Raw genomic sequence first — 55,725 nt, 5'->3', positions numbered from 1 at the left:
GTCTAAAGCGATAGAGATAGGACTTTAGGTATCCGTATCCTAATAGGATAGTATAGAAGGCACTAGTTAAAGCGCGTCTTCCTCCTATTCTATGTTTTCCTAGCGAGCTCTATAGAAATCGACTAAGGTAGCTATTTGTATTCCTAGGTACCTTATTAATCTCCCGTTGTCTTGCTATTTCGTATCGGGTTTTCTAGACACTAAAGAGATCGTCTTTTGCGTAGTTAGCCCTTTCGTGTTCTACGAAATGCTTGTATTGTCGGAGTCGATAATAGAGTAGTTGTATCTATGTTCTTTGTCGTTTTTACGGAAGTATCTCTCTCGAGTCCTCGTATCGGACTTCTCGCGTATCCGAAGGCGCGCTTTAGATAGCGAGTCTTATAGGGTAGTTTTCGGGTAGCTTTGCTACGCGTAGAGAGTATAAAATTAACTGTCTCTCTAGGCGTAGATCCGGGGGGAAGAGATTTAACTCTACTTCGGACGGGACGTTTAGGGCGGTACGGAAAACGCCTAGGATCTTTCTATAAGCTTTACTTTGTAAAGATACTAGAGGTTTTATGCTCTTTTTCGACTGCTACTAAACCAGGGCCCCGTAGTCTGCTATTGTAGTAACGCAGGCTAGGTAGATCTTTCTTAACGATATAGAAGATAGACCGCGTTCGGTATTTGCTAGTCTTTCTAATCGATAGAATGCCGCTTGTGCTTATGCCGATCTTATTGCAATATACTCCTTAAAGGTAAGACTAGCGTCTAGCTAAATCCTAAGCTACCTTATCGCTTTCTTTGCCGGGCGAATAATATCGCTATTTAGAAGAATTACCGGGCAATCGGACCCTTTCCCTTTCGAGAAGTGTACTAGGTCTGTCTTTGCTAGGTCGAAAGTAATTAAGTTCTTCTTTCCTAGGTCTATTAGCCTTCTTGCCTTACGTTCTAGTACCTTAGAGTTCTTCTTAAGGGACGTAGACGAGGTAGATAGTCTAATATCGTCGACGTAGGAACTAGGAGTAACTCCTTATAGCGAGAAGAATATATCGCGCGTATAGATAAGAAAGAGGATAGGAGACATCGGGCTGCCTTGCGGAACGCCGATCTCTACATCCTAGAATTCCTGTATCTGTCCGTCGAATGCTATTCGTAGGTGTCTATTGCTTATAAACGACTAAACCTAACGTATAAGGCTATGCGGAAGCCTTAACTAGATTATTATTCTTAACAGTCGGTTCTTTGTAATATAGTTATATGCTCCTCTTACGTCGAGGAAGATAACCGAAGTCTTCTTTTTCTTTCTTCGATTCTCTTCGATTTCGTTCGTTAAGAGAAGCACTATATCGATAGCCGATTTCTTCTTTCGCCCTCCTAACTACGAGTCGTATAGAAGGGGCTTCGTCTCTACGATAATCTCTAGGCGTTTTGCGAGTATTCTTTCGCTAATCTTACTAAGACAGTTTAGGAGAGAGATAACTTGGTAGGCCTTAGGGACCGAATAGTCTAGTTTTCCCGGCTTTGCTAGAACTACGCCTATCGCAACTTTCCAGCATCGGGGGTAGTGTCCTTCGTCGAGTAGCCTACTATATATACGTAGAAAGGTAATAGGAATAGCGCCGTACGCTTTACTAATAATAGCTTACGTAATACCGTCTAGGCCCGGCGTTTTTCCTTTTACTATCTTCGTACTATAGGCGGCAGCGAGTTCCTCTTCGGTTAGCGTAGTCTAGCCCTAATCCCCGGCTGTATACGCTTCCTAACGGCTAGGTAGAGGTTCCTCGGCAGGAGGGCGCGGAAATAAGGCTTCGGAGAAGGCCTTACATTTCCCCTCGAAAGAATCTTCGTTGTTTATCGTAGGTATCTATCTTCGGCTGCTATTCCTAGTATAGGACATAGCTTTAAAGATAGATTTCGAGTCTTCTTTTTTGAGGAAAGCGTTCTAGTAGTTCTTCTTAGCTGTTTTAATAGCTTAGAAGTACTCGTTTCTCGCTTTCGTATACGCCTCTTTCTCGTCTAGCGTCGGCGTACGTCTGTAGGTAAAGGTCTGTCTATATATTCTAGACATTGTACGGCGTAGCGTGCGTAGCTCTCTATTCCACTAAGGTTTTGCGCAGGCGTATACAACTTTCTTTAGGATTGCTCCCCGCATCGATTCGGTAATACACGAGGTAAAGGAGTCTACGATGTTGTCGAGGGAGTTCGTATAGTTAATAAACGTCGCCTTGCTTATTAGGAGATCTGTAAACAGTTCCTAATCCGCGGAAGCTATATCTAGAACTACTTTCTTCTGTTAGGCTCGATCTTGCGCGCTAATAAGGTCTATAGATATAGCCTTATAGTCTAAGCCTGTCGGAATCGTTCTCTAGTCGATTTCTTTCGTAGATAAGGATCCTCTTATAAACGTAAGGTCTAGGACCGACTCTGCGTCTAGGTACGGCCTATAGAAGGTCCCGACACCTATCGTATTACGTAGAGTAAAGCCCTAGTCTTCTATCTACTCTATAAATTCGCAGGCACTAGTAGTATCCTTTCCCCTCGGATCCTAGGACGGGTGTCTAAGGTTAAAGTCTCCTACTAGTAGAGTGTTTGGAAGGAACGTATTACGTAGAGAGTAGAGGCTTCTCTCTATTATTCGTCGGTTTTGCGGGTTCTCGGTATCCCGAAGGTCCTTCTCGTTGTAGAGATTAACTATCTAGATCTTGTTGCCCTTCTTGTCTAAAATAACAAAGGAAAGTATGTCGCTGTCGTCTAATAAAATAGGAGAGATATTAACGTTAAGTCTTATGCTAATATATAGCATTGTTCTTAGCCGGATCGTCGAATCCGTAGTCGTTAGGAATAGCTGGTTATAATCCCGGTATGCGATAGATCTTGTCTCTTTGTAGCCTATTATCGGGTCTTCTATAGTCTACGGTTCCTAGACTAGTAGAAGGTCGGCTTTCTACTTAACCGCGACGTCTAAGGTAGACTCTATAGCCTCGATAGATTAGTTAAGATTAACGTAGAAAATCCGTAGAGAGTATTCTAACATATAAAACGTTCTAGGGGCCTCCCTTTCTGTTGTATACGATCCTTCGCCTTCTTAACTCTTAGGCTGTCCGCGCCTATGTATAGACGGTTTTAAATAGCCCTTTTTGCCTCCTCCTCGGTAGTAAAACCTACTAGAACTGTCGCCCTAGTAAGAGTCCTTCTTCTCTCTTCGTTTGTTAGCTAAATCGGGGTGCCTACGAGTTTAAGACCTCTATTAAAGGTCTTAATTTCTCGTTAAATGTCCTGTAGGCCTGTTAGCGTATTAAAGTTCGCGGTCGAGACGCCGTAGACTACGACCTTGTATTAGAGAGAGTCCTCTATTACCTGTGCCTCGCCTACGATATCGGTAACCTTAATAAGGCTATCGATCGTTCGTTAGCGGGCTTTCTCTGTTACAAAGTTTAGGACAATGTTACCCCGAACTAATTTCTTTATCGCAAGGACAGCTAGCTCTTAGTCTTCGCCTTTAAGAGCGTCGTTAATTTTGTCTCGGGTTGCGATCTAGTCGAGTTCCTTCTCTTTATCCTTTAGTATAAGGATAAGAGGCATCGGTTCTACTTGTTCTTTCGGCTTGCTAGCCCTCCGGGAGACGGTCGTCTACTATTGTTGTTGTTGTTGTTGTTGTTATGTTATCTTTGTTATCGAGGAGGTAGAGGTAGAGGTAGCAGATCCGCTATCTCCCTTAATAACGTCTACGAAAGTAGGCTTCTTCGCCTATGCTACTAGTTTCTTTATTATCGTTTCTAGGTTCGAGACTTGCTTTACGAGGATTTAGGACGTTATCCTAAAGTCTATACGCTCGGTAAAGTGCCGAAAGACTTCGAGAAGGTCGAGAACCTAGGTTTGTTCTTCTAGAATCCCGCCTAGATCCCCCGCCGCTTCGACTAGTAGCTGTCGGGCTTATAGGATCTTCTCGTTCGCAGGCGTGCGAGAGAGTGTTTATTTCTTTCTAAGAGAAGGGCTACGAGTTGGGGAGCTACTAAATTCGAAGGGGTTTTGCCTTTTCCTAGGTAGGAAAGGAATGCCGGTTCTTTTTAGTAGTTCCTTCGGCAACGGTAGGGTTTTAAGAGACTTAAACGTAACTTCCTCGTCCCCTCTAGCTATAGCTTTTAGAGTCTAAGGGGCTAAGCTTGCGTCTGTTATTTCCGTCTTAGTAGACATTGTCTTGTTATTGTTGTTTGTTATTTAAAAAGAGGCTTAGCAGTCTTACGCCGAGAGGGCTGCTTGTTCGTCTCTATTTCTAATCGCGTTCGGGTCCTAGCCTACTTACGACACTAGGGCACTCTTCTCCCTACTATACAAAGTAGGAGTATAGGAGAAGGTATACTTTAAAGAGGAGAGAAGAGATATATAAATATACCTCTGCTTCTAGGAAGTACTCTAGCCTATAGTAACGTGCGTCTTTATAGCAGGCTTTAGAGGCGTTCTATAGGTAGCCGTAGTAGGTTCGGGATAACCTTTGTCTCTAGGGAAAGGTAGGCCTATACTCTATATAGAGTATCTAGCTATATAGCTAGTACTACTACTCTAATCCCTAAAGGTGCAAATTCGTCCTTACTAAACTACACTACTCCTTTAGCTTCCTCTCTCGGCGGCGTAGGACAATAGGTAACTCTAGTATAGAGAGAACTAAGTATATATATATGTTTGTGTATCCTAGGAATACTGCTCTTGTTTAGCCTTTAGCTCTTTTAAAATTCGACCAAATCAGGCGTTTAATAGCTAGAATAAAAGCTCTCGTCGAGGGCTTTTAAACAGGCTACACGGCGTCCGAATCGGCGGCGTATTAGTTATGTTATAGTGTGTTAAAGTGTTGTAGTACAGGTTGTAAACCTTCCTTATACAATGCCCTAAATAGGGAATATTTCGAGTATAGGGGAGGTAAGGTCGGAATAAGGTTTCGGAGGTAGGGGCCAAATCCCGGAGTTTAGGATCCAAATTTGCACCCTAAAGGGGGCAACAAGGTAAATCTTTGAACTCTAGTAGCGGCGTAGGTTTAAGGGCAGCGGGGTAAATGCGGGTTCGTTAGAACGGCCTTGATAAGGGCTTTCGAATAGTGCGTGTTTGGTAATGATCGGGTCAATATTGGGTGTGCAATGGAAGTGCGGATGTCGATGAGATTTGTACCCTTCTATTGTATTGCATCAACACTACTATATAGCTTAACAACGAGACGTGCTATGAACATTCTGAGTAGGCCAAATAAAAGAGCATCATCTGTTTACTAACACGCGATAAAGAAAGCGCTCGTGTAAAATAGTAGTAGTGTTGTAACTATCGCACGAAGTTTTTCAGCTAGCTTTACCGAGAGGGGCTTTACGCTGCACACCTCTAACACCTCTAACACTACTATTAAATAAGACAGTAAGTTCACTAGCTAATAAGAAGCGTCGCTCAGATAAGAACAATTAATAGGTATTAATAAGAAACTACTTCTAAGGGCGGCAATCGACTTAATAGCTCAGAAGTAGCTAACACCGCTGTCTGCCTTAGGCCCCTCTTTAAGAGCCTAATCCAACTCGTTGTCGGTGTGTTAATAGCTTCCCTCACTACATAGTAGTAAGGAAGGCTGTAGTAAGGCTTTACGGAGCCTTAGATCGAGCTGTTAAGGGTAGAAGGGCTCCTCGTCGTCGTCGTCGGTGCTATTGCCCTTATCCTTAGCCTTAGCCTTATTATCGGCATCACCAGCAGCTAGCTATTTAATAGCCGCCAGTGTTGCTGCTGCTCCAAGGCTTGTAAAGTAAGCAATAACTATGTCGTCGAGGAGGTCTGCTTTAGCATAGATTGCTTCTATTGCAGCTACCTTGTCGGCTATATTAGTAGTCTCCTTCTTTACCGTTTCCTTCTATGCGTTATAAGCAATACGAGCAGCTTCCTTAGCCTCCTTCTACGCAACAAGGTCCTTATTAATGCGGTTAAGGGTGCGCTAAACAGCTAGCACTAGAATGTTGTGCCCTTTATGTCTTATAACCAAGTCCTTACGGAATAATATTAAGAGCTCGTTACACACAGCGTCCTTCTGCTAGCTCTTGCTCTTACTTACAGCTACTAGCTTGTTAGAGCGTATTCGTTCCTTACGAGCGACAGTCTAACGTGCCCTTGCAAGCCCTTGCCTTATTGCCTTAACCGCTCTAAGGGCAATAATGCGTTGTCTGCAATAGTAGACTATAGCATTAAGATGCTCCTTGTTAGCTAGCTCAGCGAGCAGCTTATTACGGAAGGTAGCATTAAACCGCTGCCCCTTAGTAACTAGCTTCTTAGTAGCCTTCCGTTGTATTAATCGTGCAGTGCTCCTACGGAGTTTAGTGTTTTCTGCGAGCAGCAGGTTATATAAGTCTACTACGATTGCAATGCCCTTAATAGCTTGCTTATACAACCGGCTAATCCTCTTACCCTCGTCCTTACTAATAGACTTAATTAGCTCGTTATGTAACGCTATCTTAGAGGCTGTTCTTTTTAAGCGATTGCGTGTAGCTGGCGTGCATCGAGGGGAGCTTATGTCCTGCAGAGGCTGTCGTAAGGGCGTTGCTAGTAGTCGTGCTGCTCGTAATAAGGGCGTTAGTAAATCGTTCTTATCTGCGTAAAACGAGCCTAATAGTGCGAATTAAGTAGGTGCGATTTAAGTGCGCTTCTTCGGTAGTAAGACGTCGGTAACGAGTGTTAGTAGCAGCTTGCTAATGACTGCTTGTGCATTAAGAGGTGTGATTCCAGTCGTTCTAAATGCAGCCTTAATGTTTAGCTTATTAAACACTATTGCCCTTATTTCCGTATACACATCTAGGAAGTCCTCCTTGTTAACCTAAGTTAGCCCTTCTTTAGCTATAAGTCTAAGTAGTGTTAAGCTGTATGCCGCCTTAAGGGGACCGAATATGCTAACATTAAGAGGCTGCAAGAGGTATGTAGAGTAGCTTGGTAAACAGATGAGCTATATGCGGTTTGCAAGGGCGTAGTTAATAAACTCGAGATCCTTATGTGTTAAGTAGCTATCTATAATAAGCAGTCGCTAGCGGTTAGGTGCAGAAGGTAGACTAGTAGCATTAAAGTGTTGTAGCTATGCGATGCTATTGTCTCTATTACTCTAGCTATTGTTAGTAATAGTAAGGAATGCCTTGTCGACAAAGCGAGCTTAGAATATTGTTAGTAGGCTCCTTATTATCTGCCTCGCTCTAAAGATAACATAGGGTAGCACCTGTGCACTAGCAGCACTAATAGCCTTAATTACTGTAGCCTATTTACGAGCTCTAGGTTGTAAGAACTATGCAGTAGCCGCTAACCTTCTGCACACAGCTTAATGCACACGGTCAGCTATGCCGAGTATGTAGCCAGTCTTATCTATGTTGTATATATCCGGTAGCACGATATCTAGCTCTTGCATCGTCTTCTTAAGCAGCTTAAACTACTCCTTTAAAACCTAAGGATTTCCTTCTATAGCACGTCGATTAGAGTCCCTCGCTGTTACCTATTTTAGTTGCAATGTAGGGTGTTTACTAATAAAGTCTGCAGGCCAGTAGACGCTAATAGGCTCCTTATCGGGGTTGTAATCAAGCTAGTAAGTTCGCAGTTGCTCTGCCTACAGTCTAACTGTTTCATACACTGGAGGGAAGCCTATGTTAATTAGCCGGTTAATATAGACTGTAAGGGCAGCTCGGCTAGCTCTGCTAAGGCGGTTCTCGTGCTCGTGTGCAATAGTAGCCGGCTAAGTAACGTTATTTACACGGTTAAGGAATATTCCGTATAGCACATCGTAAAGGATAGCGCAATCGACGTAGGAGCTAAATCTACCGGTAGCGTAGTCCCTAATAGCTCTCGTAATAGTAGCCTCCTTCTCTAGCCTTGTTTTGGCCTTCTATGCTGCACTAGCTGTCGGTAGAGGTAGCATTATAGTCGTTGTTTTAAGGGTGTTGTTTTGAAGAGCCCTCAAAACTACGCGTTTAGAGATAAGATAGAAGTGTTCTCATCCGATCTTTAAGATATCCACCCTGCAGTCGACCCGACCTCCTTTCTGCCGACATCCACCAAAGATGAAGTGGACACCCCTCCTCGCGGCCTTGTCGATTGTGATGCGCGTCTCTGCCATCTGTTGCCTTCCTCACAACGAGCAACACCCGGAACCAAGCTGTGGAGACGATGCCTACGAATATTGCGTAAGTACCGCACTTTCTATTGAACATCAACATTCCTCTCTGACATGTAGCTTTCTCCGGCCGTAGTGCTTTTCTCCGGATCCAAAACACAATTCCTTCAAGTGCAAGAACGATTACAACCAAGGCTTTGATTACCAGAAACGGATCGGTGACGACAGATCCTGTCACACAGACAGCACGAACGGCCAACCCAATGGACGAATGTACTGTGTTTCAGACTTGGGACCACCCTAATGGGCCCATCGGTGAACTCGGGAGGATGTGCAGGGCAGTGCAGGTCAAGGCGAATCACGATCTGAGGGCGGAGGCGGAGTTGCGGAGAAATCAAGCGTTCAATTTTGCTCGGTATTATTCGATTGGTGTTGTATGGTGATTTCTTCCCTCTTCCGCTCTCGTGTCTTTTCTTCGTTGCATGTAAAAGAGTAGCGCAACTCGTTCGCGCGAGGTGATGCGGTACGTTCACGCCTCTTCGGTTGTTGAGGTATGGCTATATTCAATTGCGAGTCGTCAGAGTCAGATCCACAACACCAGCACGCCAGTGTGGCGATACATATACAATGCGACGTTTCCGAATTTGTCTCCTGTGGAAGATCTGGGAGCGTTCCATTCGTCTGAGCTGCCGATAGTGTTCAGCACGTACACAAGGGACCTGGGTGGGGCGCTGCAAGAGCTTTCAACGGGACAGATTTGGGCATCTTGGGACTGGGCGGATCGAATGGCGTTCCGGTCGTGAAGCCGGAGTCGATCGGCATTGACGCGAGGTGTGAGCTCTATGGGCCATTGTACGGCCTTTTGTCGTAGATGGTCTGGAGGGTGCATCGGTGCGACGATTCCGGTGCTTGAGGTATTGTATCGAAGGTCAACCTTTTCAGTTGGCAACATCGCTGCGACTTGCCGATGGGGGAGACCGTGTGAAAAGGGATGTACGTAGGTATACTAATAGAGGTCTAGAGAAGGGAACGTGGATGAATGGCTTACACCCGTCTCGAAATCGTCCGCCCGATCACCGTCAGTTCGATGCGTGGTACTTGATCACCACGCTGTCCTCCCCGACTGCCTGACCAGCCGCACGCACAACACCACCAACATTGATGGCTTGCGGTCTCGACCCTGCCGCGCCGCTCTGGACTCCGCCATCGTGCGTGTACTTTGCTCCAGTGAACGTCAAGTCGGAGAAGTCTATCAAAGGGGGGATGGTCCTGATGCCATTCGCATCGGTAGTGAGAAGATTCTCCACGACCCATTCCGCGGATGTCTGGCAAAGCGCTGGTTGGTCCGTGTAGGTTTGAGTCCAAGTTTCGTCCGTGGATGGCACGTAGATTTGCGCCGTGCCGCCAGTGGCGCCGTTGGTTTTGACGTGAAAGTGGAGCTCAACGCCGGCCTCGAGGTTCTTCAATGATTGGAACGAATATTGATATCCTGGAGTCCATTGGGACCAGGCATCGACTTCAATCGATCCATCGGGACTAGCAAAAAAGTCGATACCTGATAAGATCTCTGTCAGCGTGGCTTTGGCTTTTGCAGGAAGCATGCACGTGGCTTACCAGTCTCCAGTATGGCGCCTGGGCAGTTCTCGTCGCCATCGATGCCAAGCCACGCGGAACCGACGTACGTTGTATCCGCGTCCGCATTGGGTGGCCGCGAGAGCTGGGGGATGATGAAAGTGCCACTGACTTCGGTTATATCTTTGCCGCTGTGAATGGCGCCCTGATCGCTCGTGTTAGTGGATGCGCCGAGAGCTGCGAAGGAATTTCACAAACCGCCCAGCCACTGTCGTCTGGACCGGGGGCAACGCCCGAACCTCGAGGCCGCAGTTCTGATCTTCTGCCTGCCTGCCTTCGCTCGGACGACCGCAGCCCAGAATTTGGAGGGGTTGCCGCTGCGGCGAGGCATGCGAAGAGGAGTCCGCTGGTCACTACGCAGAGCTTCATGGTGATGTTGGTGATGGTGTTTCTCGTCTGAAGTTAAAGTGAAGGAAGGATGAGTGAGGTACGAAGATTTCTTGCAGTTGTCAAAGACGATGCGGCGAGTCTCTGACAGCCGAGAGAGGGCTTATTAGTATCGAACGGTCTGCCCCTTGTACACGTGGGATCCAGCAGAACGGCAGTTTCAGCTGGACTGTGCAATTGCCCTACCAGTGTGATTGGGCAGATTATGGTGTGATCTTTGTTGCAATGGCCATCTCATGAGGTCGCAGGTTCAGGGGAGGCTCTGTCCAAGGCCGGGTTGGCCGACTTCCCCGTCATCAGGCCTGCAAGGTTTGAACGATGAACATTCCAATGCGCTCGGATGCTGTGTCTCATCTTTATTCCGCAGGGTAAGGGTGTCTTGAAGACTAAAACGACCTGCGCTTCTCGTGACCAGGCCATCGATAGGTGGAGAAATTGTATCCAGGAAGTAGCGTCGGGACCATCCAGCTGGTGCGAGCATCACGATTGTGTCGAGAGCGGCCTGCGACTGGATTTGTTTGAGTTTGCTGGGGTTCATCGTGTTCCTGTACCGCATGGCGCATGCTTTCTATCCCCTGTGAGATTGATTGCTCTGGTTCGTATCCGGGTCCGCAGGTGGTGTCATGAAAGCATGGACTAGTTTCAATTTCCGCTTCCTTGCAAGCATGCTAGGCCTCACCATCACGGACCAAGGAAGAGTCGACGAGATTGTCGTCTTCTGGCCGATGAAAGGTGTGCTCTTGGACAATGATAAGACGCATTGACCGCTGGAAGCTTTTGCGAGACAGTCTGGCGTCGTAGATAGAGTGCGGTGCGGCGATGTCGAGGGAGTCCGCGATTGTCGGTCCGCTTGTCTCCGCCATCGACTATGCCAGGTACGCAGCTCCAAGGTGGCCTGGCATGGCCGCATGTGTCCTGCTTCTTGTCTCAGACCCATCTCCCTGCGAGATTGTTGCGGTAGTGGCGATGCATGTCTGAATATTGACGGGGTATGAGTACGCCAGGGACACGTGCCAGCCAATGCGTCACATCTTGTGAACTCTTCACAACTCCCTCACTCGCATTCATCCTGAGACTAAACCTCGACGATGAGATATACCACAACTTGCTCGTTCGCCGTGGTAGGTGTCAGTGCAGCAGACCGCATACAAGGGCGAGCAAAACTTCAACCTCCAATTGCTCCTCGAAACCCCTGTCGAACACGAGCTTGCAGGAGAGGATGACAAGCACTCTCAAATGGACATGGGCCACCATCTCGCTTACGTGAACTCTATTTGGTGTTCCCTGCGGACGCTCAATAGCTTTGAGATTCCGAGGGACGGTCTCAGGTCTGGCGAATAGTGATCCGTTGACAAGAGTTGCGAATGTAACTGCTGAGCCAAAGGCTTTTCGAAGTGAAGTTCGTGCCACGAAATACTGCTGAGGTGTGCTGAGGAATGTTCTGCTATCGGAGCTGGCTGTCGGAGCTGGCTGTCGAAAGCAGACTGAAATCTGAGAACTGGTCGGCAAGACAATACGCTGACTCGACCTTGGCACTGTTCGTATGACCTTCGCGGACCTCTGCAACCCATTCCTAAACGGGAGCAGGCAATTTGGCTGTGGAGACATTCTCTCGCGACACAATAGCGATCGTGCCGTTTTGCGGATTTTTGGACACCTTCCTTAGGGTTAGGGTTGCGTGACTATGGGTCGCCGCTCTCTGCCGCGTGGAGATGTGGTGTGGCATGGTGCTCCTTGAAATGTGCTGTTCCTTTGGCGTGAAAGTCTGATGGAGAGGTGAGACGCGGTGGGAAATGTCTGGATGGTTGAGAGATAGCACGGTATAGTAGTCGCACTTGCGCCAAACGACCCGCATTGGAAGGCTGCTCTTGTAGAAAAGGTGAATTCCTCGAGCCTTCCTTTTTGTTCGTGGTATGAAACGGCTTGCGTTTGACGGACGATTGGCTTGATATACAGCATGCCGAGTGTTTCGGCCAAGACGCAGCGAGGTCGAGGAGTACGTAGAACAACGCAGAGACAGGCATGCCGGCTTCTATCGTTATGCCATACCGCTAATGGCCATGACATCCCGTGCATGCAGACGAGGGCCACTCGCATTTGATGGGCGAGACTTCTGTGATACACTTTTGATGGGAGTGTTTCTGAGGTGCCAGTCAATCTCACGACGACCAAAGAATCCTGCAGCAATGCTAATCATCACAATTGATCGTCGCCGGGAACTCGAACAACACAACCGGGCTGGTGGTATATCACATCACGTTCAGTTCTGTAGAATATATTTGCTTATCCGTTCTGCAATCGTCTTGAGCCGGCGCTTATCGGATAGTGTGACTATCCTCGGCCAATCTACGCCCGCCGCGAATGTCTCTCACCCCTCTGTGTTGTCATAGCTCCCGGGATGTCAATGGAAGTCAAGCTCTCTCGAGCTCGGTGCTGTTTCTCAATCGCTCGGCTGTGTGACTCTTCCTCGACAATACGCCCAATTCCGTCATCACAACAACGACATTGGACTGAACCATTGTGTCTGTCTGTCCTGCCGACAACACTGCGTGCGCCTACTCGTCTCTCTCCTCATTCCGACCGAGCGGAGGAGACACAAAGCCACGACCCCTCACCGCAAGAGCTTCGAAGATAGCTCGACCGCCAAAACCAAATCTCCTCTCCTCCCGCTCGAGTAAAACTTCTCCTGCTCCCCGAGCACCACACCGACCTCCGCCTCCGCCGCCAGCTGGCCCATAATACCCCCGCGGCCTGCCCAGCATGTCGACCACCCAGAAGGAGAAGGAAAACACCGACTACGGCACACCTCATGCCGACGGCGATACCCATCAAGATGCCAACACGGTGCACACTCGGCTGCGCGCCAACAGCTCTATCATGCAGCTGAACAAGATCCTCGTGGCCAACCGAGGGGAGATTCCAATCCGTATCTTTCGTACTGCACACGAATTGTCCCTGCAGACAGTCGCAGTCTACTCGCATGAAGATCGTCTCTCAATGCACAGGCAAAAGGCCGACGAGGCATATGTCATTGGAAAGCGAGGACAGTATACTCCTGTTGGCGCATACCTGGCCGGCGACGAGATCATCAAGATTGCGAAAGCGCATGGTGAGTGCATTGGACATGCCCGTTTTGTTGGGGAGAAAAACAATACATCGAAACACTATTAACAGCTCGCTTCCAGGCGTCCACTTCATCCACCCCGGATACGGTTTCCTCAGTGAGAACTACGAATTCGCCAAAGCCGTAGAGGCCGCCGGTATCATCTGGGTCGGACCAAACCCTGAGACCATCAACGACCTGGGTGACAAGGTGTCTGCACGAAAGTTGGCCGCAAAGGCGGATGTGCCAACAGTCCCCGGTACTCCAGGCCCAGTGGCCAAGTTTGAAGCATGCAAGGAATTTACCGACGAATACGGCTTCCCAATCATCATCAAGGCCGCATTTGGTGGTGGTGGACGTGGCATGCGTGTGGTTTGGAAGCAGGAGGACCTCAAGGATTCGTTTGAGCGTGCCACATCCGAGGCCAAGTCGGCTTTCGGTAACGGAACCGTCTTCATTGAGCGCTTCCTCTACCGTCCCAAGCATATCGAGGTCCAGCTTTTGGGAGACAACCATGGCAACGTCGTCCACTTGTACGAGCGTGACTGTTCCGTGCAGCGTCGTCACCAAAAGGTCGTCGAATTGGCTCCGGCCAAGGATCTACCCCAAGAGACGAGAGACGCCATTCTCAACGATGCCGTACGACTCGCAAAGTCCGCCAACTACCGCAACGCTGGAACTGCCGAGTTCTTGGTCGATCAGGAGGGTCGCCATTACTTTATTGAGATCAACCCGCGTATTCAAGTCGAGCACACCATTACTGAGGAGATTACGGGTATCGATATTGTGGCTGCGCAGATCCAAATCGCAGCTGGTGCTTCTTTGGAACAGCTTGGTCTGACCCAGGACCGCATTTCGACCAGAGGATTTGCCATTCAGTGCCGTATCACGACTGAGGATCCTGCAGAGCAGTTTAAGCCAGACACCGGCAAGATTGAGGTCTACCGATCGGCTGGCGGTAATGGTGTACGTTTAGACGGAGGTGAGTGATACGAACGCTTCGGGTACACGGGCACGTCTAGAATGCTGACCTGATTATCCCTAACTCTCAGGCAACGGATTCTCCGGAGCTGTCATTACGCCATACTACGACAGCATGTTGGTAAAATGCACCTGCTTGGGTTCCACCTACGAGATCGCTCGCCGAAAGGTGCTCCGCGCCTTGGTCGAATTCCGAATCCGCGGCCTCAAGACCAACATTCCTTTCCTCGCTTCCCTCCTCACCCACGAAACTTTCATCGAATCCAAGTGCTGGACCACATTCATCGACGACACACCCGAGCTGTTTAAGCTGATCGGCAGCCAGAATCGCGCGCAAAAGCTGCTCAGCTATCTCGGCGAGGTCGTCGTCAACGGCCCACAAGTTGTTGGACAAATCGGCGAGTCCAAGTTCAAGGGCGAGGCTATCATACCCACCCTCTACGACGATGCTGGGAAAGAGATCGATACCTCTGTTCCCTGCACCAAGGGATGGCGCAACATCATTGTCGAGCAAGGTCCAGAGGCATTCGCCAAAGCCATGCGCAAGAACAAGGGTTGTCTCATCATGGACACAACCTGGCGTGATGCCCACCAATCTCTCCTCGCAACTCGCATGCGTACGATTGATCTTCTCAACATCGCCAAGGAGACCTCATACGCTCTTAGCAATGCTTGGGCGCTGGAATGCTGGGGTGGAGCGACATTCGACGTTGCCATGCGATTCTTGTATGAAGACCCATGGGAGCGACTCCGCAAGATGAGGAAAGCTGTGCCGAATATTCCCTTCCAGATGCTGTTGCGTGGTGCGAACGGTGTTGCGTACTCCAGTCTGCCGGACAATGCCATCTACCACTTCTGTGAGCAGGCCAAGAAGAACGGTATGGATATCTTCAGGGTGTTCGATGCCTTGAACGATACCGACCAGTTGGAGGTCGGTGTGTCCGCTGTGCTGAAAGCGGGTGGTGTCGCCGAGGGTACTGTTTGCTACTCTGGTAAGTTTTGAGCTTTGGTTCCATGCTGCACGATGGTCCGCTGACTTCATACGCAGGTGACATGTTGAACCCGGAGAAGAAATACAACCTGGAATACTACATGAAGGTTGTGGACAAGATCGTCAAGATGGGCGCACACATCATCGGTGTCAAGGACATGGCTGGTGTGCTCAAGCCCAAGGCCGCAAGACTCTTGATCGGCTCCATCCGCGAGAAGTACCCGGACATTCCAATCCACGTCCACACTCACGACTCCGCCGGAACTGGTGTCGCTTCCATGGTTGCTTGCGCCCAGGCTGGTGCCGATGCCGTCGATGCTGCCACTGACAGTCTCTCCGGAACGACCTCCCAACCCAGCATCGGTGCTCTTGTCGCCTCTCTCGAGGGCAGCGATTTCGAGGCTGGCCTCAACTCTCACCACCTTCGCGCGTTGGACTCTTACTGGGCTCAAGTCCGCATGACGTACTCTCCCTTCGAGGCTTGGCTCACCGGTCCCGATCCCGAGGTCTACGAGCACGAGATCCCCGGTGGTCAACTCACCAACCTCATCTTCCAGGCCTCTCAGCAAGGTCTCGGCGCGCAGTGGGCCCAGACCAAGAAGGCCTACGAGCAAGCCAACGATCTCCTCGGCGACATCGTCAAGGTCACACCCACCTCCAAGGTCGTCGGCGACCTCGCCCAATTCATGGTCTCCAACAACCTCACACCCGAAGAAGTCCGAGAAAAAGCCAAGGAACTCGACTTCCCCTCTTCCGTCCTCGAATTCTTTGAAGGTCTCATGGGTCAACCCTACGGCGGCTTCCCTGAACCTCTTCGCTCCGACGCCCTCCGCGACCGCCGCAAGATGGACAAGCGTCCCGGCCACTACCTCTCCCCCATCAACTTTGACGAAATCCGCGAGAAGCTCAAGGAAGAATACGGTGGCTGCTCCGAGACGGACGTCGCGTCGTACACCATGTACGCCAAAGTGTTCCAGGACTACAAGAAATTCACGGCCAAGTACGGCGACTTGTCGGTGTTGCCGACGCGGTACTTTCTCAACAAACCGGAGGTCGGGGAGGAGTTTTCCGTGGAGCTGGAGAAGGGGAAAATCATCATCCTCAAGTTACTCGCTGTCGGACCGCTTTCGGAACAGACGGGGCAGAGGGAGGTTTTCTTCGAGACGAATGGTGAGATGCGACAGGTCACCGTGCAGGATAGTCATGCTTCGGTGGAGAATGTTTCGCGACCAAAGGCCGATTCGGGGGATTCGTCACAGGTCGGAGCGCCGATGAGTGGAATGGTGGTGGAGATCAGGTTGAAGGATGGGGCGGATGTGAATAAGGGGGATCCGATTGCGATTTTGAGTGCGATGAAGATGGTGAGTCTGATCTTGAGTAATGAGGGTGGTGTTTGGGGATGGGTTTTGGGATCGCTTGCTGACTTTTTTCGTGTGTGTTATAGGAAATGGTCATTTCGGCTCCGCACTCGGGTAAAGTCGAGTCGATGAGTGTCAAGGAGGGGGATTCGGTGGATTCGGGGGATTTGGTGTGTAAGATTGCGAAGTAGATGAGCGCGACGTGTTGATCCGGCGACGGATGAGAGGCGGAAGGGTTGCGCAGGTAAGGGCATCATGAAGGCGGGAGTTGAGATGAGGACATCGTCAACGTCGTTGGCGTTGTCGGCGGGTTGGTTGGACGGCCTTGGGGATGAAGTCATGTCAGGGTAGGAAATTATCTTGGATATGAAAATTGATGAGCTTTTTCGTTGAGATATATCGATCGAGGATGATTCAGTCCCTCCCCAGGTCATGGATTGAGAAGACGGCGCTTTGGTCGGGTGTCATGATTGTGCTGGCGATACAAACTTCGATCTCGAGACGAGGGCCTTTGTTTGTCGTGACATGCACACCATCAAAGTTGGACTGCAATCAGCCGCGTCACATATGGACTGTTATATGTGCAGTGTCAAGTCGGATCGAGGACAAGAAAGAACTGCAAGTAGACCGCCACTCGACGGATGGTTGGAAGTAGTAGATGAGTGAAGCAGAGAGAAGATCTTTTCCTTTGTATCATGTCTTTGCTCTATGATCGGCAGTGACAGCCTGCTTCTATCATCATTATCTTCTTCGGCATATGTCCTGCAGGTCGTCTGTTCTGCTGTCCTGTCCGTCTATGCCGCTGTCTGTCGTATATGTAAAAGCCTCGACTGGCCTCTAGACCCGCGCTGTATCGCGGCGCCAATGCGAGGTCCCGACAAAACTCCAAACCTCCCGCTCATACTCCATCGTCGCAGAAAGAAAAAGCAAAACAAGGGTATCATCATACAGTCTCCACCTCCACGCTCACCCAACCCCTCCACCTCTTCCTCATGGGTCATTCCTCCTGGATCATTCCTCCCTCACGCACCCCCCATCTCAATCTTCTTCCCCTTGACGCTCTTCCACTCAAACGCCACCGCTCCCAGAACACTAATCGTCGCCATCGCCGTCGCCACCAAAAACGCAGACATGATCGAATCATTGTACGCCAACCTCACCCCCATCAATGACTCTCCGGGTACACTCTTCACCAACGTCGTGGCGCCCGCTTCCAACACAATCCTCGGATCCAAATCGGGGACGATCGATCGCAAGTTTTTGAGTAGTTGCGTGGAGAAGACATTCTGCGCGACAGCGATGAACAGCGCCCCTCCCAAGGTTTGGCTGAACATGATCATCGCCGTGCCGATCGGGACGTCTTTAGCGGGTAAAACGGCCTGCACGGCGATGAGAGGTTGTTGCATTCCCAGTCCCACGCCGATGCCGAAGAGGACTTGGAAGCCGATCCATTTCGGGGAGCCGGTGGCGGGTGTGAATGTCGACAGCATACCCGCTCCAATGGCCATGAAGATTGACGAGGCGATGACAAAGGGCGTGTAGTATCCGATTACGGTAATCAGCCCGCCGGAGAGGATGGACATGAGGACCAAGCCGAGGACGAGGGGGATGTTCATGATTCCGGATTTGGTGGGAGCGGCGCCTTTGATGGCCTGGAACCAGAGGGGGAGGTAGTAGATGAAGATGAAAAAGGCGCCGCCGAGGCAGAGGACGAACCAGCAGGCTCCTGCGACGGTGCGGTTGCGGAGGAGGCGGGGTGGGACGGTGGCGTGGTCGGCTTTGAGGACTTGGATGGTGGCGAAGATGAGGAGGAGGACGCCGAAGACGACGAAGAGGGCGATGACTTTTCCGTCCGACCAGGGGTATTTGCTGCCGCCCCATTGGAGGGCGAGGAGGAGGCAGACGATCATGGGGAGGAAGACGAGGGTGCCGAAGATGTCGAATTGTTGGAGTTTGGAGCGCCAGGTTGTGGCGATGGTTTGGGCGGCGGATTTGGTGGGGTGGTAGAAGAAGACTATGAAGGCGATGGTGATGGCGCCTAGAGGGAGGTTGATGTAGAAGCACCTGCATGTCATGTTAGTAAGGGCGAGGCTGCAAGAGAATACTGGAACAATACTCACCATCTCCATGAGACGTGGTCGGTGAATGCTAAACTCGTGTCAGTAGGATTGCTACTGCAAGAGTAGGCTGGGACTGTACTCACCACCACCCATCAAAGGACCAACGACACTAGCAATACCATACATGCCACCAATAAACCCGGTGTAAATGGGACGTTTCTCGAGCGGAACGGTATTGGCGACGATGAGAATGGCGCCCGAGAAAATACCCGCGGACCCGACACCGGCAATCGCACGGCCGATGATGAGCGCGATCGAGTTGGGCGCTGCACCGCATACCGCCGAGCCGATCTCGAAGATGACGAGGGCGGTGAGGTAGATGGTCTTGATGGAGTAGAAGGTGTAGAGTTTGCCTGACGTGAAAGAGTGTGTGAGCGATGGTTGACCTTTGCCGTAGGCCTCATGCAGCTTGAGAGGACTGACCGAAGAAGAGCTGTAGTGCGCAGGTTGTGAGGAGGTAGGAGGAGCCGTACCAGCCTACGTCGTCGATGCTGGAGGAGGTGGATGTTAGTAAGTCATAGCAAGCAGGCTGCTTCAATGCGAACATACGAATTAAACTGATCCGTGATCCTCGGAATAGCCGTGCTGATGATGGTATTGTCCAACGCCATACACAACACGGACAAACATAATGCCAGAGTGATGAGGGTGAGTTTCAGACCAGTCGGGTAGTCCTTGGAGAATTGTCTCGACAAGGCTTCATTTTCGATGGCTTCGACTTTGGCTTCGGCGGGATTGTTGACTTCGGAAGAGTTTCGCACGGGCGTGGTGATGTCTTCGACGGGTTCGGGCTTTTCGTTGTAGTGCTCGGCGTCGCTGTCCAAGTGGTGGGATGATGAGGGTGCGGTGGAGTCGACGACCGCGGCCGGCGACTTCTTGCTGAAGAAGCGCATGGTTGTGGTGGCGGTGTGGGGTGGTGATGAGAGGTGAAGTCGTGCTCGTATGAGCGATCTGCCGGTATCGTCGATGACGAAGTCGGTGGATGGGTAGAACTACCAGGTATGGTTGTTGGAGGGTTGACGGGGGTGGGCCTGACCTGACCTGGTCGAAGTGGTGAATGCTACAAACCTGAGAAGTGAGGTGATACCTTACTTGTATGCAAAGGCGGGCTGTTTGTCGAGCAGACGGGACTCGGGGATTCCGGGGTCGAATATCTCCGTTCCACCAGATCCAACGGCGGAACAAGTCGAATCACAGAAGCGAAGCGAGACCCAAGGCAGCAGCAATTCGACCTTTCAGCTCCAATGGCAATGAGTATGACGGGAAGGAACCGAACCCGAATGATTGTTGTGCGGATCTGATGACTGTGATGATGGAGGAGAGGAATGGGAAAGAAACGGAGTATAAGGTGTTCACCTACCTTACCCTCTCCTCGCATTCCTACCCCGTCCGGAATCTGTCCTGTCCACCGAAAAGTCGTCAAGTCCGAATCCTTGCGGCTGTGGCTGTCTTTTTCTCGTCTCGTAATAAGCGAGATCGAACGGGAACGGATCAGGGATCATGTTCTCGATTCGTCCCGCTCCGCTCCCTGTCACCACACGTGTTGATGACAAGGTCTATGTGATGCAGTCATGCATTCCGGCAATAATGAGAATACAGACGACGAGGCTTCCATGAGGTCGTCCATCTTTTACGGGCACATTACTTCTCTCTTTCCCCTCATCCCAAAGTGGAATGTGTAAAGAATCACGCTACGCAAAGAGACAAAGGCGACAAGAACATCTCGTCGGCACCGAACTCCACACGGCCCGATATTTGCGCCGACGGAGACAAACTACATCGGATGCCACCTTTGGTTGGAGACTTGTAATAAGGGTCATCTCCCTCCAACAACATTGTCTACGGCCACTATTCGCCTGTTCGGATGAAATGCGACCTCCCATGTACATACCTCATCAGTGTACAGTATGACAGACTCATGTCGGTCGCCTATGTCCGGATGAGAACCAACGCCATGATCCTTCATGAGTCAACCTTGCGCATGATTGTCACTCCGTCCGCCGAATTCGTCCGCATCCCTCGCCGGTCCACCACAAACCGACCATGCCTTCCCGACTTCTCACGATTGAAGTCATCCTTCTGCCGTCTCGGCCATCTCAGCTATGGTCCCGAACGAGGCACGAGGCCAGAGTCGAAGGGTGAAGTCGGGGTTTGAATTTGCGTGAGGTCTTAAGGTATGCTGGGTTGCCTGACCATGCTGCTCTCGTCGTGAATCGACATACGGAAGACGTATAGCCTTTGCCAATACTCTCATCTCCTTGTGACTCGAGCGTCGTCGTACGTGCCCACGTTTTTGACCATGTCCGACATGCCACCGGGGAGATGGACAAAGTACCGTTGACCAATTCGCCAGAATATCAATGTCGGCCGCATGCTGCCATGTGGACATTGCCTTCTGCGCTGATCACACCGTCCCTCAATCCGTCTGTCAGTTCTGCGATAACCTGAAAGGGGAATGGAAGCCTTAGGTTCTCGTGGGATGATTCCAACGGCGAGAAGCATTAAATTCCAGCCCCCGAAGCTCGACCGTCCAATCGCCGTCGTGCAATCTTACGGCCTCCACTCCGAGTCAAGGCGCAATGTTAGGTACTCCTCAATGTACCTCGTCCATGTCCAACTCCAGCAGCAAGCAAGCAAAGCAAGCTGTAGAGCTATCATTGCCCGCCGACCTCCAGACACTCCTTTGGCACTTGACGACATCAGATCTCACCGGCTGAGATATTCGCGACCTCGACAGCTTCCGCTCTGTTCCCCGACCCTCGACCGATAAGTCCACCGCGCGTCCACGACCAACACATGTTCCTCCACGCTCGCCAACGCATGCGCCACGATCCGCTGTCTTCCACGACGAATCTCTGACCTCCGCCCGAACGACCGAACCTCCTCGTGATCAGGCACCTCTCCATCCGCATGAATCACCCTCGGCTTCTCGACAGCTCACATAGATGCCGCCGGCCGGGACCAGTGCCGAGTTGCAGGAACACCGGAATAAGGTATGTGATGACTGCCTTGCCTCACTCCTCCAACGACATGCCTATGCCCCCAACGGCATGCCTCTACCTCGAACTCAGCTGACAATGTCTCCTCCCAACCACAGCTAGCCAACTCCTACCAATCCCTCCTCAGCGAATTCTCCTCTCCCGAGTTCCACACCGTTGGAAACTATGCCCTCGGACGCCTCATCGGAAAGGGAAGCTTTGGCAAGGTCTACCTGGCCTCCCACAAGCTCACCAATGGCTCGAAAGTGGTGTTGAAGAGCGCGAAAAAGGACGATGCCAACTTGGCGAGGGAGATTCACCACCATCGACAATTCTCACACCCACACATCGCGAGATTGCACGAGGTCATCGTGACGGAGACGCTGGTTTGGCTGGTGTTGGAGTATTGTCCGGGAGATGAGCTGTATAACCACATTCACAAGAATGGGCGCATGGAAGTCGGCAAGGCGCAAAAGGTCTTTACGCAACTTGTTGGCGCGGTGAATTATGTTCATGCGAAAGGGTGTGTGCATCGGGATTTGAAGCTGGAGAATATTCTGCTGGATAAGAATGAGAATGTGAAGTTGGTGGACTTTGGCTTCACGAGGGAATATAAAGGCTCGACGAGTTATTTGCAGACTTGGTGTGGGACGGTCTGCTACAGTGCGCCGGAGATGCTCAAGGGGGAGAAGTATGCGGGAGAAAAGGTGGACGTGTGGAGTTTGGGGATTATACTTTACGCACTGCTGTGTGGGGAGCTGCCGTATGATGAGGATGACGAGTCGGATACGAAGAACAAGATTCTGAAGGAGGAACCGAAATATCCGGACCACATGCCTGAACAGGCGAAGGACTTGATCAAGAAGTTGCTTTCGAAGCGGCCTCTGTTGAGACCTTCACTTGGAGATATCTTGCGGGACCCATTCCTCTACGACCACGCACCGCAGCAGCAGGAGATCTTGAAGCTGCAGCAACCTCCACCTTTCACGACACAGCTGGAGAAGGACGTTCTACAACGGATGAAGAGCGCTGGCGTCAACATTGACACTGTTATTGAGAATGTGCTCTCTCAACGATGCGACTCGCTCGCGGGATGGTGGTCATTGCTGTTGGAAAAGGAACAGCGCAAAGATCGAAGGAGAGAGCGAAGACGAAAGGAGCGAGAGGCCGAGTCCAAGTCGATACGAAGATTGAGTGCTGCTAGCGGCAGGCTGTTGGCGAACTTGGGAGAGATCCACGAAGGAGAAGAGAACTTTCTTGAAATGTCGCCACGTTCGAGAGGGAGACGCCTGGAGCGAGCGAATGCAAATGTCGCTCAGGTACCTGATCTTCCCAAGGTCGTTGAGACAAAATCTGCCACCCCGGATGGAGAGCGGGCGATGACTTCTCGGACTACCAGTCGGCCATCGAGCACGTCCAGGAGTCGCCCGCCACCGCCGCCGAAGGATACATTGACCGTGATTCGACCGCCACCGCGAGGATCCTCCAGGGGCAGTCAGAGCAAGCTGTCGAATGTGGTCACGAACCCCGATCTTCTCAGTCCGTCGTATGTTCCTCCGCCGCAAAGGAAACGGCCCAAGTTCTATCCACCTCCGCTTGAGAAACACCTGGCATGGGTCAAGCATTTCTTCAAGGAAGGCACTCTCAAGCGCAACAAGTCGCCCGCACAGCCCGAAAAGAACACTTCCAACATCAAAGCCTTGACCAAGCACGCCAACAATTCTCGCCGTCTCATCCTCGAAACCGGCGACCTCCGCAACATGAGACGTCTCTCTACTCATCAGATCCCAGCCACACCCAAGAGTCGACGATCCTCCGTCGGCCGCCCCACCGAAATGACAGTCTCGCGTGTCCCCGTCGGAGCCCGTCCCCGCATCAACACCGCATCCTCAGCAGGCTCCACCGCGCCCTCCATCCGTAATTCTAAACGCACCTCCCTCTCGCCGCACACCCTCACTCCACACTCCTCCTACCGCCGCTCCGGATTAATCGGCAGGAAATCTACCTCCTCCTCTGTCTCCTCTATCCGATCAGCTTACCACGGTCAACCAACCCACTCTAAAACCTCCTCCACCTCCTCCGCCTCCGCCTCCCTCGCATCTCCATCCGGCCTCTCTTCCGCCTCTGGCTCCCGAATGGCCCGCTCCCCCCATTCATCCGTCAAAATGCTCCCCAGCAACTCCTCTTCTACCTCCCCTTTCCCCAACGGCCTACGCTTCTCCCGCCGTCCTCCACCCGCCGACATTCGCACTTCCTCCGCAAACCCCATCTCCGCTACGGCTACCTCGCCTCCTGGCTTTCCCTTCTCCCAATCCCATTCCGGATCTGGTCTGCCTCCTGTGTCACCTGGTTTACCGATTTTCGCCCGTCGAAAACGCCACGTCTTCAAAGGTCCGAGTGGAGGACTGGCTGTTGGGACGGGAGGAGGAGGAAGTCCGGCTGGATTCGGAAGGGGAGTGAGGAGGGAGAGAGAGGTGAGTGGCAAGGGAAGGGGGAGTACGGAGATTAGTGGGATGCCGGGGGTGGTGGAGGAGAATGAAGATGAAGAAGAGGAGGAGGAGGATGAGGATGGGTTTGAGGATGTGGTGCCTGGATTGGATGAAGATGCGGGAGCGGAGAGTCCTCCTGTGGCCATCAGTCCCGGCGCGATTCAGTTTGGGCCGGAGTTGTTGGACGAGGTGGGGTTGGATAGTCCTACGACTGTTGGGGGTGCGGAGGGGGGTGGTGAAGGTGGTGTGGGAGTTGTAGGAGGTGGTGGGGTGCCGTTGACGGCTGAGGCGTTGAAGATGATGGAGGAGGAGAATGCTAAGGTTGTTGGGAAGGGGAAGGATTTGGTGGGGAAGTAATGCTGATTGGCTGAATAATTAGGGATAGATGGATGGATGGGATTAGCATGTGATAGAGGGTTCAATAATGTGCGATTAACACCAGTGTCTGTGTATAGAATGACCGTCCAGGCATGGCGGTTTTTGTCTTATTCGATTGTGAGGAGAGTGTGGAAGTTGTAGGAAGATGTTGGATGGAGCGGATACACCCCCTTGTCCTTTTCCTTGTTCTGCTTCATAGATATAGAACGGTGGTGCATGGCGTTTTTGGGAAGGGGTATGAAATTCAGTTTGATACCCAACTTTTGCGCAGGCCTTCTCCCTCTCCCTCCCTCTCGCCTATAAACACAGCCCGGTAGAACTACACGAGACGGATGATCGAGAAAAGGTCTTGGAGCAGGCAGGGTGTCAGCTTCCCGTGAAGACACGAGTCGCGTCTGACCTGAGGAGAGTGATCGGTCGTATGTGCTTGCGAGATCCGTGGTCAGAAGCCTGATTACTACTGCAATCAAGGCAATGAATGGATCATTGCGACCTGGATCCAGCTGCGGTTCGGTAATCTCCTCGGTGAAGTTCGGGTCATAGCATGTTCATTTGCAAGAATGAATCCTCGTAATGGAATGGAATGGCAAGAAAGACGTGACAGATTCGTTCCATTCATTCATAAAAAAAAAAGAAATACTTCTAGCTGTATATCCAATGCGCCAAAAAACAACGTTCAACCGAATCGACTCCCGTCCCTCCTCTAAAGCGTCACCTTTACAATCGTAGCGATACTCGGTACGCCGTTCGACAAGGCGAATAGATACCAGTATCCCGGGAGCAACACGCCCGGGTCGCTGGGGAGGGTCATCGAGTAGGTGTCCGCATCCGTGGCTGACGCTTGCAGTGGAACTCGACGCTGGTCCGTGTTCACCGTGTGCGTGGTCGAACCCAGCCGTACCAGGGAGAAGGTCGCTGCGCGATTTGTACCGGACGCCAGTGTGACGGTGATGGTGCTGCCGACTTGGATCGTCGTCGAGTCGAGGTGAGCGATTTGTGGACGTGTTGCGGGTGTGGTGCCGTCTGCTTCGAAGAGATAGGCGGGACTGAAGATTTGGCCGTCGAAGTGGTTGGCGCTTCCGCAGTCGCCGCATAGACCGCCTCCGCCGCTGAAGATTGTTCCGTCCCGCATGAGGAGGCCGATGGAATGGTAGTTTCGGGGAGTTGGACCTATGGGTAGAGTTATGAACTTCTCGGTCGCTGGATCCCAGAGTTCGGGCGACATGGCTGAGTTGTCGTCGGAAAAGGGCTTTCCGACGCCTTGACCGCCGACGACGAAGACGGTTCCGTCGGGAAGGACGACGCTGTTGGCGAAGATCCGTGGTGTGGCCATTGAGCCGACTTGCTTGACGTCCACAGTACCGCCGACAGAGCCAATGGTCAATACGTGGGCGTTCGTAGTTGCCGCACTGTCCTGATAGTCGGGAGAGCCGCCCACGGCCAGAATCTTTCCAGCGACCGCATCGTACATCACCGCAGCGCCGCACATCGCATCGCCGTCGTTACCTCTTGTGCCAGCGCTTCCCACTGTACCAGAACCTCGCATAGTGTACCAGTTCATGTTCCGGCTCGGACCCGCCTGCAACACAGTCCCTCCAGACCAAGCGAAAAGCCACGCATGATTGTCGTTTCTGTAGACTGACTGCTTGTCGTTTGTCAACATGGGCTGAACCGAACAACCCCTCATCAAAGTCCATTTCGTTCCATCCCAGATCTCGCCGTCTTTTCCACCAAATCCGCCACTCCAGGATCCGCCGATCGTGAAGATGCGACCGTCGGAAAGCGTGGCCGAAGACTGGTATCCACGTCCCAGGTTCATCGGAGGTTTCGCAGCCCACGTCCCGCTATTTCCTTGGAGAAGACTCGCAGCGGAGGAGGTGTCGCCACCAGTGACCAGTGTGTTGCCGTCAAAGTCGTTGCTGATCCCCGGACAGAACATGTCGTGGCCGACGTATTCTGGAAGTTGTTTGACGGAGCCGTCGTCCGGATTGTAGATTGCTGTCTGAGTGACGTTCTCGGCGTTGATCAGAAATCTGTCGTTCTTGTATGCGGACCAGACGAGGAGTTGGCCGCTGGAAGGTTCAATCACGCCTGCGACTGGAACAAGCGGGAACCCAATGGTAGGTCCCCATCGGCCGAGGTTCGCGGCCAGTGAAAGTGTTGGGTGGGAAAGCAGCAGTAGACAGCTGCCGGCAAGTGTTGTGATCATCTTAAAGAGCAGTCAAAGATGAGTCTATGGCTGGCTGGAGAGGGCGAGTTGAAGTTGTACATCGCCGAGTCCTTGATGCGCCTTCTGCTCTTTATACACATCTCGATGCCGATGACAGCACATCGGAGCGCTTGGCTCAGCTCTGCAAGGTCAAGGTCGCTTCCCGGATCGAGGCTGACGGTTGCTTGACAACAACACGAGCCGCATCGGATGGCAGACAAGGTTTATACGGAGAGTTTCACGATGCTGGAGAATGCTGAAATTGGGTTGACCCTTGTGCCGACATGGTTCTGGCTTACTCGATTCTGGCCGGGAGGCTGGTTCCTATATTTGGATCACACTCGAAATACAACCATCTCGGATCTCGGATGACGAGAAGGTGAGATATGACGATGTCTGGCGATCGAAGTGTCGTGTCTGAGGCTGAGTAGACTTTTTGTGAAGATGCACAAGTTCGTATTGCGGTGTGTTCTGACATGGTTCCCAGGCGTATGAACGATGACATCCTGGCCATCGACTCGTACGGACAGATCCCGGAAGAAGCAGAGATAGAAGCAAGAAACGGCAGTCACGCTGGCAGAGGCTCGTCTTTCCAGGGTTGCTCCTAAAACGAGGTTTGGCAGATGGTCAGTGATAAAAATGGACTGAGCTCGTGAGGGAACGTGGACGACAAGGTCTCTACTCGTCGGGAGACAACTGACAACGTTCGAGTTTCCGACGGGTCGTTTGTTGTGTTTTCATCAGTCTGGGGAAGCTCATGCCTCATCAAGGCTGTCGACTGGCCCTTGGTCTTCAAGTCGGCAGCAGAGGGCTTGCGCTCGAAGGCCAGATAGGACACGCAGCCAATACGTGCTGCGTTCCTGGCGTGCTATGCCCCGCTGCTGGGCGATACACAGGCACATTTTTCTCCGGCAAGGCCGCTCGAGCCTTCAGATGTTGCGAAATCGAGCAGTACACATCAGAGTGCCTTGCAGCTCCCCAATTCCATAGCTTTCAAATCGTACCGACTCCTTCTTTGCATCTTTCATCATGGTAATCTCAAATCTCGTAAGCAGGGTTGAGATTGTTTTCAGAATGTTCGTCATCGCAAGATTGCGCCCAATGCACATGCGATGGCCCAGACTGAATGGTATTAGAGCAGCGGAAAGCCCTTCAGTACGACCGTCGAGCCACCGATCGGGGTCAAACTTGGCGTGATCCGCTCCCCAGACCGAGGCATCGTGATGCTGGACAAAGTTGCTGGCTGAAACATTTGTCTACACGCAATCAGCAGTGTCATGCGGCTTTAGGAGAATGCACGTACATTAGAAGGTATGACTGTGTTCCAAACGGCGAGTCCTTCGCTTGCAGTGACCCGAGGCCATAACGGCATGGTGAAGACTGGAGTCATGCGGAAGTTTTCGCGAACACAAGCCATGAGATACGGCAGGCTGTCCTCCAGACCAGTGATGGCGTGCGTCTGGCGTCCGGTGCTCTGGTCGAGCGGATCAAGCTTCGACTCAAGCTCGCTCACGAGTCTTGCCATGATTTGAGGATCGCGGAGAGAGTGAGCGAAGAAGAGGCCAAGGGTGCCGGCGGTTGTGTGAGATCCTGCGACACTAAAGGCTAGATTAGCGGCCCTGCTTCAAGCGTAATATGATCGTCGAATCTCTTACAGCATTGCGAAAGCTTCGGTATTAATGTCAATGGTCGTGAGGCTGGCGCCTGTCTCGGGATCTTTGGCTTTGATAAGTGACTGGAGTAGGTCTTTGCGATCCTTGTTCGATCCACCATCGAGTCGAGCTTGAACACATTCAGCACATGTGTTCCGTAATAGTATTCGATTGCTGACAATCTCTCTCATCCATTTGAAGGGCGACCCTGCAAGCAGCCTCTTGTTCAGTGACTGGAATGGAAGCTCGCCGATGATGCTTCCCATCAGGACATGGCCATTAATCGCCTTCGGCACTTGTTCGAATTCGCCGGCACCCGGTATTTGTGCGTTGAATGAACAGCTGAACGCTGCTTCGCCCAGAATGTCAAGCACATAGCGGGAGATACAGTCTTTCAAGTCAAAGGGCTGTCCTGTTTCGGCGAACATGGTAATGCGGTCGCATAGAACTGTCAATCGCTCGTCAAGAATGTCTTCCATCGCGACGATCGACTTTTGACTGAACCCATGCGCAAGTTGTCGTCTTCGTAAGGCGTGCAGCTAGGAAAACATCAGCTGCAACAACGTGTGGAAACCAACATTGCCGTCTGCCTTACATCATCGTCCTGAGTTCCAAACAAGTTGTGGACATCGTTCGGACCGATGCGAATAACAGGGCCATGCACCTTATGAAGTTCTAGCAAGACTTCGTGTAGCTGTGTGCTGTAAATGTGATAGACTTTCCATAGATTCGTGAAGGCAGCGAGACGAGGACCAGGGATCTGTGCCAGTGGATGGAGAAACAGCTGGTAGACGATGTACGAGAAGGCGAGAAGCAAGAGGAGGACTGCAACAGGCGACGCCATGATCATCAACTGGTTGAGCAACAGGAATACTGCAGCGATTTCAAAGGAGTACCAAAGTATGAGAGTGTCGGCATAGTGTGATCAGTGACGACGACAGCAGTGAAGAAGTCGGTCGTTTCGTCTGTCTTGAGGAGGGAGATCGTGTCGTAGTGATGTCGATCTGCCGTGGGAGAGTTTTGAGCGACGGCAATTCGCCATTTTACTGTTTCGCGAATACCCCGCTCGCATTTGGTATAAGGCCGAGAGCGAAGTGAGGAAAGAGATTGAACAGAACTATGGAGCGAGGTAGGAGATGTAACGATGTTGTCGGCGGAAAGAGGCAGAAGAAGTGACGAAGGGGAAGTGACAGGGATGTTCAGAAGACGTTGTGCGGGCTGGCGACTACATCCTCGACCAGGCTCGAGACAGTTCTCAGGGACATCGTCAGCAGCTGAACATCGCTTCCCAAGACAACATTGCGATCAGACGGCTGATAGCAATGGATGATTCGCGCCTTTACACTGGCTCCTGCAGAAACGACATGTTTCCACAACAAGCATGCAGCACGCATCGGACAGGCTCCGCAGCATCGGAGCTCCTCCGCAAAGAGTACAGCATGATTTCCCGCATCTCGTTCTAAGTCTTCCTCCCGCTCCATCGTCTTCCACCTCCCCCACTCAGTCAACATAAGGCTCCCATCACTAGCCATCCCCGCCTTGTGCGCAATGGCCGCCACTTCCGCCTGCAAAGAGCCTCCACCCGACCTTCCAATCTGGGACACCCACCTCCATCTCCTAAACTCAGCCAGACTTCCCTATCGCCAGAACAGGACCTACACGCCAGCAACCGCCCAACCAGCAGATCTTCTCCGCAAATCACCCGCAACAAACTTTCTCATCGTCCAAGCCTCCGTCGAGAACGGCAAGGAAGGCGTGCTGACGCATGTCCGGGACTTGCAGGAGGAGTATCCTGAGAGGTCATTCCGTGCTGAGATTGAGTACTACGAGGCCTCGACCGGAGACGACTACACTTGGTCCGAGGCGCGTTTGGAGGCATTGCATGGCGCGGGTGTGCGGTGTTTGCGATTGAGGGTACCGACGGACGGAGATTCCGACAGAACCGCGGCTGCGATTGAGCATCTTTTGCGTGGCCAGCTCGGAGAGATCGCAGGTCGCCAGGCCTGGGCGGTATCAATGCAACTGCCTCTTCAAGTATGGAGTGCCTTGTCCTCCTTTCTCGAGTTCGAAAACAATGATCTGGCCATTATAGCCGAGCATTGCGGGAGCATCAGCGTACTGCTTTGCCCATCCGACATGGAAGCATTCGATCGGCTCGTCCATCTGCTACGATCTGGCAAGCTGTTCGTTCAGCTGGGCGCGTTGCACCGCCGCATTGCAGACGACGGGACCATGGCCAACTTGCAGCAAGGCATCCGGACAATGACCGACGCCGGACCGGGGCATTTGTTGTGGGGGTCTGACTGGCCGCATGTTGATTCTACACCGAGGGGGTATGTGGAGAATGCGAATTTGGAGGTGGATGAAAAGGAGGAGTTGGACTTGATTCTGGAGTGTATGCCGAGTCGGGTCGCGAGGGAGATGCTTGTGTATACGCCGGCTAGACTATTTGTTTCAACCAGGGACATGCTGGTTCGACGGCTCACGTCTCTATCCTTGTGGAGCAACTCCCTCTGTTCGAAGCAATCCTGTGGGGCCGAAACAGATGTAGACCCATGCTTATCGTTGTACAGATACGAGGATCTGCCGAATGCAGGAAGTAGATCAGTACCCCAGAGCTGTTTCAAGGGTGGCAGTGGTTCCAGTGGTATATGTGTTTCGTTCTAGCCGTTCTTAAGAAGCGCTTGAGTGGAACGGGTCGTACCTCGTAGTGCACGCAGAGGACTCAACTGCGGTTCTCGTATACCTCTCGGCCTCTGTCACTCTGCTGACGCTTATTTGATGTCGGTATGGTTGGTGCAATGTCTGTCGGTCGAGGTGAGAAGTGACACAAGAGTGATGTATCACATGCAAGGGTTTGTATAAGGTTGGTGGGGGAATTGCGGGGAGAGCTAGCCAGAGCATGTCCGACTAGAGTGAATGTAGAATGGTCGGGCGAGAGGTGCAGCATGTTTCTTCCACATCTTTCGTCCAGACTCCTGTCGTCGACATTCATCTTCGATTCGACTTGATACCACTGAATTTCAAGTTGTTGGACGGAAAATCACCAACGGCGAAGGACAAAGAGAGAAGCGTTGTATTGCACCACCCATCGCACCACGCGTCAGGCCGTGACGACATTCGGCGCCGACCCCGGACCCTGACTTGTCACCCTTCCTTACATTATCGGACGGACCATCTATCACTCCACCACCTATTGTTGTCCTCGACATCCTCTCCTGAATCCACCAGATCGCAACACTCCACTTCGTGCGATCCTCATTCACCACCAGACTACCAATAGACTACATCTCCCACCATGGCCGACGAGAACAACACCAACAACAACATTCCGCCCACGCCCTCTCCCCCACGCAGCGCCCGTCGCTCGTCCTTCGCCGGCGAGACATTTGCCAACCTCTTCAGCTCTCAACGTGGCTCCATCTCACGCTCTCCCAGTGACGCTCACCCTCCTACTGCCCAGCAGCCCACACCGTCCTACCCAGGACCCATCACCACCGCTGCCGCTCAAGCCCAACGCCGTCGTCTCTCCCTCACCACCCTCGGCCTTTCCGGTTCACCAAACTCCACATCGCCCTTCGGCTCCTACCACTCCCGTCGAGACAGCTACGTCTCCAGCGGCACTAGCGAGGCCATCGATGAGTCTGCGATCGAAGAGGACAGCGGCGGTGGTGGCAGCGGCATCCCCGCACAAAACCCCTTCGGCAGACGTATGAGCTTCGGCGCCAAAGCACTGAGGGATGTCAGAACAACGAGTGGAACCAGTCCCGGACAGAACAATGGTACTAGTAGGCGACTTCCTTCTAGAGCTGTCTCCGTCTCCGATGCACCTCCCATGAATGCTTCCGTGGGACATGGGACAATCTCTGCCCGCGAGGCGAAGGGTCGAGGTTTGTTCCCACGCTTCTTGGTGTTGCTACATGATCATCAGTCACGGTTGAGACACTTTGCTTTCGGGACTTCACACTGACATGTTGGTAATCTAGGTACCTCAGGCGAAGGCTTCAATTGGTCTGACAACTTCCGAAACCGCGCCGAACGCACCGCGTCCATCGCAGGAGGCATGACTGGAGTACCACCAGCCCCTCCTGCACATCTCCATCAATCTCGGGCTAAGAGCGTGGCTACAATGGAACCACCGGCGACGGTGATGCCCAAGCCAAAGGAACAAGTGCGCCCAGATCACTTTCAAGAGAGGATTCTGAAGGGTGACTTCTACATGGACTAGGGAGGTGCTTTCTTGTCGGGACACTGAGAGCTGGAGGGTGGAGTTGGCGCGAACAACGGATCATGCGAGCTATTGCAATGCACGAGCGGATCACAAACCAAGATACTTGCGACATCGGAGCAAACTACGAAGATGACAGGAACAAAGAAATACGACAAGGAACGTGGTTGTTGGACTTCCTGGCCAGTCAACACGCGGAATGGCGCCGAACAAACACCTGAAATGCACATATGAGTGCGAAATCCTATGCTGGAGTACGATGCTGGCGTCAAGGAGTTTTCAAAGCAGGATAAGCACGACTTCATGCGGATATTATGGGACTATGGGAACACGAACAAGTCTTTGACCGAAAGCCAGACTGCGTGGCAAGGGAAAGAGGGACTACAAAAATGTTAATTGTGTGACTCTGCGGAAGGCGTTGAGGCTTTACGGCTGGCAAATGAATGTCCATTGGACGAGTCAAGAAGCAATGGTTGGAGTAAGTTGTATGGTATGGGATCAGGTTGCGGTTTGTTGAGACGGCTAATGGGTAACGACTTAACGATATTCTGAATGCAGTGCTCTCTTTGCTCAACGGACATGTTCTGGCTAGAGGCTGTTCCCTTTCATCCTCAGGCTTGTTCTGTTTCCGATACTCCTGTTGAGTACTTCAAAGTTCAGTCTTCCCATTGTGAGAGCACGCGTTTCAGCCGCAGAGGGCTCGTACGTCTTCTCTTACGGCCTGCTTTTACGTTTGGACGGACATCATCGGCGTTAATGGTGTAGAACGGGGATAACACATTATCACCGGCGCCATATGACGAAACCCCAAAGCAATACCATGGCTGAAGAGGTATATAAACATCCTCCCAACCCATTGCCGACTCACCATCGACTACAAGTCATTCCACATACACAACAACCTCACCAACTCCACCATGTCCACCGCCAAGTCCCCCCTCGCCCGCTACCGCCAACTCGCACCCAATGCCAGCGTCCGAGTCTCGCCACTCTGCCTCGGAGCCATGACATTTGGTGAGTCCGGCAGACAAATCAATGGATTTACGACCCTCGCCGAGACAAACGCCATTCTCGACGCCTTCTACAATGCTGGCGGCAACTTCATCGACACGGCAAACGGGTACCAAGCCGGAGAATCCGAGAGACGTCTAGGCGACTGGATGGCCGCCAAAGGGAACCGTGACGAAATGGTTATCGCGACCAAGTTCACCGCAGGCTACATGGGCGCTGAGCCGGATCGGATTCAAGTCAATTTCTCGGGCACGGGATCGAAGAGTATGAAACTGAGTCTCGACGCGAGTTTGAAGAAGCTCCAAACCCACTACGTCGACATCCTCTACCTCCACGTCTGGGACTCCTCAACCTCCATCCCCGAACTCATGCACAGCCTCAACGACCTCATCCTCGCCGGCAAAGTCCTCTACCTCGCCATTTCCGACACCCCCGCCTGGATCGTCTCCAAAGCAAATCAATACGCCCGCGACCACGGGCTCCGCCCCTTCGTGCTCTACCAAGGCCTCTGGAACGCCGGAAAACGAGACTTTGAACGGGACATCATCCCCATGGCGAGGGACGAGGGAATGGGTCTCGCGCCGTGGGGACCCATTGGAGAAGGGCGGTTCAAAACCAAAGATGTGCTGGAGAAACTCGAAAAGGGAAATCGTGGACTCGCCATCACGCAGCGGGATCGGGATGTCTCCGCTGTGTTGGAACGGGTAGCGGAGAAGAAGGGACGGACGATGTATCAGATTGCGATTGCGTATTTGATGCATAAGACGACTTACGTCTTTCCGATCGTGGGGAGCACGAAGGCGGAGCATTTACAGAGTAATATTGAAGCGTTGACGATTGAGTTGACGAAAGAGGAGATGGAGGAGATTGAGGGGGCGTATCCGTTTGATCATGGGTTTCCGCATACATTTTTGTCAGGCTCGCATTTTGAGGGCGAGGATGCGAAGCCTAGGCAGGTCGAAGGGCCGCAGGATGTCATGTTCAATGCGGCGAATATTGACTGGGTGAAGGGCCCGCAGCCGATTGTGCCGGGGCAGGAAGAGCAGGCGAAGACCACGTTGAAGTGAACGCTTTGAGGGGTGTTCGTGAGTGAGGCTAGCGATAGAAGATGAGAGTGTATCAGCACAGTCTTGTCCACAATTAAAAACAGCCTCCTATCAACGAACGACCCATTACACCCCTTTCCCATCGACCACTGCCCCTCACATCTCCAAATAAAACCCCAAATCCACTCCCTTCATCTCATACTCGGTCGCCCCATTCCCCAAAAACCCAAACCGATTCTTCCCATCCAGATACTCAATCTCAAAGTCATCCGTCCGAAAAGCCCTCAACATCTCGCGATAGTGCAGGATACTCCCCGCATACATGGCACTAACCCTCCCCTCCTCTTGGTGGTTCTTATACCAACTCCTACAACTCCCCGACCAAGCCGTTCGCTGCAGCCAAGCCTGAGAGTAGTCGTTGAACTCGCGGAGGACATCTCCTTTGATCACCACATATCTATGCACCTCGTCAGTATTCCTCTCTTCTTCAACCGGGGAAGAAGAGGGGGGATGGGGGGGACTTACTTAATCCCCTGACTCGCGATCTTGTCACACCACCGAAGGATGTAGTCCGCCGCGAAGTCCATACAGGCCATCAAACTGCCATGTCCAATCGGACAATTCGGTCCGTTGAAAATAAAGTAATTCGGCATCTCCGGCGCGCAGAGGGCCATGTACCCTTCCGCTTGATCTTTCCACAGCGCTCGCAAGTCCACGCCATTGAGGCCTTTCATCTCCCAAGCCGGGACGAACGAGACGTCGAATCCTGTCGCGCAGACGATGATGTCGTAGGAGTTCAGTTCCGGCGGGAGAACGTCGTCGGCGTTCGGATGGGACAAGATGCCGGTTTCCTGGAACTCTAGGATCTTGCCAAAGTGAACGGTAACGTTCTCCGCTTTGAGGGCGTCGAGATATCCATCTCCAGGGGTGATACGTCGACATCCGACGGGAAAGGTGGGGACGAGGTTGGCTGCGAGCTCGGTATCGCCCCCAAGTTGCTCCTCCATAGCCTTCGTCAGCATTTCCCTCGCGGCACGTTGCTGCGGGGAATCCTTCATCAACATCACGAAGTACGAGTTAATCGCATGTTCCATCTTCCGTCTCAACTCATGCAACGTCTCAGGGTGTTCGCGGAACTCCCTCTTCTGCTCATCCGTGTACTCGAAATTCCTCCCCTCAGGCGTGAGTTCCGCCAGGAAATTGGGGATGATCCACGTCGGGGAGCGGATGTACGTGCCCACAGACTTGGCTTTGAGTTGGATTTGCGGTAAAATCTGGATGGCGGAGGATCCGTTGCCAATGAGTCCGACTTTTTTGTCTGTCCAGTCGAGAGAGGGGTTCCATTGGGCGCTGTGCACGAGTTCACCTTGGAAGGTGTCGAGACCGGGGATCGAGGGCCATTGCCAGCGGTTGAGAATTCCGGCGCCGTTGATGAGGATGTCGGCTTCGTCTGAGAGGATGTGGCCCTGTTGGTCGATTGTAATGTCCCATTTACCCTTTTCGGAGGACCAGATGGCGGATGTGACGCGGGATTGGAGCTGCACGTATTCGTTGAGATGGTAGTCGGAGGCGGTTTTGTTGATGTAGTCGAGAATCTCGGGGCCGCCGACGTAAAAGGAGGTCCAGTCGGGGTTCGGGGCGAAGGGAAAGGTGTAGATACTGAGTTGTGTCAGAGAGCTCATGATCGATGGGTTTGCAGACTTCTTACTGAGCAGGTCTGTCGCCAGCCAGTCGTCAACGTTAGCTATAGCCCTCCTTCCTCAACAGAGCAAAGCTCACTCACACATCACCTATACAACGTCAGCCTCCAATCCACCTCCTCACCACCCTCTCCAACGCACTTACATTTGACCCCCGGATACCTATTCTCAAACTACCCACCCCAAACGTTAGCCACAGCCATGTCATCCAGCCAACCCGCCCCTCAGCAGCCCTCACGTACCCAAGTTCCTCCAACCCCCGCATTCTTCTCATACAACACCAAGTCGATATATCCCTTCCCCTCTCCAAATTTATGCTTGTGAGCCAGAATCAAATTCGCGAACCCCGCGCCGATGGCCACGACTCGGAGTTTGCGGCGGGTGAAGATGGGTTGTTCGATGACGATGGAAGATGATGGAGGTGCCATGGCTGATGGACCTGAATGTGAGAGTGAGGTTGGGTGTTGGGGGTTGGATGTTGAGGGTGTGTTTGTGGGAGGATATGGCTGGGTTTTATGCCGCGAAAGCTCGATCCTCGAAATCGCAGGATGGACATGTGCTTGCTTCTCGACGGTGAGATGTTATCGCTTTGCTCAGCGCCGATGCGGCGTGGGAATTCATGGTGGCATCCTGAGCTCCGAGAAGCCGACTTGACTGTCAAGAAAGGATTGGACAACGACCCTTCGCTTCGAGCTGACTGCGCAGATTTGGTCCGTACGGACGCCGAGCTTACCAAGCGTGCATCGCCCGTCTGTGAGCCTTCGCGACTGGCAGCTTCATTCACGCTGGCGTCTGTCATCCATCCACTTGATGCAAAGATGTCAAAGCTTGGAATGCAGCCGGCGAAACAGCGTCAGCGGGCACGGCGCGCTCACCTGAATCCTCCCTAACGCGGTGACAAGCTAGATGTGAGATGAAAGCACAGCCCGTGTCCAACAATCATGATTAGAGATATGATCCTACCACGTGGCTGACAGTATCGGCACCGAGAGCTCACTACCTCACCGATTCCACTCCCTCGGAACCGGACCCATGTACAGCACACTCCTCCTCAAACCCGCCTTCTCCATGAATCCCTCAAAAGTCGTCGCGGCGGTCATCCTCCACTTCTTACCGCCATCGGCTTCTTCTCGTGCGGCTGCCGGAGGCCATAGACTGTCCATCTTCCTTCTTCGGTCGTCTTCGGCCAATCCATCTGGAACGGCGAGTCGTGCGCTGTTGGGATTAGGCTGAAAGTTGCTGGGAGAATAGGGACTGCGGAGGCCGAGGGTTGCGCCGATGTGTGGAACGTTGGAGTTCTTGCCTGGACGGGTGGGAGTTTGGTCTTGGGGTATTGGCGATTGTGGATCAGGAGAGGTCAGCGGATTCGAGCTGTCGGTCGGGGGTTGATGGTTGGGAGGCGGTCTGACGATGGTGGTCTGCCATGATGCGGTGTCTGAATGTGGCTGGTAAGTAGCCGAGCTCAGTGTGGCAGAACGGACCGGCGGCGGGTGTTCCGGTGTTGACATGAGGACCTGGATAGTTTCGCCACTGTCTGATCGAGTCGACTTCTGCCCTCGCGACGCAGCAGAAGCTTTGCGATCGACCCCACCAGCCATCTGCCGACGGAGAGAGTGCATGCTTCGCTGCTTCCTCAGAGCGCGGACTGGGCTGATTTGAAAAGCAAGTGTCCCGCGTTTCATGTGAGCAGGCAGTGGTGCTTGGGTCGGTACTGGAGATGTAGCGTAGTTCATGAAGGGTGAGTGGGAGAGCCAGTTGGGCTTCATCCGGGGCGGGCTCGATCCTGGAGTAATGGGAGCATCAATGGCAATTGCTTGGCCGGTAAGACCTCCGTGGGTTTTATGATAAGGTGGAGACGAGTTGAGAAACTCGGTGCGATGGCCCATGGTGAAGTCGGCGGTCGGTTCGGAGATAGACCTGCCATGCACCATCGGTCCGCGGGTCATGTAAGGACCCAAATCAGTCAAGGTATCGCGTCCAGCTGGGCGACGGGTTTCTTTTGGCGGTGCCGGCGGTGAATCGCTTCCTCGCCTGCGCTTGAGGCAGAAGAATATGAGTAGAGCAACGACCAGGCCACCCAAAGCTATTCCAGGCACAAAACCGGCGGCGAAAGCTTTCCCGGAGAAGGAGTCAGGACGATCAGTGACTGGGACAACATCGTTCTTGGACGCTGCTCCTGGGCTAGTCGCGGAGGGTACAGGGCTGCTGGTGGAGGATGTCGCGCTTGGCGTGGCTTCTGAAGCTTGCGCGATGCAGAAGGAGCCTCGACATGCGTATCCCATCGGGCAACAGCGGCTCCCACATTGTTCGAGCGATGCTGTCGGGCTAGAATGCAGTTGACTTTGCGGAGCTTGAGTAGCATTCTGCAGGCCCTCGCTGCAATCGACTGGGTTGATGGTCTTGCAGTCCTGACCAGCAGGACAGCAAAGAGCGGCGGTGATGGTTGATGAGGTATTCAGGGATAAGCAAAAGGTCCCGGCAGAGCAGCAGAAGTCGCTAGGAAAGGAGTTGCCGCATTGTTGGAGGTTTGAGAATCCTCCGCATGTATCGTCTTGTCGTCGGCGGAGTGAATTGAAGTCATCGGACGCCCACAACACGACATCGTGTTGGATATCCTCCGGTATGTAAAGAGCGCGGACAGAGATGCGCGCGACCAAGCTGGCAAGAGCCAGGAGATGGATGGCGATCATGGTGGTAAGGAGTATTACAAAAGAGAGTGGAAAGAACGCAAATCGCAGCGCGGACCGATCAACGGTCGCCGAAAGTGAGGAGAACAGCAGAAATGTGAGAATGTCGCGAACTGAAGGCAAGACACGTCTTACCGTGAAGGAGAGTAGAACAGAACATAACAGAGATCGCACAGACCGACGCGGTCAAGGACATGGCCGCGCTTGGGATTGTTGTCGACAGCCCGGAATACCTCATACTCGAGACTCAATGTAGCACCAGCGGTTCATTGCAGACAAATGGGTGGTCGAAGTCGTGTCGATGGGCGCGTACGAGGGAGAAGGTGGATTGTTTCAGACAAGTCCAAGTTCGAGTCGCGCGGTTGGCTGAGATCGATCTCGTCGGCGAAAGCGGAGGAGACGCGGGAACTCCCGCCGCGATTTCAAGATGAACTTCAATCCATCGAGACGACTGGAGAAGAGCATCTCAGACCACGACATCAACACACACACACACATCGCCGTCATGGTCACACGCTCGCTACTACGGCGGCCGCTGAGTGCCATTGCCTCATCCGCCTGGACATGTCCTTCATGTGTACGTTCCATCCTCCACTGACCTACACCTTCAATGCGCTCCATCTTCTCCGACTGCACGCGACACCAAAGCAGCACACTGACGACCTTTCCAGACCACCCGCGCCGCCTCCATCCTCCCATCCCACTCCTCCCGCACTCCCTCAATCCTCCAACGCTCTCAACCCCAGCGACGCTCCCTCCACCACCGCCCACCCCTCCCCTACGACGATGTCTTCACCCGCGAAGGCGTTCCCGGCCTCTTCACCTCCGGCGGCTACGACATCGTCTGGCGGCAATATCAATCCATGCTCGCCTCCAAACTCAACGAACTCGTCGCCGGCGAACCGATCGAAAACGACGACGCCCGCACCCTCGTCCTCAAATTCGCCCGCGACCCCGAAAACGCCTCCGTCTTCAACCACGCCAGCATGATGCACAACAACCACTTCTTCTTCCGCAACCTGTCCTCCGCGCCTCTCCCTTTAGCAAAGGCGCCCTTAATCCAAGGGACTCTGGAGAAAGAATTCGGATCCATTGATACTCTCAAAGTCACATTCCTCGACACCGCGGCTGCTATGTTCGGCCCGGGTTTCGTCTGGCTAGTATGGGCTCGCGAACCGACACGATCAAGAGAAGGAGCATGGAGGATTCTCACGACCTACAACGCGGGTACACCGTATCCCGAAGCCGGATTCCGACAGCAGGGGGTGGACATGAACAATCAAAACAAAGAGTCGTTTGCCAATTATCTCGACGGCGGACAACTCCTGCGACCAACGAATTCAGCCGGCGCGTTCGGAGCTCATAGTTCGACGGGCAGGGAATTGGCCAAGATGCCACCGGGCGGCACGACGGTTATGCCGGTGTTGTGCGTTAGCACCTGGGAGCATGCGTACATGTATGACTTTGGGGTGCGTGGGAAGAGGGAGTATCTGGAGAACTGGTGGAATGTGATCGACTGGGGTTCGGTGGAGGCTTTGGCGCCGAAGAGTGCGCTGGGGGCGAATCTGGGGTTCCACGGGTCGAGAGCTCAGACGAGGTGGTCGGAAAGATGAGCGTGTGAAGAAGAAAGGTGGCATAGACCGGCAGCATGGATCGGCAGCATAGACTATGTTCAGACGATGTGTACATTATACAAAAACCTACCAAGCGTCGGCTGCAGAAGCCTTAGCCTTGAGTATGCAACGTATCAAGCGTCAAATCAATTGAGCGTCGACTCGACTTGTTGATCGGCCGCGAACACTGAGCGAGGTTTATTCAACGTCTCGCTCTCAAAGAGCATTGTCTCTACGACTTACAGCACCATCCCCCTCGCCTCACCCAATACTAATACTAACAATCCTCACGTCCTCCACCGGCTTCTCCTTAAACACCTTCGTATTCTCAATCAAATGCACTACATCCATCCCCCTAACACACCGTCCAAAAATCGTATGCTTCCCATCCAACCACGGCGCCTTCTCCGTCGTCACGAAAAATTGACTCGCGTTCGTTCCTGGGCCTGCGTTCGCCATACTGACCATGTACGGCTTATCATGCTTCAACTCCGGATGGAATTCATCTTCGAATTCTTTGCCCCAGATGGATTCTCCGCCGGTACCGTCACCAAGCGGATCGCCGGTCTGGATCATGAATTTCCGAATGACGCGGTGGAAAGTCAGGTTGTTGTAATACCCGTTGCGGGCGTGAACGGTGAAATTCTCCACTGCCTTGGGAGCGTGAGCGGGGAAGAGCCGGATGTGGATGTCGCCCAGAGTGGTGTGGATCGTAGCTGAAGTTCCCATGCGAGCTTCGCGGGCTTCTTCAGCTGCGGACTTGGTATTCGCGAGGAGGGAGCGAGGTTTCTCGTTGTGGATGTCGCGGTCGGATTTCGAGACGTTGTCTTCATTGGTGAACATGTAAAACCGGACTTTGGCCACGGCGGTGGAGACGAGCATCGCGTCGCGGGCTTCGGCTTCCGCGAGGAGAGGGTTCTCTGAGGCGGCCATTTGTACGGTTACGAGGGATTTTTTGTCGGGTTGGCCTTGGTAGAGGGCGAGGTGGAGGGGACGGAAGGGTTCGTCGCGGCCGTAGAGTTTGACCAAGCGGTTGGAGAGGGTGTTAATGACCTTTGTGCCGAGGATACTGCCGTAGAGGATGAAGTGGCCGCTTTCGTCGAAGGTGATGTTGATGCGGTTGGCGATGGAGGGGTTTTCGATTTCGCGTTCCACGGCGATGCGGCGGCCGAAGTCGATGGGGTCGAGGGGATCTTTGCTCAGAGTCCCGGCTTGTTGCATTTCTGTGATGGTGGGTATGCTTTCGTCGTAGGTGCGGTAGAGTTTGGCGGTGGGGAAGTCGAAGATGCGGACTTTTCGGTCAGGGAAAGAGAAGGTTGCGAATTGGTGACCGCTGGGGGAGATGTTGATTGAGCAGGGGATGGATTTGGCTTTTTTGAATTCGAAGAGGGAGGTGCTGCTTTTCAGGTCGAAGACGTTGGAGGGCTTTTCGTAGGAGCCGGAAGGTTGCCAGTATTCGATCATGCCTGCTTCGTCGGCGGATAGTACGCAGTTGTATGCGCTGTTGTATGCCATGAGATGTACCGGCTTGCGATGGAGTGCAGTTATGGTGTGCATCGGCTTCTGGTTCTCTCCTCTTCCGTCGTATATTGCAATCTTTCCGTCGGCATCATTGGAGACAGCCAGCAGTGGATATGATGTACCATGACCATGGACGAAGCATATGCACTTCGGTGGCACTTCCGGTTCCAGCAGGGCCAGAAGATCGAACGTCGCAACATCGAAGATCTTGATTGTGTTGTCCACGCCCGCCGTAGCGTAACTCCTCCCATCCGCACTGACCGTGACGCTCCTAATCTCTCCCTCATGAGCCTTGAACTCTTTGACAAACTCAATCGCACCGGAGGTCTTCTTCCAGAATTTGACAAAGCCATCCACAGAGCTCGTGACGAGAAAATCGGTGTGCGGTGTAAAGGTACAAAAGGCAAGCTGATCTTTGTGCATCATAGACTTGGAGTATCTCGATGCTGAAGGCAGGGCAGCGACATATTGCTTCTCGTATGGTAGCTTTCTCCGCTTCTTTCGTGGAGCTTCTGCTGAGGGCAGAGCAGGGCCGAGATCATCGTCGTCCGAGTCGCTGTCGTCTGCTGGTGGTGGTGCTGCTGCGGGATTCGCATTGTCATCGTCGGCCTCGTCTCGAGATCGCTTTGTGCCCTGAGGCTTGTCGTCCTGTGTCGCTGCCATGCTCAATTGTGTGAGGATGTTCCAGTTCCAATGCGACAAGAAACGTGCCATCACCATCCGAAAGATCTCTCGTCTCTCGTCTGCGCCGGGCACTAATGCAGGCCAGCCGCAGAGCCGCACCTTAAAAGTCGCTAGCGGGCAAACAATTTGGTCTGAGTAATCGGGGACTTCGCCACATTGAAGCCGAATTGATGATTGTTGTACAAACTTCCCTCTCTTAGCCACATCTGAGTCACTCTTTGTCATTTCCGTTTCGTGTTTGGGTACGAGAAGCGCATACAGCAGGTGTGTATTGCAAGCAAGCATTGTCATTCAATCTGCTGCATTCCCAACTATCGCACGAGCGCTTTCTTCAGCGGCGGACAATCACCACGTCATTGGTCGACAACTTTCTACAATCGGAGAAACATAGACTTCACTTCCACATTCGACTTGCCACCCAGCATGGAGGCTCCTATCTTCGCTCAGCCAGCATCACAAGTCGCAAATCAAGATTCCACGGCAACACCACGAAGACGACCAAATCGTGGTAGAGGTCGTGGTCGTGGCGGAGACAACGCTGCCCTTGCATTTCGGCCCGCTAGCATCGCTCCACTGCCATCAAGGTCACAACCGACAGAGACACACACCCAGACTGCAGCTCCACAACCAGCCTCAGTATCAGCTTCACGCGCGAGAGGAGGTCGACGAGGTCGTGGAGGCGCTGCCCGACCAAACCAACCACGCACGACAGTCAACGGCCGAGCGTTCGGAGGCGGATTGACACAAGATGCAGCAGACTCCTCTGACACGGCATCTCTCCACGGCAGCGCACCAGCATTTGTCCCTGGGCAGCAACACACTCAGCACAATGATCAGGTACCGAAGCAGCCTCGACGACAGCGACTACTCAAAAAGGTAGCTGCGCCGAAATCACAAGCACCGGACATTGCCACAAGAACACACGAGGACATCGATCATGGCCACTACGAATGTGCAATTTGTACGAGCGAAGTGCAGCGTAACTCAAAGGTCTGGTCTTGCCACACCTGCTGGACCGTCTTCCATCTCACCTGCATCAAGAAATGGTCATCGAATGAAGGATCCACGGCCAGCCGGCCAAATGCAGAAAACGGAGATACACAACCAGGTCGGCAATGGCGTTGTCCGGGATGCAATCTGCCAAAGGATGTCCTTCCTCAGTCATATAGCTGCTGGTGCGAGAAGGAGTACAATCCGCCATCGCTCGCCGGTCTTCATCCTCACTCCTGCGGTCAAACATGTGGGCGAGAGCGCGTGAGGAAATGTCCGCATCCATGTCAGCTCACCTGTCACGCTGGACCTTGTCCGCCGTGCACGCATATGGGGCCGACTCAGTCGTGCTTCTGCGGCAAACACGAATCGACGAAGCGGTGTGCTGAGACTGAGTACACTGGAGGGTGGGGATGTGGCGAGATCTGCGGTGCTTTGATGTCGTGCGGCGTTCACTACTGCGCTCAGGCATGCCATGAAGGAAGTTGCGGTGCCTGCGAAGTGCGTCTTCCTGCTCGATGCTATTGTGGGCAGATGGAGAAGGACGTCCTGTGCAGCGATCAGGGCGAAGTACGGGAAAGCTTGCGAAGTCATGATTCAGATACGGGTGAGGTCGTGCTGGAGGCATGGACTGGAGTCTTTGATTGTGGCAACTCATGCGATCGAACGTTCGACTGTGGCGTTCACAAATGCGAGAAGCGTTGTCATCCTCAAGAGCCGGAATCTGGACATTGTCCTCACTCACCGGACGTCGTCACACACTGTCCGTGTGGCAAAACATCCCTCACTGACATCACATCCTCACCACGAGACTCTTGTCAGGATCCGATTCCCAGCTGTGTCAAGCCTTGCGACCAGCCATTGGCCTGCGGACATCCGTGCCCGCGGGTCTGTCATTTTGGAAACTGCCCGCCCTGCCGCATGCAGGTCGAAATCAGCTGTCGGTGTGGCAGGACTACATCTGTGTCGCTCTGCCATCAAGGTCACGAGGAGTCGCCGCAGTGCAGACGGGTGTGTCGAGCTAATCTCAACTGCGGGAGACATGCCTGCGAGGAGCGCTGCTGTGCTGGCGAGAGAAGAGCCATTGAGCGCCAAGCAGGCCGCAAGAAGCAGCGTCCGCTAGCATCTGCTGCTCGTCCGGTCGACGATGGCTTCGAAGCGGAACACATCTGCACTCGCCAATGTGGCCGCATGCTGAAGTGCGGCAATCACGTCTGCGAAGAGCTCTGCCACAAGGGCCCGTGCGGATCTTGCCGGGAAGCTATCTTCGAGGAGATCAGCTGCCACTGTGGTCGCACGGTGCTTCAGCCTCCACTACCATGTGGTACTGTTCCACCGCCATGCCGCTACGCCTGCGAGCGACCGAAAGCTTGTGGACATCCGCAGGTTCCGCACAACTGCCATCAGAACGAGGAAGCTTGCCCAAAATGCCCTTATCTATGCGAGAAGCGATGCATGTGCAGCAAGAAGATCATCAAGAACACTCCTTGTTGGCTTCGCGATGTAGGGTGCGGTGAAGTTTGTGGTAAGCTTCTGAAGTGTGGCTCTCACTATTGCCGGAAGCCATGCCACCGTGCTGGATCATGCGAGGATGCCAATGGTCAGCCTTGCGTGCAGCCTTGCGGCAAAGAGAAGAAGATTTGCGGGCACTCCGATGAGGCACAGTGTCACGCACCATCCGCGTGCAAGGAAGAGACGCCGTGCCCGAGCAAGATGTTCATCACTTGTGCTTGCCAAGCACAAAAGCAGGAGATCAAATGCGGAGCTTCGAAGTCGACTGAAGGTAACGGTGGCAAGGTGCTGCCATGCAACGACGAGTGCGCTCGGCTGGAACGCAATCGAAAGCTTGCCGTCGCTCTCAACATCGACCAGGCCACTCATGTCGACGGCGGCGACCACATTCCATTCTCTTCCGAAACGCTCAACTACTTCGCACAGCACACAAAGTGGGGTCAAACTCAAGAACGAGAATTCCGCGTCTTCGCAGCCGCCGACGACGAAAAGCGTCTACGTTTCAAGCCCATGCAAGCAGCCCAGCGTCAATTCATACACCTCCTCGCCGAAGACTTTGGCCTCGACACGGAGAGCATCGATCCGGAGCCGCATCGTCACGTCATGGTCTGGAAGACGCCCCGATTCGTCTCTGCACCCAACAAGACTCTCGCCGACGCCCTTCGAATTCGACAAGCAGCCCAAAGATCCATCAACACCAGCGCCAACGTCTCCGACAATGAAGGCGCGAATCCTTCCAAGTCGAAGGTCCAACACCAACCCTTCAACGGCTTCGTAATCAGCAAACCCCGCTTCGGCCTCACAATAGACGATGTCCGGTCCGAAGTCAACGCCGTGACGCCTGGCACAGCCCCCTTCACATTCGACATCGAGTTTCTCCCCAGCGAAGAAGTCGTCCTCAAAGCCATCAGCCGGGCTCTTTCTCCTCAAGACCTCGAACGATCCCTCCAATCCCTACGCAACACCCTTGGCACCGCCATCGCCGGCAAGGGAATCGGCAGCATGCAACTCTGCACAACCGACAACAGTCTCAACATCACACGTCTGGAGTCGGATAACTCCGGCGGAGATGGCTGGTCGCGTGTAGCGGCGAAGAAAGCGGCGCCGAGGGTTGCTTTGCAGAACCCGTCGTTTGGAGCGAGTAATTCGTTTGCGGCGTTGACGGGAGCGACAGGGAAGGTTACGTTTGCGAAGAAGACGGCGAAGGTGGAGAAGAAGAAGAAGAAAGATGTTGAGATGGTGGTTGATGATTGGGAGGCGGCGGAGATGGCGGAGGAGGAGAAGGAGGATGGTGGGGGAAAGTCTGATGCGGAGCTGAAGGATGTCGGTGGTCGTGTGGAGGAGACGGCCAAGGAGCTGCCAGAGGAGGCCAATATTGCTGAGGTAGAACCAGAGTCGATGGCAAAGGACACCGATGTCCAGCGGGACGTCCAGCCTGAGGCCAAAACTGGTCACGGTGACAGCGAAGAGACGGAGCAGACTTCCGACAGCAGCGCTGTACCAGTGATCGCAAGCGGACCGAGCACGGAGCCAGCTCAAAATGAGGCAAATGCGGAGCGACTGGACTGGGTTTCGGAAGTGGATGGTTCTGTGCCTTCGACTTGAAGCCCACTTTGACATGTCGAATACCGGTCTCAATCGAGCATAGACAGTGCGCACAGATCAAGCAGAATACTCCTAGACAGCACAATGCATATATCAAACGGAGCAAAAGCTAAGAATGCACCTTCCTTCGTCTACACATGCCGTCCTTTTCTCCTTGCCTTGGCCTCCACCTCTCGCGTGGGCAGTCGACGTTGTCTACTTACATCTTGCTCTACGAGTCTTTCTCGCGTGTCTTCACCCGCCATCCACGGATTACGGCTCCGCAGGCAAAGCTTCCAGCTTCTGTTCCGGCGGCATCGCCTCGCGCACCGCCCGAGTACTCGCAATTAGGAATTAATAACACTTCTAGGGAGCTATTCGACTTATTTATATAGGCTATTCTACCTTTATACCTAATCTATACTAAAGCCGCTTCTAAGCCCTTACTCCTAACTCTCTTAGCTATCTTTAGAGAGAAGAATATAGACCTCTACTCCTATATAAAGCGCTTCTTAATACTATAGTACTATAGCTACTCCTAGCCTAACTATATTTATAGTATTCTTTATTATCTCCTAAGTAACTAATAGATTAAAAGAGAGACTACTAATAGGCTAACCTAGTAGACTAACTAATTATAATATCTTAGTAATTAGCTACTATAGTAACTATACGTTATATACTATTATAGGTAAATAATATATATATAAGAGTTTAGAGTCTATATTAGATATAGTAAGTTTAATAAGGAGGTAGCCTAAAACCTTATAGAAAGCGTAGAAAAGAATATAGGCTATTAAGATAAAGTACGGAGCTACGCTATATATTAAAGAAGGGTACTAGTCCCTTATAATATCTTCCTCCTCCTAGTCCGCTACTATAAGATAGTTTAGGGTTAGGGTTAGGTAGCCTCCGTAAGCTAAAGCCGGCTTTTAGTACTACTAATTAGTCTAGCGATTTAAAGCCGCCTTTTACGACTACTAATTCGTCTACTAGTCGTAGGGTCTATATCCTTACTTTTTCTAATATACTAAGACGACGAGTCCGTACCTATATACTACCCTACTTCTAGTATAGCTTCCCTACTCGATTCCCTTCTATAAGAGGCTACTCGGAGTAATACCTAGACAAGTAGTCTACTAGTCTCTATAGTTATAAGCCGCCTTCGATACTACTACCTACGAACGTTAATTATAGACTTAGTAAGAGCCTCGCGTATAGCGACGATAGGAGGCTCTAATAGATACTTTATAACTATAGGTACCGGTTATAGCTAGACTATCTATCGTTATAGGACTATCCGTTATAGTAAGCGCGGCGTAGTAGTAGTACCGGCCGACTAAGCTCGTAGAAGACGCCCTAGAGATAGCTATCTTAAGGAGGAGCCCTTAGAAAATTACTCCTAAACCTCCTTCGTATATAGCGCTACTATATAGACTAGTTAACGAGTCTAATTAGAATGCTATTATTAGAGGTATCGTAGCTATAGGTATTCGCGCTAACTAGTAGGCTATATCCCTACTACTAGTTATTAACAAATCTAAAATAACCTAGAAGCCTTACTCTCTATTACCGGTTATTAATAAATTTAAGTTACTAGTTATCGATAAGTTCGAGTCGGACTAGGAGCTTAGCCCTCTATTACTAGTTATTAATAAATTTAAGATAGATTAGGACCTTAATCCTTCTAACCTTAATAACTAGTTACTTACTACTTATAAAGAAGAAGATAAGGAAGAAGAGAAGTAAGAAGAGGATTACGTTAAGAATAACTTTTTAGATATATATAGTAGCTAGTTAATTATATTAGATAGTAGCGCGCCCGACGAGAACGAGAGGGTAGCGATAAGGTATACTATAATACTAGTTTTAATAAGCCCGAGATATAGGAGCCTATTCTATATAGGATACTAGTACTAAGGTTAGTCTTAAAATACGACTTTTTTTTTTTTTTTTTTCTTTCTATAGAGGACGCTACGCCCTTTTTAATATACTATCTAACTTTCTTATTATCCTATTATAATATATTTAAATATATGTCTAGAGTATAGGAAAGTAAGGTATCTTACTAAGAAAACTTAAATTCTAGCTAGCTTAGCGGCAAAAGTATAATAACTTATCGTTTTATTATATAGCTAAAGAGGTTTTATTATACCCTTCCTATAACGTATAACAATTTTTATTTCGTAGTCTCCTACGCTTTTATAACTATATCCTTAAATACGGAGCCGAAAAGCTCCTCTATAGTAGTTTAGAGTCTTATAAGCTAAGTACTTACCCTTTCTACGATCTCCGTTCCCTCGTAGTCTATATAAAGTAATAGGTTTAGATACGTAACGATGTCCTTAAAGCTTATTTAATAACTCTTACGAGCGTTATTAATATTATCTCTATATATAAAGTTATTATCGATATCGTATCCTATATTCTATAATATAATTATAAGGGACTAGCGCCCTTCTTTAATATATAGCGTAGCCCCGTACTTTATCTTAGTAGCCTATATTCTTTTCTACGCTTCCCGTAAGGTTTTAGGCTACTTCCTTATCGAACTTACTATATCTAATATAGACTCTAAACTCTCGTATATATATTATTTACCTATAATATTAAGTTCGATCTATTCGATATAACTCTCCCTATAAGTAATATAACGGATAATAATATAAATCCTTTAGGATCTAGTAATATTAATCCGGAGGAGGCGAATATACCCGATCTATATACGTTCCTCTAGTAACTATACGTATATTAATACGCGATGTAGATTAAGCTAGAACATTAGCGGAATATAATTAAGTAAGCGGAAGCTACGCGGAATACGCCGTAAGTAGCGGCTAAACCTAACGGAGTACTAGTAAACCTAGCGGCCCCTTCTATAAACGATCTAATTTAAGTACTAACTTAGGTAATCTCCGGTCGATCGGCCGTAGGCGACGACTTAAAGTCCTTAGGCCCTAAGGGTTAGAAGCCGGTAGCCTAGGATAGAAAGTCTAGTATCTTCCGAGACTATCTACTACGGCTAAGAAGCTCCTTTCGAGTATACTCCGGCCTTAAACTAACGCTCCCCGACCTATACTACTAGGACGCTATATACGATACTCTCCCTTATAAGGAGAGGTCTTATATATATTATTTCTAGGAGTCGGGAGGAGCGAACTAAGTATAGGACCCCGAAGCTTTCTTTACGCGACTCGAAGACGTCTTTAGTAATAATAGAAAGGCCTCGAACGTACTAGAAGAGCTTATAAACCTCCGGTATAAGCTTAGTTAGCCGTAGTACGACTACTAGCTAAGATTTAACGATCTTCTACTTAGTACCGGCGGAGTAAGCTAGAAAGACGAAGTCTAGATTAGATACCTAAAATATACCTCCTCCTCCTCCCTAGACTTCGTTATATCCTACGTTATAGCCTAAGTCTACTCCTCCTTCGTATCTAACTCCCCTACTATAACCCTCCCCCTAACCCGTCTAATTTTAATCTACCGCCTATCTCGTAACCTCGAACCCTACTAAAATATATACTACCTCTATTACGAATATTAAGGACTATAACGATTATACGAAGGAGGTCGAGCGAGTAATAACTAATCTAGAGTCTACTAACTAGTTTAAGGCTACTAATAAAAAGTAGAAGGAGAAGAATAAGGATACTATTTCTTCCGTATCGGTAACCGCGCGCTCTTAGGGTAGAAGTAACTTAAGAGTACGGGTAGACGCCAATAGAGATACTATTATAACCCCGGCCTAGATAAGTAGGAATCGCTTAAGAAGCTAAGGAAGTCGGAATAGTAAGAATAGAGGGAAGTAGAGAGCTAAGTAGATTAACGACGTAGAAAGGGAGCGATACTAATACTATAAGGTAGTTTAGGGTTAGGGTTAGGCGGTCTCCGTAAGCTAAAGCCGGCTTTCGGTACCGCTAATTAGTCTAGCGATCTAAAGCCGCCTTTCGCGACCGCTAATTCGTCTACCGGTCGCGGGGTCTATACCCTTACTTTTTCTAATATACTAAGACGACGAGGACGTACCCGTATACCGCCCTACTCCCGGTATAGCTTCGGTTCTTACTTAATTCCCTCCTACGAGAGGTCGCTCGGAGCGATACCTAGGCGAGTAGTTTACCGGTCTCCGCGGTCGTAAGCTACCTTCGATACCGCTACCTACGAACGTCGGTTATAGACTTAGCGAGAGCTTCGCGTACGGCGACGATAGGATACTCTTATAGATACTCTATAACCGTAGGTACTAGTCGTAGCCGGACTATCTATCGTCGTAGGACTATCCGTCGTAGTAAGCGTAGCGTAGTAGTAGTAGTACCGTCCGACCGAGCTCGTAGAAGACGCCCCGGAGATAGCTATCCTTAGGAGGAGCCCTCGGAAAATCGCTTCTAAACCTCCTTCGTACGTAGCGCTACTATATAGACCGGTCGACGAGTCTGACTAGAATACCCTCGTTAGAGGTATCGTAGCGACGGGTATCCGCGCTAACTAGTAGGCCGTACCCCTACTACTAGTTATCGACGAATCTAAAATAGCCTAGGAGCCCGACCCTCTACTACTAGTTATCGACGAATTCGAGTTACCGGTTATCGACGAGTTCGAGTCGGACTAGGAGCTTAGCCCTCTATTACTAGTTATCGACGAGTTCGAGTCGGACTAGGAGCTTAGCCCTCTATTACTAGTTATTAACGAATTCGAGATAAATTAGGACCTTAACCCTTCCGACCTCGACGACTAGTCGCTTACCGCTCGCGTAGAAGAAGATAAGGAAGAAGAGGAGTAAGAAGAGGATTACGTCGAGGACGACTTTTCGGATATACGTAGCGACCGATTAGTTACTTTAGGTAGTAGCGCTACTAACGAGGACGAGAGGGTAGGGATAAGGTATACTATAATACTAGTTATTAATAAGCCCGAGATATAGGAGCCCGTTCCTCGGGATCCTAACGACTAGTCGCTTACCGATAGCGACGTAGGAGAAGAAGAAGAAGGAGACGTCGAGGACGATTCGTCGTCGTATACTAGTAGCGACCGGTCGAGCGTATAAGGTAGTAGAGGGATAGATTAGGATAAGAGCGAAGAGGTTAGGACCTTAGGGTTAGGGTTAGGGTTAGGGGTTCATTGTACTTGTTTATATAGGCTAGTCTACCTTTGCACCTAATCTGAACTGAAGCCCTATCCAAGCCCTTGCTCCCGGCTCTTTTGGCCGTCTTCAGAGGGAAGGAAACAGACCTACGCTCCTACGTAAAGCGCCTCGCGATATACGGCACCGCAGCTACTCCCAGCCCAACTACGTTTTACGGTGTCCTTTTAACTATCTCCCGAGTTGACCAAACTGCCAAAAAAAGAGAGACTACCGATAGGCTAGTCCGCATCCTAACGCAAAATATCGCTCCGGCAATTGCTTACCGTCTATCGTACCTTAGGTTTCCAAACCTCCTAGGTGACGGACGAGGTGTGCGTCTCCTCATCTGCCCGAAACTGTAACCCCGTCTCGTTAAGGGGGAACATCCCGCTTTAAGACTATCCGGTAGAGCTCTGTCCTCCCTCTGTCCGGCGTATCTACTGTCGGAGATATTCGATTCCGATCGAGCTGCTTGCACACTAGTCTACAAGTGCTTCCCGAACGGTTTAGGGAGTGCCGTCTTTCCTTTAGCTAGAATTCCTCCTCTAGCGATCGTCGTCGTCTACTCCTCTCCCCTACTACGCTATCGCCTTCGCTTTCCTCTAAGCCTCCTACTGCTCTGCAGAGGTACTAGTTTTCTTCCTCCCGCTCCCTAGCTTTGAGAGGAAGCAGCCGCAGATCTAGGGTACACGCCTTACATCTACCGCTAGGCCTTCCGGATAGAGTTAATTGTCCGGTGCGGAGCTAGTCCGGGCCTCGCTAGTCGCCTACGTCTCCTACGTTGCAGCGTAGCCTTTTAACGTCCTACTAATCGGACGCCCACTTTCATCTCGAGGGAAGAGACTCCTTTTCGATAGGGTAAACGCCCAATTTATCCTCGAGGGATGATCTCCGCTTTTACGTCCTAGGTCGACGGAGCTACTTTACGTCCTACTCATCGGACGGAGCTACTTTACGTCCTACTTATCGGACGGAGCTACTTTATGTCCTACTTATCGGACGGAGCTACTTTACGTCCTACTTATCGGACGGAGCTACTTTACATCCTACTTATCGGACAGAGCCTTTTAATATCCTACTTATCGGACGGAGCCTTTTAACGTCCTACTTAGGACAGTGTGTACTAGGTCTATGCCGCTACTTCCTCCGCTTCCTCCTTCGCAGCTTCCTCCTTTATAATCTTCGTCGAGATTCGCTCGAAGATCTTGTTAGCTCGCTCCTAGCATCCTATATTTAGAAGGAAGTCTACCTTAGTAAACTTCGTGTTCGTAGTGCCCATTTTCTTATACATCTTCTGCTTTGCCCGTTGTTCCTTCCTCGAGAGCCAGCTCGTCCTGTTTTCCCGGTAGCAAGTCTCGTATCCTTAGATAAATTTGCTCGTATAGACGTATTGTTTGTTTGTTTGTTTGTTTGTTTGTTCCATTTACGTCCTGTAGGAGTCTATGACTATGTAGGACGGCTGTCTCGCGACAGCAGTCTATCTATGTACAATCGTTGTTCTCTCGTATCTCTTAACCTTAGGGAAAGACCCGTGCCTAGGATAGTAGCTAGCTAGTATCGAAGGACTTTAAAGAAAGACAAATAAGGAAAAGTAAAAGGAGTGTAGGCTAGACGGTCTCGTCTTCGCCTCTTGCTAGGTGCTAGGACCTAGAAGCAATCTTTGTATCCGAGAGAAAGGTAGTAAGGTGTTTCCGGAGTTCCTTATCTTCTACTATTTCTAGTAGAGATTGTGCTTGTCGTAGCGGTAGTGGCCTAAATACATCGTAGATAGGGCAGCTATATACGAGGTGTTCTGCTGTTTCTCGTCGTCCGCAAGGGCAGTCTAGCGTCGTTACGTGTCTAAAGCGATAGAGATAGGACTTTAGGTATCCGTGTCCTAATAGGATAGTATAGAAGGCACTAGTTAAAGCGCGTCTTCCTCCTATTCTATGTTTTCCTAGCGAGCTCTATAGAAATCGACTAAGGTAGCTATTTATATTCCTAGGTACCTTATTAATCTCCCGTTGTCTTGCTATTTCGTATCGGGTTTTCCAGACGCTAAAGAGATCGTCTTTTGCGTAGTTAGCCCTCTCGTGTTCTACGAAATGCTTGTATTGTCGGAGTCGATAACAGAGTAGTTATATCTGTGTTCTCTGTCGTTTTTGCGGAAGTATCTCTCTCGAGTCCTCGTATCGGACTTCTCGCGTATCCGAAGGCGCGCTTTAGATAGCAAGTCTTACGGGGTGGTTTTCGGGTAGCTTTGCTACGCGTAGAGAGTATAAAATTAACTATCTCTCTAGGCGTAGATCCGGGGGGAAGAGATTTGACTCTACTTCGGACAGGACATTTAGGGCGGTACGGAAAACGCCTAGGATCTTTCTATAAGCTTTACTTTGTAGAGATACTAGAGGTTTTATACTCTTTTTCGACCGCTACTAAACCGGGGCCCCGTAGTCTACTATTGTTTGTTTGTTTGTTTGTTTGTTCCATTTACGTCCTTTCGGAGTCCAAGACTATGTAGGACGGCTTTGCTATAAAGGCAAAGCAGTAGATCTAGTTACAATCAGATTTTTCGGTATTCTTTGACCTTAGGGGAGACCCCGTGCCTAAGGTAGAATCTGCAAAGCAGAATCTACCGAAGGACTTCAAAAGCAGCGCAAAACAAAGGAAATCCAACGAGTGTCGTGCAGCCGGGGCTGCAGTGTTGCAGCCTAAGGCTGCAGAATTTTCGCGCCAAGCTTTTGCAGAATTTTCAGCGGATCCTTCCGCTTCGCACGCACGCATGCTGCGAATTCGAAGGCGCAAAAAGCAGCTGTCCAACTCGCTGTCTTCTCTTGTCCTCAATATGCCTTTGTGGAACTATATGCCGCTTCCAAACGTATACAGCTACGCAGGTTGATCGTAGAGTTGTAGATTCCACCGTTGTTCTAGCTCTTTGAAGTGCACGAGGTGCGATTTCGGTTCGGATTTCGAGGAGGTGCGCGTATAGGGCAGAGTGGACTGCTTCTTTCTTCTTCTTGTTCGTAGCGTAGAGAGCTATTCGTTCGAATCGTGCTGTTGTTCTGTTGTAGCTTGTGTTTCGAGGGGAGGTGTACCTCCAGGTCGTGTTGTTTTTGTTTTTGTTTTTGTAAGGGAAGAGGGATCGACGGCCTCTCCAATCCTCCGGAGGAAACTTGGCTCTACGACGACGATGTCGTCGTAGGTTCGTAGCCGGCACCACGTACAGGTGTTCCTCGTCGCCGGCCAGTCTACTATTGTAGTAACGTAGGCTAGGTAGATCTTTCTTAACGATATAGAAGATAGACCGCGTTAGGGTTAGGGGTTCATTGTACTTGTTTATATAGGCTAGTCTACCTTTGCACCTGATCTGAACTGAAGCCCCATCCAAGCCCTTGCTCCCGGCTCTTTTGGCCGTCTTCAGAGGGGAGGAAACAGACCCACGCTCCCACGTAAAGCGCCTCGCGATGCACGGCACCGCAGCTACTCCCAGCCCAACCACGTTTTACGGTGTCCTTTTCATCATCTCCCGAGTTGACCAAACTGCCAAAAGGGTTAGGGTTAGGGTTAGGGTTAGGGTTAGGGTTAGGGTTAGGGTTAGGGTTAGGGTTAGGGTTAGGGTTAGGGTTAGGGTTAGGGTTAGGGTTAGGGTTAGGGTTAGGGTTAGGGTTAGGGTTAGGG

The 55,725-nt window shown here is 51.5% G+C and overlaps 14 protein-coding genes across 14 annotated transcripts; 7 read left to right on the top strand and 7 right to left on the bottom strand.

Annotated features, from left to right (window-relative positions):
* Positions 1 to 9,057: 9,057 nt before the first annotated feature.
* MYCGRDRAFT_105030 (uncharacterized protein) lies at positions 9,058 to 10,146 on the bottom strand (the record flags this gene model as incomplete). Its single annotated transcript, XM_003850513.1, has 3 exons — positions 9,058 to 9,644; positions 9,704 to 9,866; positions 9,920 to 10,146. 3 exons carry the CDS (start codon positions 10,088 to 10,090, stop codon positions 9,169 to 9,171), a joined length of 810 nt encoding a protein of 269 aa, XP_003850561.1.
* Positions 10,147 to 12,668: 2,522 nt separating this feature from the next.
* PYC (pyruvate carboxylase) lies at positions 12,669 to 16,732 on the top strand (the record flags this gene model as incomplete). Its single annotated transcript, XM_003851265.1, has 5 exons — positions 12,669 to 13,217; positions 13,294 to 14,193; positions 14,264 to 15,184; positions 15,241 to 16,544; positions 16,628 to 16,732. The coding sequence occupies 5 exons, from the start codon at positions 12,869 to 12,871 to the stop codon at positions 16,730 to 16,732; spliced, it is 3,579 nt and encodes a 1,192-aa protein (XP_003851313.1).
* An 831-nt stretch (positions 16,733 to 17,563) lies between these two features.
* On the bottom strand, positions 17,564 to 19,720 carry MgMfs1 (major facilitator superfamily transporter; the record flags this gene model as incomplete). The annotated part of the gene is made up of 5 exons (XM_003850512.1): positions 17,564 to 18,605; positions 18,662 to 18,689; positions 18,745 to 19,014; positions 19,085 to 19,152; positions 19,211 to 19,720. The coding sequence occupies 5 exons, from the start codon at positions 19,552 to 19,554 to the stop codon at positions 17,564 to 17,566; spliced, it is 1,752 nt and encodes a 583-aa protein (XP_003850560.1).
* Positions 19,721 to 21,755: 2,035 nt separating this feature from the next.
* MYCGRDRAFT_25122 (uncharacterized protein) lies at positions 21,756 to 22,733 on the top strand (the record flags this gene model as incomplete). Its single annotated transcript, XM_003851266.1, has 1 exon — positions 21,756 to 22,733. A coding segment is annotated over one exon (978 nt), but the record flags the coding sequence as incomplete, so codon positions are not given.
* A 2,482-nt stretch (positions 22,734 to 25,215) lies between these two features.
* MYCGRDRAFT_12051 (uncharacterized protein) lies at positions 25,216 to 26,646 on the bottom strand (the record flags this gene model as incomplete). Its single annotated transcript, XM_003850511.1, has 1 exon — positions 25,216 to 26,646. A coding segment is annotated over one exon (1,431 nt), but the record flags the coding sequence as incomplete, so codon positions are not given.
* A 998-nt stretch (positions 26,647 to 27,644) lies between these two features.
* On the bottom strand, positions 27,645 to 29,211 carry CYP-52 (putative P450 monooxygenase; the record flags this gene model as incomplete). The annotated part of the gene is made up of 4 exons (XM_003850510.1): positions 27,645 to 27,971; positions 28,019 to 28,313; positions 28,371 to 28,906; positions 28,963 to 29,211. The coding sequence occupies 4 exons, from the start codon at positions 29,209 to 29,211 to the stop codon at positions 27,645 to 27,647; spliced, it is 1,407 nt and encodes a 468-aa protein (XP_003850558.1).
* A 731-nt stretch (positions 29,212 to 29,942) lies between these two features.
* Positions 29,943 to 30,815, top strand: MYCGRDRAFT_16788 (uncharacterized protein; the record flags this gene model as incomplete). The annotated part of the gene is made up of 1 exon (XM_003851267.1): positions 29,943 to 30,815. A coding segment is annotated over one exon (873 nt), but the record flags the coding sequence as incomplete, so codon positions are not given.
* A 568-nt stretch (positions 30,816 to 31,383) lies between these two features.
* On the top strand, positions 31,384 to 33,164 carry MYCGRDRAFT_105024 (uncharacterized protein; the record flags this gene model as incomplete). The annotated part of the gene is made up of 2 exons (XM_003851268.1): positions 31,384 to 32,155; positions 32,354 to 33,164. 2 exons carry the CDS (start codon positions 31,666 to 31,668, stop codon positions 32,593 to 32,595), a joined length of 732 nt encoding a protein of 243 aa, XP_003851316.1.
* A 323-nt stretch (positions 33,165 to 33,487) lies between these two features.
* MYCGRDRAFT_105021 (uncharacterized protein) lies at positions 33,488 to 34,680 on the top strand (the record flags this gene model as incomplete). Its single annotated transcript, XM_003851269.1, has 1 exon — positions 33,488 to 34,680. One exon carries the CDS (start codon positions 33,513 to 33,515, stop codon positions 34,671 to 34,673), a length of 1,161 nt encoding a protein of 386 aa, XP_003851317.1.
* A 128-nt stretch (positions 34,681 to 34,808) lies between these two features.
* On the bottom strand, positions 34,809 to 36,780 carry MYCGRDRAFT_86690 (uncharacterized protein; the record flags this gene model as incomplete). Its single annotated transcript, XM_003850509.1, has 4 exons — positions 34,809 to 35,109; positions 35,178 to 36,311; positions 36,494 to 36,525; positions 36,595 to 36,780. 4 exons carry the CDS (start codon positions 36,778 to 36,780, stop codon positions 34,809 to 34,811), a joined length of 1,653 nt encoding a protein of 550 aa, XP_003850557.1.
* Positions 36,781 to 37,353: 573 nt separating this feature from the next.
* Positions 37,354 to 38,085, bottom strand: MYCGRDRAFT_94201 (uncharacterized protein; the record flags this gene model as incomplete). The annotated part of the gene is made up of 1 exon (XM_003850508.1): positions 37,354 to 38,085. One exon carries the CDS (start codon positions 38,083 to 38,085, stop codon positions 37,354 to 37,356), a length of 732 nt encoding a protein of 243 aa, XP_003850556.1.
* A 1,381-nt stretch (positions 38,086 to 39,466) lies between these two features.
* Positions 39,467 to 40,773, top strand: MYCGRDRAFT_110040 (uncharacterized protein; the record flags this gene model as incomplete). The annotated part of the gene is made up of 2 exons (XM_003851270.1): positions 39,467 to 39,616; positions 39,711 to 40,773. 2 exons carry the CDS (start codon positions 39,467 to 39,469, stop codon positions 40,650 to 40,652), a joined length of 1,092 nt encoding a protein of 363 aa, XP_003851318.1.
* Positions 40,774 to 40,913: 140 nt separating this feature from the next.
* MYCGRDRAFT_73604 (uncharacterized protein) lies at positions 40,914 to 42,836 on the bottom strand (the record flags this gene model as incomplete). Its single annotated transcript, XM_003850507.1, has 1 exon — positions 40,914 to 42,836. The coding sequence occupies one exon, from the start codon at positions 42,834 to 42,836 to the stop codon at positions 40,914 to 40,916; it is 1,923 nt and encodes a 640-aa protein (XP_003850555.1).
* A 444-nt stretch (positions 42,837 to 43,280) lies between these two features.
* MYCGRDRAFT_73600 (uncharacterized protein) lies at positions 43,281 to 46,964 on the top strand (the record flags this gene model as incomplete). Its single annotated transcript, XM_003851271.1, has 2 exons — positions 43,281 to 46,067; positions 46,101 to 46,964. 2 exons carry the CDS (start codon positions 43,281 to 43,283, stop codon positions 46,962 to 46,964), a joined length of 3,651 nt encoding a protein of 1,216 aa, XP_003851319.1.
* Positions 46,965 to 55,725: the final 8,761 nt, after the last annotated feature.

Source organism: Zymoseptoria tritici, chromosome 7, assembly GCF_000219625.1.
Source record: "Zymoseptoria tritici IPO323 chromosome 7, whole genome shotgun sequence".
NCBI lineage: Eukaryota > Fungi > Ascomycota > Dothideomycetes > Mycosphaerellales > Mycosphaerellaceae > Zymoseptoria > Zymoseptoria tritici.
This window is presented reverse-complemented; position numbering and strand designations above follow the sequence as displayed.